General features: G+C 56.5%; 21 protein-coding genes across 21 annotated transcripts in view; 10 read left to right on the top strand and 11 right to left on the bottom strand.

The window, feature by feature from the left end:
- Positions 1-1,283, bottom strand: part of PGK1 (phosphoglycerate kinase) — a gene marked incomplete at both ends in the record, with an annotated part of 1,480 nt that extends 197 nt beyond the window's left edge. Inside the window, 3 exons of the mRNA XM_076680055.1 lie at positions 1-1,017; positions 1,081-1,132; positions 1,219-1,283. The exon at positions 1-1,017 is cut by the window's left edge and continues 87 nt beyond it. Of these exons, the coding sequence (XP_076532800.1) occupies positions 1-1,017; positions 1,081-1,132; positions 1,219-1,283 (1,134 nt within the window). The remainder of the gene's footprint in view (positions 1,018-1,080; positions 1,133-1,218) is intronic.
- Positions 1,284-1,604: 321 nt separating this feature from the next.
- Positions 1,605-2,994, top strand: JCM15063_005248 (uncharacterized protein; the record flags this gene model as incomplete). The annotated part of the gene is made up of 3 exons (XM_076680054.1): positions 1,605-2,681; positions 2,751-2,876; positions 2,947-2,994. The coding sequence occupies 3 exons, from the start codon at positions 1,605-1,607 to the stop codon at positions 2,992-2,994; spliced, it is 1,251 nt and encodes a 416-aa protein (XP_076532799.1).
- Positions 2,995-3,408: 414 nt separating this feature from the next.
- Positions 3,409-11,330, bottom strand: JCM15063_005247 (uncharacterized protein; the record flags this gene model as incomplete). The annotated part of the gene is made up of 8 exons (XM_076680053.1): positions 3,409-7,223; positions 7,282-7,341; positions 7,415-9,702; positions 10,513-10,738; positions 10,811-10,980; positions 11,050-11,086; positions 11,155-11,189; positions 11,248-11,330. 8 exons carry the CDS (start codon positions 11,328-11,330, stop codon positions 3,409-3,411), a joined length of 6,714 nt encoding a protein of 2,237 aa, XP_076532798.1.
- A 3,902-nt stretch (positions 11,331-15,232) lies between these two features.
- On the bottom strand, positions 15,233-19,764 carry JCM15063_005246 (regulator of nonsense transcripts 2; the record flags this gene model as incomplete). The annotated part of the gene is made up of 19 exons (XM_076680052.1): positions 15,233-15,324; positions 15,392-15,533; positions 15,595-15,921; positions 15,983-16,092; positions 16,164-16,317; positions 16,383-16,540; positions 16,609-16,738; positions 16,810-16,971; positions 17,038-17,187; positions 17,250-17,516; positions 17,580-17,645; positions 17,704-17,814; positions 17,880-18,045; positions 18,104-18,457; positions 18,520-18,647; positions 18,713-18,970; positions 19,044-19,298; positions 19,370-19,581; positions 19,662-19,764. The coding sequence occupies 19 exons, from the start codon at positions 19,762-19,764 to the stop codon at positions 15,233-15,235; spliced, it is 3,345 nt and encodes a 1,114-aa protein (XP_076532797.1).
- A 223-nt stretch (positions 19,765-19,987) lies between these two features.
- Positions 19,988-22,741, bottom strand: JCM15063_005245 (uncharacterized protein; the record flags this gene model as incomplete). The annotated part of the gene is made up of 6 exons (XM_076680051.1): positions 19,988-20,094; positions 20,187-20,398; positions 20,468-21,059; positions 21,124-21,902; positions 21,965-22,395; positions 22,460-22,741. The coding sequence occupies 6 exons, from the start codon at positions 22,739-22,741 to the stop codon at positions 19,988-19,990; spliced, it is 2,403 nt and encodes an 800-aa protein (XP_076532796.1).
- A 285-nt stretch (positions 22,742-23,026) lies between these two features.
- Positions 23,027-27,215, top strand: JCM15063_005244 (uncharacterized protein; the record flags this gene model as incomplete). Its single annotated transcript, XM_076680050.1, has 9 exons — positions 23,027-23,168; positions 23,253-23,401; positions 23,473-23,974; positions 24,034-25,270; positions 25,337-25,890; positions 25,956-26,445; positions 26,505-26,749; positions 26,810-27,059; positions 27,128-27,215. 9 exons carry the CDS (start codon positions 23,027-23,029, stop codon positions 27,213-27,215), a joined length of 3,657 nt encoding a protein of 1,218 aa, XP_076532795.1.
- Positions 27,216-27,434: 219 nt separating this feature from the next.
- On the top strand, positions 27,435-28,808 carry JCM15063_005243 (RlpA-like double-psi beta-barrel domain-containing protein; the record flags this gene model as incomplete). The annotated part of the gene is made up of 6 exons (XM_076680049.1): positions 27,435-27,497; positions 27,571-27,825; positions 27,907-28,165; positions 28,233-28,303; positions 28,370-28,457; positions 28,534-28,808. 6 exons carry the CDS (start codon positions 27,435-27,437, stop codon positions 28,806-28,808), a joined length of 1,011 nt encoding a protein of 336 aa, XP_076532794.1.
- A 371-nt stretch (positions 28,809-29,179) lies between these two features.
- Positions 29,180-32,573, top strand: JCM15063_005242 (uncharacterized protein; the record flags this gene model as incomplete). Its single annotated transcript, XM_076680048.1, has 3 exons — positions 29,180-29,951; positions 30,013-32,263; positions 32,336-32,573. 3 exons carry the CDS (start codon positions 29,180-29,182, stop codon positions 32,571-32,573), a joined length of 3,261 nt encoding a protein of 1,086 aa, XP_076532793.1.
- A 2,879-nt stretch (positions 32,574-35,452) lies between these two features.
- JCM15063_005241 (uncharacterized protein) lies at positions 35,453-36,638 on the bottom strand (the record flags this gene model as incomplete). The annotated part of the gene is made up of 6 exons (XM_076680047.1): positions 35,453-35,486; positions 35,547-35,625; positions 35,723-35,732; positions 35,811-36,055; positions 36,132-36,228; positions 36,462-36,638. The coding sequence occupies 6 exons, from the start codon at positions 36,636-36,638 to the stop codon at positions 35,453-35,455; spliced, it is 642 nt and encodes a 213-aa protein (XP_076532792.1).
- Positions 36,639-36,933: 295 nt separating this feature from the next.
- Positions 36,934-38,436, top strand: GPI18 (GPI-anchor transamidase GPI18; the record flags this gene model as incomplete). Its single annotated transcript, XM_076680046.1, has 4 exons — positions 36,934-37,328; positions 37,392-37,683; positions 37,747-37,919; positions 37,986-38,436. 4 exons carry the CDS (start codon positions 36,934-36,936, stop codon positions 38,434-38,436), a joined length of 1,311 nt encoding a protein of 436 aa, XP_076532791.1.
- Positions 38,437-38,807: 371 nt separating this feature from the next.
- On the top strand, positions 38,808-39,847 carry JCM15063_005239 (uncharacterized protein; the record flags this gene model as incomplete). Its single annotated transcript, XM_076680045.1, has 5 exons — positions 38,808-39,056; positions 39,123-39,253; positions 39,334-39,506; positions 39,594-39,669; positions 39,766-39,847. 5 exons carry the CDS (start codon positions 38,808-38,810, stop codon positions 39,845-39,847), a joined length of 711 nt encoding a protein of 236 aa, XP_076532790.1.
- Positions 39,848-40,035: 188 nt separating this feature from the next.
- JCM15063_005238 (hydroxyisourate hydrolase) lies at positions 40,036-41,799 on the bottom strand (the record flags this gene model as incomplete). The annotated part of the gene is made up of 8 exons (XM_076680044.1): positions 40,036-40,087; positions 40,156-40,193; positions 40,265-40,403; positions 40,482-40,572; positions 40,683-40,759; positions 40,899-41,295; positions 41,365-41,404; positions 41,473-41,799. 8 exons carry the CDS (start codon positions 41,797-41,799, stop codon positions 40,036-40,038), a joined length of 1,161 nt encoding a protein of 386 aa, XP_076532789.1.
- A 265-nt stretch (positions 41,800-42,064) lies between these two features.
- RVB2 (RuvB family ATP-dependent DNA helicase reptin) lies at positions 42,065-44,280 on the bottom strand (the record flags this gene model as incomplete). Its single annotated transcript, XM_076680043.1, has 11 exons — positions 42,065-42,194; positions 42,273-42,369; positions 42,439-42,515; positions 42,584-42,804; positions 42,868-42,980; positions 43,041-43,164; positions 43,247-43,447; positions 43,519-43,712; positions 43,779-43,979; positions 44,063-44,120; positions 44,176-44,280. 11 exons carry the CDS (start codon positions 44,278-44,280, stop codon positions 42,065-42,067), a joined length of 1,521 nt encoding a protein of 506 aa, XP_076532788.1.
- Positions 44,281-44,683: 403 nt separating this feature from the next.
- Positions 44,684-46,778, bottom strand: JCM15063_005236 (uncharacterized protein; the record flags this gene model as incomplete). Its single annotated transcript, XM_076680042.1, has 8 exons — positions 44,684-44,770; positions 44,829-45,028; positions 45,097-45,202; positions 45,278-45,630; positions 45,697-45,743; positions 45,817-45,970; positions 46,047-46,134; positions 46,536-46,778. The coding sequence occupies 8 exons, from the start codon at positions 46,776-46,778 to the stop codon at positions 44,684-44,686; spliced, it is 1,278 nt and encodes a 425-aa protein (XP_076532787.1).
- A 1,284-nt stretch (positions 46,779-48,062) lies between these two features.
- JCM15063_005235 (uncharacterized protein) lies at positions 48,063-51,267 on the top strand (the record flags this gene model as incomplete). Its single annotated transcript, XM_076680041.1, has 12 exons — positions 48,063-48,108; positions 48,209-48,335; positions 48,404-48,543; positions 48,630-48,698; positions 49,367-49,402; positions 49,555-49,706; positions 49,773-49,912; positions 49,984-50,108; positions 50,195-50,448; positions 50,531-50,779; positions 50,848-51,046; positions 51,128-51,267. 12 exons carry the CDS (start codon positions 48,063-48,065, stop codon positions 51,265-51,267), a joined length of 1,677 nt encoding a protein of 558 aa, XP_076532786.1.
- Positions 51,268-52,371: 1,104 nt separating this feature from the next.
- Positions 52,372-53,713, top strand: RPN8 (proteasome regulatory particle lid subunit RPN8; the record flags this gene model as incomplete). Its single annotated transcript, XM_076680040.1, has 4 exons — positions 52,372-52,651; positions 52,721-52,917; positions 52,992-53,411; positions 53,510-53,713. The coding sequence occupies 4 exons, from the start codon at positions 52,372-52,374 to the stop codon at positions 53,711-53,713; spliced, it is 1,101 nt and encodes a 366-aa protein (XP_076532785.1).
- A 330-nt stretch (positions 53,714-54,043) lies between these two features.
- JCM15063_005233 (uncharacterized protein) lies at positions 54,044-56,378 on the top strand (the record flags this gene model as incomplete). Its single annotated transcript, XM_076680039.1, has 6 exons — positions 54,044-55,111; positions 55,180-55,516; positions 55,577-55,876; positions 55,938-56,130; positions 56,193-56,268; positions 56,334-56,378. 6 exons carry the CDS (start codon positions 54,044-54,046, stop codon positions 56,376-56,378), a joined length of 2,019 nt encoding a protein of 672 aa, XP_076532784.1.
- Positions 56,379-56,856: 478 nt separating this feature from the next.
- Positions 56,857-59,295, bottom strand: PHO89 (Pho89p; the record flags this gene model as incomplete). The annotated part of the gene is made up of 11 exons (XM_076680038.1): positions 56,857-56,938; positions 57,010-57,069; positions 57,139-57,220; positions 57,281-57,574; positions 57,650-57,991; positions 58,056-58,338; positions 58,414-58,579; positions 58,651-58,901; positions 58,976-59,014; positions 59,071-59,119; positions 59,180-59,295. The coding sequence occupies 11 exons, from the start codon at positions 59,293-59,295 to the stop codon at positions 56,857-56,859; spliced, it is 1,764 nt and encodes a 587-aa protein (XP_076532783.1).
- An 858-nt stretch (positions 59,296-60,153) lies between these two features.
- On the bottom strand, positions 60,154-61,085 carry YPT1 (Rab family GTPase YPT1; the record flags this gene model as incomplete). Its single annotated transcript, XM_076680037.1, has 4 exons — positions 60,154-60,247; positions 60,312-60,643; positions 60,722-60,876; positions 61,058-61,085. The coding sequence occupies 4 exons, from the start codon at positions 61,083-61,085 to the stop codon at positions 60,154-60,156; spliced, it is 609 nt and encodes a 202-aa protein (XP_076532782.1).
- Positions 61,086-62,120: 1,035 nt separating this feature from the next.
- JCM15063_005230 (guanine nucleotide-binding protein subunit alpha) lies at positions 62,121-63,635 on the top strand (the record flags this gene model as incomplete). The annotated part of the gene is made up of 7 exons (XM_076680036.1): positions 62,121-62,293; positions 62,365-62,443; positions 62,501-62,724; positions 62,799-62,845; positions 62,925-63,049; positions 63,133-63,474; positions 63,546-63,635. 7 exons carry the CDS (start codon positions 62,121-62,123, stop codon positions 63,633-63,635), a joined length of 1,080 nt encoding a protein of 359 aa, XP_076532781.1.
- A 742-nt stretch (positions 63,636-64,377) lies between these two features.
- JCM15063_005229 (uncharacterized protein) lies at positions 64,378-64,605 on the bottom strand (the record flags this gene model as incomplete). The annotated part of the gene is made up of 1 exon (XM_076680035.1): positions 64,378-64,605. A coding segment is annotated over one exon (228 nt), but the record flags the coding sequence as incomplete, so codon positions are not given.

The following is a 64,605-nucleotide window of genomic DNA, read 5'->3' as shown; positions in this document are numbered from 1 at the left end:
GGCCGTGTCACCTCCGCCAACGATCACGGTCGCACCGTTGTTCTTGGCTTCGACGCACGCGTCGAGGACGGCCTTGGACCCGTTGGCAAAGTTGTCAAACTCGAACACTCCCGCCGGTCCGTTCCATAGGATCGTCTTGGCTTGCGAGATGGTTTCGGCAAACTGCTTGCGCGATTCGGGTCCAGCATCGAGTCCCATCAATCCCGCGGGAATGCCTTCCTTGTCGGTCGCGGCGCCGACCTTGGCGTCCTTGTCAAACTTGTCGGCCGTGACAAAGTCGACGGGGAACACCATCTTGACACCCTTGGCCTCGGCCTTCTTGACGAGGTCGTGCACCTTTTCGGAACCGGCCTTGTCAAACAGCGAGTCGCCAATTTCCATGTTCTCGAGCACCTTTTTGAAGGTGAAGGCCATGCCGCCTCCGACGATGAGCGAGTCGACCTTGTCGAGGAGGTTCTCGATCAACTGGATCTTGTCCGACACTTTGGCCCCTCCGAGGATCGCGAGGAACGGGCGCTCGGGCTTCTCGAGGACCTTGGCAAAGTACTCGAGCTCCTTGGTCATGAGGAGACCGGCAGCTTTCTGTTCGAGGTCGACTCCGACCATGGACGAGTGGGCGCGGTGGGCGGTACCGAACGCGTCGTTGACGTACACGTTGCCGAGCTTGGAAAGGGACGCGCGGAACTTGGTGACCTCGGCGGGGTCAGCCTTGGTCTTGTTGCCGTCCTTGTCCTTGCTCGAACCTTCCTCCTCGATGTGGAAGCGGAGGTTCTCGAGGAGGAAGATCTGACCTTCGCGCGCACCGGCGACAGCCTGCTCGACCTCGGGACCGACGCAGTCCGACAGGAAGGTGATGTCTTTGCCCGGGAGGAGGCGCTCGAGTTCAGCGGCGACAGGCTTGAGCGAGTACTTGGCGACGACCTGGCCGTTGGGGCGTCCAAGGTGCGACATAAGGACGAGCGAAGAGCACCCGGCATCGAGGGCGTGCTTGATGGTCGGGAGGGCAGCGGTGATACGCTATAGCGAGGGAGAGAGCAGTGAGCAGTTGGTTGATCGATCTCGGGTTGGATGCCGACTGACCTGGTTGTTGGTGATCTTGCCCTCCGAGTCAAAGGGGACGTTGAAGTCGACGCTGATCAACCAGGATCGGCGCACACGGAGGCAAGCGAGGGTCAGGACAGGTGTGCGCAGCGATAGGCGAACAGCGCCGGGACGCACCGCATCACGACCTTCTTGCCCTTGAGGTCGACATCGCGGATCGAGAGCTTGGATGAGAGCGACATGATTGAGATGAGAAAGGGGGATTAAGCGGAGGAGTGGAGAGAAGAGGAGCGACGTGAGGTAGAGACGAGCGGCGGGTTCCGACGTTACGGGCGCAACTCAGGGGGAGTTTGTTCCTCGCGCAGTTTGTGCAGATCATGGCAGGTTGGCCTCGACGGCGCCTTCGCTCTCCATCCGCACTCCTCGCGCTCGTACGGTTCCACCTCGGTTGCGATCTCGCCGTCTCGTGCTTCGGCCGATTCCTTCGCTGCACACGAGGTCCGCTCGGCGCGGTTCTCGCTCACCGCCGTTTTTCCGTTCGTCTCGCCTCGACGTGGGCCGAGATGGCGAAAGCTGGTACCATGGCTTCGAGAGCGAATCACAGAGCGCGCCGAGTCGACACGCGGGCCGAAGCGCCGTTTGTGCCGCTGCCCGAGACGATCGCGTTCCTCTACTCGCTCCCACTCCCGCCAGGCGTCACGACCCAACCCCAGCCCGCATCGCAGCAGGACTGGGCCCTCGTCGAGCAGTACCGTCTCCTGTGTCAGTCGCTTCACGTTCTCGGTGACTTTGAGCGCGCGCGCAGGGCCGATGGACTCGAACCGTACGACTTCCCCATGCCGTCCCTCCCCGTCCCTGCCGCTCCAGAGAACCGCACCTCGTCTGTGCCGACTCGATCCCCACCGACGCAATCAATTCACGAAGAACTCGCATCGCACAGCGCCGTCGCCCAGCTGTCGCAGTCTCTGTCGTCCTTCCCTTCCTCGTCGTTCACGTTCACCTCGTCTGGTTCGATCGCCGACGGCTCCCTCTCGCTCGATCTGTCCCTCCCGCTCGACCTTGATTCGACTTCGGGTCCGGCGAGCCTCCCGAGCTTGATGAGCGCCATCTCGGAACTCGAACACTGTGTCGCGCGGTTGAGCCTCGAAGCGAACGAAGCGAGAACTCTCCAAAAGAGTCTCCGCACCGAGATGGCCACACGTCAACACCTGCACGTGGGCGACAACCCTGCCGTGCTTGATTCGTCGACACCGCAACAACAGCAACCCTCGGCAAAGAAGAATGGCAAACAGATCATGAAAACCGACATGGACGAACACCACGGCGCGTGTCAGGACTGTGGAGAGGATCATGCGAACGAGCTTGATTCGGCATCGTTCGATCACAACCGGTACCAACTCGATCTCGAGTACGAACACCAGCAACTGCAACGTCAGGCGAACGAGGTAGTAGCCGCAGCGACTGGAGCGAGTGGCAGTGGTAGTGGCAGTGGCGCTGGAACCGGTACAGGCACTGGAACAAGCCGTGGTGGATTAGGAGTCAAATCGTGGGAAGACCGCGAGCTCATGAAGGCCCTCGAGAGCGTCAGCCTACTCGACAAACGTGCAGACGAGTACCGCGAGCGTCTCAAAGTACTCAAGGTCCGTTCTATGTCATCTCAATTCTGTCTTGTAACGTCAGACTGAACCTGTTTGTCGGCCGTTCACCAGGAACAAATTCATCATCATGCAGCCTTGGCAGATGCACTCGCAGCTCAAAACTCGACAGGGTCTACCACCCATCGTCCATCCAAATCGAGCAAGAACGGCGCTTCACGGTTTGGCGATGTACCGTCGGTGAGTACCTGACTTTGCAACCTCTCGGTTTTCTTGCAGGAACTGAAAAACCTGGCAATACTCTCCCTAGGATACCGGCATGAGGATGGTCAATGCCGCTCGTACCAAATCTCGTTGAAAGACGCCATCTACTTATTTTTGCAAAGCAATCACTAGTGTCCGCACAAAGCAAACAATTGTATCGCAATCATGACACAGCATTTCTATATTAGCATCTTTTAGTCGTTCTCTCGTGGGGAACGATCTGCGTGTCTGTGAGCGAGTCATAATTGCTGCGTGCATGCACAGGGTGGGTACAGAGATCCGAGGAAAAAAACCCGAAAACGGAATCGACAAATAGAACAAATTGGAACTGACACTTCAAAAAAGCTTTGAAAGCAAAAAAAAACTACTGGGGGTTTTGTATGGCAACATTTTGAGGGGGATTGAGAGAGAGAGGAAAACTGTCACGCCACGCAAGAGACGTCAGTCGAGCCCGATGTTGATGAGAGGTGATAGAACCATGTCTTACTCGATGTATGAAGAGAAAAATCTACAGCCACGCTGTGAACAATCTCGATGCTTCGGCTTGATCGAGGTCGACTCGCTGCGGCGGTTCGGCGTGCCCTTGGCTTGATCCTTCTTTGCCAGTCATTGTCGTCGTCGCGGGGCCCCCTTGAGCCTGGTCAAGGATACGTTTCTTGAGCATCTTGATTTGTTGCAACCGCTTGCGCCAATTCGACGAGTATTCAATCTTTTGGTTCGTGCCTTGACGCGCTTCGAACCCGACCGAGGCGAGAAAGATTTGGGCAAAGATGTTCGAGTGCAACGCGAGTTGCCGCACGAACGATGGCAACGAAGATCCCGTCACCATTTTGAACGTTCCGAGCGGTCCGACCTCGGGCATCCCCGGTCGACATTGCATCGAGACTTTGAAAAAGTCGGCATTGTTCGTCATACCCGGTCCGACCCATGGATTACCGGCAGGCGTGTGAGGTTGGATCACAATGTTGACAAAGTTGAAATCTCCCGGCAACGTGTCGAACGCGAACTCGCCGCCCGAATCGTTCCAGATCACCTTGACAAAGTCGTTCCCGATGTGGCGCTTCTTGAGCGTGCACAGTGGATCAGTATCGAGCGAAGTCGGCATGAGCGTCGCGATGTGAAACACGATCTGCGAGATGTCGTCGTCCCATACATAGGTCCACCTGCCGTCAACATCGTGATCCTGATCGAGACCTCCCGCGTAGATCTCAGATTCGCGACTGCCTTGCAACCTGACGAGTTGGCCGAGCCCAGCGATGAACTCGACATAGGCTTTCGAGCCATGCGTGTTGGCGAGAATGTCCTGCTCGCGCGTCTGACCCGGACCCGCGTACAGCACTCCGATCTTGTGAAAGTCGACGATAGGCATTCGGTCGAGTGCGGTGACACCGCGTTGCGAAGCCGGATCGTTCGGCACAAGGACCGGTCGATCCGACGGGTCCATGTCGGGGAATGACGAAAGTTGCAGAGGGAAGAAGCTCGGATCCACCGTGAGGACGCCAGACTCGAGCGTAAGCTGCGAAATGTCGCGGGCGAGCGAGTTGAGAATGCGGTTGACCGTGTTGTCCACGATTGTGTCAGTCGCCGAGAGTGCGGTGCTAGAAGAGCCCGAGAACGAGGCGGAACGAGTGAGACGGGCGAGCGGACGCGGATTGCGAGGACTCGCCGCTTCAGAAAGGGCGGAGCTGATCATCGATGGTGCCGTGTGGTCCATAAGCCCAGCAGTTTCGCGGTGCCGGAGGTGGAGGCGAACGAGGTCATTCTCAGGAGCGGATCCTGTCATGCTGATGTTTTGCATCTCCCACATCATCTTGAGCACGCCCGAGGCTCGTCGAATCGTCACCTCTACCCATGCGGGTGAGTTGAGTTTGCGGATTGTGATCGTTGCGTGGCCGACGATCCAGGTTTTGGGCGGGATCGACGAAGCTGGACCCGACACGAGCTTGTCGAAAGACGTCGCCCGGGGTCGAGGATCGGCGTTCGAGTAAGCATAACGCGCCAGCATGTCGAACATGACCTCTGTCGCTTCGTCGACTTCTTGGTTCCCCTCATTCGCTTGGATGAGACGGCGGGTGAGGAAAGGAATGAACTTGGGTCGTTCGGACAGGCGGACGGCGAGGTACCAGATGGCGATGTTGTAGTACGCCAGCAAAAGCACATACTGCGAGAACGCGTAGTCGATACCATCGTCACGCGCTGCACTGGCTGGATCATCTGCAAGGCGCTCGTTGTGCGCCTGGATGTACTTGAGCGCGATGCCGAACACGGTCTGAAAATCGACATCTGTGAAATTGGCGTAGACTGCGGGTAGTTGACCCACGCCGGCAATGAACTCAAGGATGTGCACCCCGAGCGTTGCGGACGAGATGATCTTCTGAAGATGACGGACCGTCTCAGCGAGGTGTTTGGTCATCGAGGGCCGCAGCTCAAAGACGGCCATCGCAAGCGCGTGGATGCAGGGCTTTGCCGTGTCGCGGGGGTTCCCAAGCCCGTACATGAACGTGTCGACCATCTCATCCTGATGTTGCTTCGAGAACAAGGAGCGGTAGGCGATCAGTGCCGTCAGGCAGTGAAAGGCGAGCGCATGGATCTCGGCGCGCTTAATGCCAGCTGGAAGAATCCGGGGAAAGATCCCTTCGCCTCGGTCGCCGGCTCGAAGAGCATCGCACAAGAACTTGCGGAGGATGTGAATTTGTTGGGCGCACCGTGGGCCGCAGGCGAAGTGCTTGTTGCTCAATTGTTCGGGTAGGTGGCAGAGGATATACGAGACGAGCTCCCACTCCTGGTCGTGTTCGATGATGTACACGAGGGTGTGAAGGTACTCCGACACGGGCAACACAATGATCCAATCCGACGATGGGGTGTCCTCGTCGGTTATGACTAGTTTCATCGTGCCGGTACCGGGATCCTCCTCTTCGGTCCAGTTTTTCATGCGATTGTGGTCGAATGACGCGAGACCGTGCGCGCCAACCGCACATAGTGCTGACCCAATATCGAAGGGAACGACCTCTGGTAGCGTCCATAGCATAGGCGCCTTGACAACGGGCGCCGTAGAGGGTCTTCGGATAGACCCATTTCGGCTCGGACTGCGCTCGTCTTTCACGCTCGTACGGAGTCGACTCGTGCTGCGCGACCGGTCCGCAACCCCGGATACTTGGCGACTTGATCGACCGCGCGCTTCTGCTTGTCCATCCTCTGACCCTTTCGCATCGCCGATTGGCCCCTCGGATACACTCGTCTCGCTCGCCACGGCGTGACGGCTGATAACTTGAGCAGGTCCGCTGATGTCGACCTCGGGAACCCAATGAATGCGATGAGATGCGTCGGCGCGAAGGCGAACGAGCCACTGCAGAATAAGGAGCCGAGTTCGAAGAGATGCGACAGGCTGATCTGGTTGATTCGCTGCAGCAGGGGACAGAAGCGCAAGAAGATCGCGGAAGATTACGACAGCTTTCGCGGATGCTGAAAGATTCGATGCTTCGAGGCAGAGGTGAAAAACGGAAATGAGCCCGGTGACAGCGAGGGCTGAGACATCGGGGGGATCGAGCGCTGTCGATACCGATGCTGCACTCGGTCCTTGATTTCGACGGAGGCTGGGCGAGCTGCTGACTGATCCCGCGTAGCGAGATATCGGCGAGAAGCCAGCGGTACGTTTGAATAGCGGAGTGTTCGCTTGCGAAGGAGTACCGCGATCGAACGTTCGCGTCGCCTGTCTGGCCATTTTGACGAGGCGCAATCGCAGAGAGTCGAAATCCCGCAATGTCCCGTCTGTACCTTTGGAATCTTCCACAAGGGCGTCACGGCCAAGCTCTTTCACCATGCCAATCATCACTTCTGCAACTGTGGCATCTGTTTCCGATTCGAGGCTCGTCTCGAGCAAAGGCGTGATGACTTCATCCACAAGGGCCCTGCATTGGTTCGGCAGCGGACGGAGATGGGAGTGAAGTGCGGTGATTACTTGCAGCGTTCTGCGGCGAGTCGACGCGGAGACTCCCTGACGAAATGCCTTTCCTCCTGCTGCTCGCGATGGCAGTACGTAGAATGATTTGACGACTTCCTGCGTACGCTCGAGCCACTCGGGATGAGATGGATACAATAGGCATGCGGCCTCACTTTGGTCGAGCACAATGCGAGCATAGCTGTCGGAAAGGTGCGGTGCGAGAGAGACGAGCAGAGCAAACACGGCTTCGCTCGATCCTGTGAATCCCGGCGTCTGCCACGCTCGAATAACTTTGCGGAGCAAGGACGAGAAAGCCGTGAGGACGTCAGGTCGACGCGTAAATTGACCCGGTTCGTCCTCTTCGGGCTCTTCTTCATCCGAATCTGTGCCATCGACCGTATGAGCACTATCTTCAGCGGAGAAAGACTCGATATGACTCACCGCCTTCGAAGCCGCGGGCTGCAGACCCTTCTTCGCCATTTCCAGCCTGGACATCGAGCACTGCGAATACGTCAAGCCCCCAATGTCAGCTGGACATGCATCCCGGCAGTACTTCCTGTGCGGTAGAGCTCACCTTCATCCGCCAGTAACCACTGCCGCAACTTGGCTTGCTCCCATGCCCGTACATGCATCTTAGCCTTGTCCAGAACCTCAATTGCCATCGACCACTCTTCGTACGTGACTCCTCCTCCTTCATATCCCGGTCTCGAGTGGTCCGTGGTTCCCGCAGCATTCTTGGATGCGGCCTCCTGCAGTTTGGTAGCGAGTCGCTCAGATGCATCGAGCCTTTCTTCCACGAGGCGCATGACCTCGGCATTCACCCTACCGCTTTCCCACTGCATGACCCGTTTGATTCCGTTCCAGAGGAACGGCAGACCGAGACTGAGCAGACTCGGCCACCGCGACTCGCCGTTGCCAGACATTCCAGAATCATGATTGTGTTGGTGCGCAGCCTCAACTTCTGCTGTATTCTCGACCATGGCTTTCCTCAAGCTCCTCAAAGAACCGACGAGGAGGAGGATAGGGCATGGAGGACGCGGACCAGTGGCAGGTGGAGCGATGAGCGTGCGGCGGAGCGATTTTGTAGCTTGATTGGCGGGCGATCGGATCAGATCGCGCATGAGATCGAGGGCAAGCGGTGGCAGGATTGAAGTTTTGAGACAAGCCGGGTTGACCGAGGCTTGAGCGAACGATTGTCCATCCCGGAGTTCGACGACCGAAACCAACCCTTCGCAACCGATCAACCTGGCAACGACCGAGACAACTTCCCGCAGGATCTCGTCGCCTTCGTTCGCATCCGAAACTATTTCTCCATCCTGTGGCACAGTAGCGTCTCTTTCTGTAGGTCGAGCTCGTCGACGCGCTGCCTTTCGCCCGGTAACCTCTCCAAATCGCACCACGGCTGTGATGAACGCGAGTACCCCATCCGAACCTCCGATGTCTTGTTCTTCTTGTAGCTTGGCTATTTCGAGTGCGGCACGTATGGCGAGGAGCGTCGAGGCAGTGTAGATGTGCGGAGCAGAGAATTTGTGGAGAGCGGTGATGAGTGCGAGAGAGGATGCATGCGGGGATGGCACATGAGGCACTCGGCGAGTGAAAGGAGTCATAACCTTCGGATCGAAGAGGGGAGAAGGCGGGCGTGGGGACGGGAGACAATCGGTAACGAAGCTGCACAGGAGAGCGACAAGCCCGGGAACGTCCGAGAGGTCACGGCCACCTCGTGAAAGTGCAGCAAGTACCTTGACGAGGGCTTCTCGATCATGATGCGATAGGGCTCGTCTCTTGGAGCCTTGACCATCGTCAACTTCGACCTTGGCGTCTTCCGACCATCGTCGCGCTTCTTCCCAGAACACAGCCTTGTCCAATTCCTTCATGCCCCCAGTCGATTCGAGCGAGGCATTAATACATGCAACCATAAGCTCGAGCATGATGGCCTGTATAGCTGGCGGCGAAGTGGTGGAAAGGCGATGAGCTTGCGACACGTAAATCTGAGCGGGCGTTGGAGGAGGACGTGAGGCTCCGGGGAAATGCACGGTGGAACCAATTTGGGTCGGGTGGAGTGAGAGAGCTTCGGAAAGGCTCGATGCGGACAGAGTCGGAGGAGGGAAAGGGTACAGCGAGACAGCGCGGGCGAGGGATTTGAGGAGGGGCAAATACGATTCCGACCTAGGATTTGTTGCAGCGAGATCGGAGATCCGCGCGAGTATCACAGAGGGCGGGAGGCCAGCATCATTCGGGGCTATCTCCATCGGTGCTGTCGTGGGTAGCACTTCGACGGAGAATCGTCGTTCGCCGAGAGATTGGGGAGGCATCGACTTTGACCGAGACGTATCTTGTGGTACAGAGGGTGCTGAGCTTGACGTGCTGACGTGAGCGAGTTCAGTTGTCGAGATGCCATCGCCCTTGGTCGTGGCAACCGTCGCAGCCGTTTTTGCGTGGGTCTGAACGATGAAACCGCCACGACTAGGACCTGCCAGTGGTGGTCCATTGTACCCGGCAGCTGCTGGCGCGTCGCGCTTGCCATTCGAGGCTTCGGCCGTGAGCGGCAGTTCCCCCGCTGTAACGCTCCTTTTGGGCCGCACTCCCGCTCCACGACTCGACGCTCCGACCATGTTCGACCTCTTGGGTTCTCGATGAGGCGAGGAAGACGTGCGAGCTGGGTGGTGAGTGGGCTCGGACCCAGCGTTGGCAGCGGCTTTCACGCCTCTGCCGATTTTGCCGAAGAAGCTCGCGAATGTATTTGACGACCCGTCATCTTTCTTGTGGACAGATAAATCAGCGGTCGACGACGAAGCTTCAGACGTGGTTCGCGAGGAGTGACTGCCGGATGAGGGCGAGCTGATCTTCGGATGTAGACTTGGCCTGTGGTTGACGAGCGGGTTATGGCTCGGAACGTCTCTGGGTGCACTGGTGAAGCTCACCTTGTCGTGCTGGCACTCTGATCGGCATTCATGTCCCTCGTTCCCTCGCTTGGCAGATACACCAACCCCCTCCCGTATCGACCTGCTGAAACAGAGGAATAGACCATCAGGAGCATTCGCCAGGCTGGGTATCAGGGCTATGTGACGCTTACCTCGATTTCGATCCAGTTCGAACCGGCCCCGGGGGTCGCGCCCAAGATGTAGCGATGACCTAGTGAAATGCCGATAACGCTGTCATGTGGATAGCCTGGCATCAGCAGGGCAGCACGGGAGCACGCCGTGAGAATATTCACTTGCCTGTCAGGCTGTACGTAGTCGGCTGTATAAGCTGCTCGTCGCGACGTTTCCGGTGGTGTTGATCAAGCGAGTGACTTGAGACCGGCTCGCTGAATCGCTGTTCCGGTACGCGCCAAGTTCGATCAATCGTTCAAGCTTGCTGTCACGTAGAGTTTGGTGCCTTTCTAGACAAAGGCTGTCGTATAATTATCGAGATGAGAAAGCGTACGCCTAATATTACCGGTCAGGGGTTCGTACTTTATACCTTCTCCTACCAGGACACTCTTTCAGAATCTGACTCAAACTTCGTCTATAGTAGAAATTGAATTACGGGTGAATAAGCTAGCAAAGGGTAATATGTAAGGGAGATTATCGAGAAAACCTATATACATAGCGTACGTGCGAGCGGGATCGAGCTATGTACGCTGATGTTGGCGTTTGCGAAAAGTCTATCCTCCTCGTGCAGGTGTCTCACTGGCCGTAGACGTAGTGCCGCTTGTGATGCTTTTTGGCGTGAGTGAAAGCATCGGCGAAAAGGGCCACAGCGATAATCAGTCCCACAGCCCACTTGGCCCAGGAGACACCCTCGAGGCCAGTGTAGATCTTGCAATCCGAGACGAAACCCGTCCAGACACCATAGTTTCCACCATTGCCGTTGCACTTGGTGCCGAACGGAAGTTGGTGGTGCAAGAGACCGGCCGCTACGAGATGCAACCGAGAAGGCTTCAGCATGTGGCTCTGTCTCGATAGTGCAAGATAATCGGGTGACTCACAGGTAATGTCGATGACCGAGATTGCGAAGACAATGAAGGCGAGGAAGTACAGCGGCAGATAAGGCGATCCGAGCGCGATCAGCAACGAGGCGATGCCCGAGAACAGCAGCAGTCCGACAAGGTGTTTAGTTTGGGCGTTAGGGTATCGCACGACAGGGTCGCCGTATTTCCTGTCAAACGAAATAATATTCGCTGATTAGCCGACAAGGGGAAGGCGCGAGACAGCAGCAGAGACGTACTGCAATTGTTGCGACGTGAGACCGACCTGGCCGGCAGCTGAGGAAGTCATGTCAACTGATGGTCCTGATAGCGGAGGAGCTGACGCGCGAGCTTCCGAGACCTACCCAGACCGAAGAGAAGGAAGAATCCAATGCCGTACCTGTAGAAAGTCGCGATGAGAGAACGTTTGGCGGAATCTGACGGAAAAGGAGGCTCACGCAATGGTACGGGCGCCAGGTATAAACTTCTTGATGGGACGTTGCATCTCTGCCGCCTTTTCCGCGAAGTCGTCGCCAGACATTGTTGGGAAGCGTGAGGTGTTTGGTAGCTTTAGGGGCGAGGGAACGTGAGAAGGCGGGTTCGACGCTGTCGACTTTGAATGCGAGCGAGATGGAGGAGAACTGTTGGTTCACTGGTAGGCAAGCGGAAGAAGGAGGTGTAAGAACGATCTCGGATCGCTGCGAGGGTGACGGACCTCGGACTATGACAGTGCATGACCGAGCCTGTCATCTTACTTATCCACGTCAAGCGTACCTTCAGCTACTGTTAGCCAGGCAGTCAAGATCTCGACAGATCTCTTGATGACGGAATCAGCCAAAAATGCTCAAATAGTCGGCCCCCGCTTGGGGTACCAAGCTCGGCGTCGACTTTTCAGGCGATGGCCGAGCGCCTGCCGTCTTTAGCTCCAGGCAACGGAGCGTAGCCTCGCTTTCGGCAGAGCGGCTTCGGCATCAGCTAATTGAGCTCACAGCTGACTTGGGAAGGCGCATTCAAGCGCATTATCAAATTTCCGTCATGGCTTGCTGACTTCTCTACTGCGCCGCTTACTGTAAGCAGCAAGGTGATTCGGTACTGCTTGATCCTACCGACGGACACGGTCCGCAATGAGTTCTCAATCTAAGACGTCGATCGCCACGAACTACACATACAGGTCTCTTAAGGGACAATCGGTTCCTTACTCATGAGGTCTCTGACCTTTGGGCTCAAGGGCTCTTCCGGGGTCTGAGCGCGCAGCGAGTTGCTTCCTCTATCTGCCTCGCTTTTCGCTCGTCTCTAGAGTACATCCAGCTGATGATACTTCTCGGATGACGGAATGGCTCGCGCACGCGTTTGTTGATCTCGGAACTGGTGAGCCTCTGTCCAAAGGACTTCGATCCCATTTCGACGACACCAATCGTCGACTCGTAAGTCTGCGAGCTCTCCCGACGGCTATTGCCATCTTGCGGCTTGTGCCTAAAGCGCTCAACAGGTTTCTCCCGATGTATGCGAGCTTGATTCGTCGTTGAAGCCGCCGCCTGGAATGTTAGGGACGTATTCGAGTACTGGTCTTGATCAATGAACAAGTTCGCTTACGGCACGCACCTTCTTCCCGGACGTCATCTCTACTTTCGGTTCACTCAGATGCGGCGAGCTCTGTCACTCGGGCTCGCTGTCAGTAGCATTCATTCGGGGTGGGCCTGGCTGTCGAGATCAGCAAGCAAGGCTTCCGAAGTGGGGTCACTGGACGAAACGCTCAGAAGCGGGCCTGGTGAGCGACTGTCATCATTCGTGAGACTGTAGCATAGCACAATGAGTTCAACGTTGATGCTTCTGGGATTGCAGAAATCCTCAAAGCGGCGTTCGCGTCGGCATCAGATTCTCCACTCGGTACGGAGTCTTTCGCGCTGGATCAGCGATTCTCGCATCCAAGCTCTGACCATCCTCCCTTGTTTCGGACAGACGGAATGTCACATTCGCTGAATGACCCGTCATGTTTCTTCCTCGCGCTCGCCTCGCTTCCCTCAACCGTCCCCTGTGAGGCACTCGCCCAGTCGGACACGCACAGGAGTGAGGTCGCAATCAGGATGTCAATGTGCGAAATCGAGACGGCACAAGGTGCGCGCATACCGAAGGAGTGCGTCGAGTGGGCCCAAGCCCATGGAAAGGTGGCCCCAGGATCTTGCGTCGAGTACGTCGTTCCGTATTTTTTGGTTTGGGCATCGGATACAGTCGCACTCACAAAGCATCAGTCTCTGTCTGACAGGGCTTTGTCTCGCTCCCCTCAGTATTGGAGCACTTATAGTGGCTACCTGCGCGAAATCGGTATAAAGCCGTACAGTTCGCTACCTCGATGGGGAAGGATCTGACAAGCCACGAAATTCTACTCAGTCACACACTGCTCAGCTTTTAGACGGTGGGCTGACCTCGGTAGGTTCTCTCGCTCGCGACCACGAGCTTGAACGACGCTGAACATACGTGGCTCGGAGCGCTCGTACAGAATCTGCCCGAGAGCTCCACAAAACATCGGCCGTAATGCTCGCGGATTTCTTTTCGCGACTCAAGATCTATGAGGAAGCCCGCGCGATGCGTCAAACAGACGAGAGACAAAAGGCCCAAGCTCTCCAAAAGGTGAGGAATCGCGCTCGTCCTGCTTGTCTCGCATTCAGCCCTGATATACAACACACAGGATCTCGATCGCATGCTTTCCGAACTTTCGAGAACGAGCGAGGCCCTTCAACAAGACCACACGCTGCGGGTTTCCAGTTTGATCGACATTCAGTCAAAGCTACACAGCGTGGCTACCCACTGTGCAAGCTTACCCGATACTGTAGAAGGCGCTCTGCAGCTTGTGATAGAACGACAGAGCGACTCGCTGAGCCGAATTGGGGCAGATGCGAGTCAGCGAAGATCATGTGCATGAACAGAACCCTGCACTGATAATCGGCTTGACGACAGCATAGCGCTACTCTCGCCTCGACTATTGACGCTCTGGCTCGCTCACTTGAAGCCCGCCTCGTGAGTCTGGCAAGACCACTTTCATACCTAAGGATCGTGGAGTCAAAGATCTGATTGCGCCATCATCCGTACTGCTATCGCTAACGAGCACATTCCAGATAAAGACAGTCGAGATTGCAGACTCAGCGAAGCAGGGAATGGATGACGCGCATATCGTCAGTGCCCCCTTTGTGCTGATTTAGCCGGAGAGCCTGCTGACATTTGATTTTTCGCTTAGGCGGTCAATGCATTGCATCAAGCACTGAAATCACTCAGTGCCGAGTGGTCAGCGCGTACATCGAGCTCGATGGAGCGACAAGTGTGCTCTGTCTGCGAGTCTCAGCCTAGCTCGGCCGAAGAAATCATTGAGCTGTTGAGCTTCCACAGGTTGCTCTCTCTGAGCTAGTTGAACGCAGTCTGGAACAGGTCGAGCATCTCAGCTCTCTTCTCGTCAACTTAACGGATGCCACGTCCAATCGCCTTGCCGAATTGTCGACGTCGGCCACAGGTTGGGATATGTTCAACGGTCTCGCCTGGTGGCTCCGGATCTTGACAAGTCAGTCCCGTACTCCGGGTACTCGCTCACGTATCTCACCTTGAAACACTCTCGACAGACTTTCTCGGCAGAGGCTTAGGCTCGCAGAACATACTGCTCCTCGGGTTGAGCATAGCTATCGCTCTGATTCAGCCTTCTTTCGCTTATTTCGCTGTAAGAGCGCACGTCTTCTGTCGTGGCAATATTGTCCGATCGCATACAGACATATTTCGGACAGGGTGTCTTTGTGATTGCTCTGATCTGCCGACGCTGTGTTCGCCAACTGCGCTCGACTCGTCTGGCTTTGCGACACCTCCAGCAGCCAAGGTTCCGAACCTCAAGGTGAGCTTGGGCCGTGACCGGAGATGCGATTCCTACTGGCCGCTCAGAATCAGATTTGTGGCGCCACTCTCCGGCAGGCAACTGTCTCTCCCTGCTAAGCGCTCTGCGACAAGCCAATTCGTCCCGCCGCGTACGCTTGACCGGCTTGGCCTACCTGCGCCAGCTTGTACCCTCCTCTCGTAAACCACGCCGGAGAAGCTTGAGATCAGTACGCTCGATCTGTAGATTTGACTCTACTTTGTACCCAACGGAACCATGGAACGCTTTGTGCACCTTGCTAAACACGTTCCCCAAAGTGAGACTTGCATAGTTCTCAAAAGGCAAAGCTTGCTCTCAGAAGTGGCAGCACAGATAGCTTCATTGCCTTTCAGAATGGTCTACAGGCAAACAGCAAGGGTGCCGAGCCGCATTTCCGTGCGAGCACTGTGACCCGACTCCAGCTGGAGGTGAAGCGTCGCAAGAAGGAGCTCAAACGGGCGCAAAGATAGCGCATCTTCTTCGCCCGGTTCACGCTGATCCGATCGAGGATTGTGAAAGCTCGCTGAAAGGGGAGTTCCCCATCAATCCGGTGATCAGGGCACGACCTGCACTTTGACGCCTTTCCGTCTGTTGTCCAGTCCGTAATTGAGCACGATGCCTCGACGAGCCAGAGATTCTTTGAGAGCTGCGATATGCGAGATATGGTATGATCCGAATGCTATAAGTCATGTCCAGAAGAAGAACAGACTTACCAGCTTTGTCGGCCGCTTCTTCGCGCGATTCATAATCGAGTACGAGCCGCTTGAGCTGTTCCTGTTCAGCCTTGTTGTGCTCCCGCTGAAGAGTCGTGCTCTGTGCAATCGCAGAATCGAGAGGGATCTCCATCGAAAGAGCCTACGCGAGGATTGCAGCCGGTCAGTCGTACAGCTCGAAGAGGAATGAACGAGAACCGTACCTGCTGCTTGTTTCCTTTCTTTGTGAGCAGAGTGAATTGCATTCCTTTCTGCAGAGAGGCCCCCTCTTCTCGGTCGGGATCGTCTTCGGTTTCTTGCCGGCTCCTACGTATGAGGGGCAGACCAACGTCGAGAGATGCCGGTTTCCGCTCCGCTGTTTTGCGCGATTCGCTGTTGCTCACCATCATCTTGGCAAGCTCGCGAGCAAATTCGTCCTCTTCGTCTTGTGTCATGGCATTCGGGTCACGACCTCGACTTTCGCCCGCTTCCTCCTCGTCGAAATCGTCGTCGATGGCGTCTGTTTCCTCCGGATCGTCCTCGCTTCCCTCCTAAACGACGAAGCCACATGAGGGGGGTCGATCAGGTGACGTATCGGGAAAATGCACTTACTTCGCTTTCGCCCTCTGAATCTGATTCGGAACCGTCTTCGCCCTCTTCAGCTGCGCCTGCTCGTGGGCCTTCTCGCCCGTCGATCTCATCCGCTTCTTCGTCAGGAGGACCTATTGCAAGCAAGACCGGTCAGAGACACCGTAGCTGCATCTCGTGCCAACTGTGCAAAGCGACAGCTTACCTTCTTTCGAAGAAGCAGCCATGAGCTCGTCGACGGCGGCGGCTGCTTCGGGGAACGTCTTGTAGAGATGCATCTTTGGCCGAATTTGCTCCATCGTGTCGGCATACATGAAGCCCACGTCCATTGGCAGTGTACCCTTCACTAATACGTACATCTGTACTCCGGGAGTGGTATCAGTGTCAATCACGGTTGCGATCGAGAGAAGCTTTGTTGACTGACTTGAAAGAACACGAGAAAGTTGTCGAGCTTGCGTTTCAAAGATCCGCGGTCAAAGCACGAGCCGCACGTGTCAAGCAAGGTACAGACGAGTCGCACACGGAAGCAATCGTCCAGACCATCAATCGGGGATGGGGCATCAGGCCAAGGCCGTCCTTCCTCTGTTTCGTGTTCCAGGGCAATGGCATCAGTCGAATCCGGAATGTCCAGAGTTAAGCGGTGATCGTACGGTGTCCAAACGTGACAAGCGACCAGAGCGTATCAAACACCAAGCGCGAGTCGATCACACGGTAGTTGTACAACTCTCCAAGGTATTTGATCGTGGCGACCCGTTGTTGATTGTACTTGAAGTTGTTGTTCTGTAAGAATAACGATTTCAAGCGTCAGCTGAGTACGAGCAGTGATGGGCATAGAGAACTTCGGAGCTGACCTCCATTCCAACGCGAATATTTTCAAGGACATCATCGATGACGGAAACTGAGAACTCTGGGTGATAGCGACCAAGGTCGTACAACAAGACGGCGAATAGGTGCACGTTGCTGTACTTGATCTTCCAGACCTTGACAAACGCGTTGTGCAGCTTGCGCACAATCTGACAACGGAGTAAAATCGCTCAGCATGCAGGACGACCTTGGAAAGCCGAGCGTGCTTCACTGACCGCAGGGTCTTCCCAATGAAGCTTGCGCACGAGCTTGAGGACTTTGTCGCTCGAGTTGCGCGTCAGGACGTTGTAGAAAAGGTGGCGTATGTAGAGTTGCATCGGGGTGCGTTCTTTCGGTGCAATCGCAGGTCGATCGGGAGGATCACACTGAGATATCGAGCAAGAGGTGAGCATACAGTTTAAAACATTGCGGCTCGCCGATGACTGACCTGGTAGTACGCGTTCTCGAGCATGGTGAGCTGTCTCTGATCGAGGTGCATCGCCGCTTTCTTCCGCTTGTACGTATCAATCACCTGCCGCATCTGCTCTCCAGTGGTCTCGCTTCTGAGCAAGAAGCGACCGCAGCTTTCGAGTAGAGTGCAAAAGTTGTCGATATTCGGACCTGCGAAATCGTCGAGCAGGACCTTGAAGATGTGCAGGATGACATGTACCGGCGTGATGCGGAACTTGGTCAGTTCAGCGATGTAGCGCATGTTCTGTAGAACAGAAATTCAAGGTCAATTTCAGCGTGAGTTGAAAGGATGAACATGACTCCTTGCCTTGGAACGAGTCTCGGCGAGATCGACATTGCGTTTGCGCTGAAGATACCGGAACTCTTCATCGAGCTGCGACCGGGACAAATGTGAGCAGGCTCAACAATCCCAGAGGCAGAGCTGTACACACAATTGCCACGAGGTCTTTGCCAACGTCAGGCATGTACGGATTCAGAGTGCCCACGAGCCTCGCATAGTACGGCAGGATGTCTTGACGATTCCGGCCAACTGATCCAAGAACCTACCCCGCGCTTGAATCGCGTGAGTTGATGCGCCATCCGGGTTCAGTCGAGGGGGACTACGCACCTTGACGAGACGCTTTCGAGCAGCTTTGCTATTCAGAAAGGCGAACTCAAAGGCGATCGCATCGATGTTGGCCTTCGATGACGCCTCGGGCAAACGCGCAAAGAGAGCCGTGAGCTGAACTGCAGGGCCCGCAGCTAGCGAAGTGTCTGCTGTCTCCGTAGACGGCCTGCAGTACCCGTGGTGAGCAATTTCCGGGAAAGGTTCTGTCTGAGCCGGGGGCTTACTCTTCCTGCCCCTTCGCTTCCAACTCATCTTCTTCAGCCGATCCGTGATCGTTCGGTTCTTGAACCGACTCCTCAGGTACTTCCGTACTTGCTACAGCTTCATCGTGGATCGCCTCCGGTTGCGTCTCGTCTTCTGCGACCCCCAAGATGCTTGCAGGTACCTCGCCACGCAACTCTCGAAGATCCTCGTAGAACTTCTTTTCCTCTTCGTCCGCCCACAAGCTCTGTGGACCGAGATCATCGGCAGCACCGGTGGCACCACCCGAAGCCGCACCAGACGTCACGAAGGATGGATTGAGCGTGCTTTGCAGTGAAGGAAGCTCAGGCAGCGGTAACCCGAGCAGTTCCGAAAGCCTGCGTATGTATATCCAAGTTAGTTATCGTCCGGGAGTGACGCTGCCGGAGAGGAGACTTGCTGGGTGACACTCGCCCAACCTCGCTCCCATGCCTTGACTGCCTTCTCGTAGCTCTTCTCGCGATCCTCAAAGACTTCGCCTGAGCGAATGTAGGCTTCATGATTCCGTTTATCTTGCTTTTGCAATTCCTGCTCATCCAAAGGAGCGTCAAACAAGGAGAGAGGAGGAAGTGTGCAAATACGACTGAACGTACGAGCTGGAGTTTCTGCTCTTTCTTGCCCAACACTTCGTAGTATGCGACCATGAGCTTGCGGAACTTGTCTTTCGTCTCTCGCGAGACGATCTCGGTGTCTGCGATGTTTGCTTGTTCCTGCAAAGAAGGGAATTCGTGTTCGGCCGCAGCTTGCTCATTGTGGTTTTCGATGGGCGGAAGGTAGACGGATCCGAGATGCTTGGCAAACGCGATCGCGAGCGGCGCGACCAGGGCGAGGGCTTCTCGGTCGGAAGTGACCTGTTGCACCCGGCCAAAAACAGGTTAGCTCAGCTCAAGCTGGAGTATGCTGCGTAGACACCATGATGATTACCAGTTCTTTCAGGGCGGCCCAAGTTACGTCTCCAGTCGAGCTCTTGCTGCCCTCCTTCCGGAGAACTCCTACCAGCTCCAACTCGCCGACGATGCGGAGCAAACCTCTTTGTCGAATCACTCGCGCGTTGTCCTCCTTTTCTTTCACGTCTTTGTCCGTCGCAGTGGATGCGCCAGGCTTGAGACCTTGCAACAGGAGGCTGGTGAAAGGCGGAGTGAAGAGCTCTGGGAATCGTTGATGGAGTGCCGAGACGACCTATTTGGAGCGGTGATCTGACGGTTAATTTCGAGAGCTAGACATCAACAGTGTGCAAGATCGAGACTCGCTTCGACCGCACCGAGTGCTTCGGGGCCAGTCTTGCACTTGGCCAAGCCTTCGACGACGGCCCCTACGGCCTCTTCGACGTATTTCTCCAGCGAGAGTCCGGCGATCTCTTTCAGTAATGCAGGTATCTGTGCTGTCGTGTTCAGGGCAGAACGCAGCTTGACGAGGAGGGCGGTATGGCGCTTGAGCGAGGTGTCGAGCTTGCCGAGTCCATCTGGTATGGCGCGTCACACCGCAGTCAGCGTCATCTGCGATAGGTAGATCTTTCAAGGTTGATTGAGAAAGAGTGCTGACCTGGACCGGTCCCTCTATCCCACGCGGCGAGGTTGGCAGCGCGTAGTTCGAGTCGGCGTTGTCGCTTGTCGCTTCCTCCGCTCGAAGGTACCGCAGGCTCCATGAAGAAGCAGCGGATCTATCAGTCTCAAGCTATTGTCGGAGGCTGGTGCAGCTCGTCGAGATTGTGCCGTAACGAGCTGATGATAATGGACGACCGCATCTCATCAACTCCCCTGACGGCGACGCTTCCGAGACATGTCTTTTGCACGAGTCTAAACATGGACCTCTAGCGTCGAATACATTAGTGAAGACAGAGTACGAGTCTACATTAAGCGCGTTGCGTCTCATGCATCGCGATCCCGACCCTCGTTCTCGAGCCTCTGTTTCCGTTTCCGCAGCCAAACCCCTTTAATCACTGTCTTGAGTTGCTCCTCACCAGCAAGGAAATTTGCTGCGGCACGAAAATCATGTTTTAGCGAAGACCAGATTGCGCGAGAGACAGGCCTCTCTCTCCGCAGGGAAAAAAAAAAAGATAAAACGTACCTCTCGCGAGTCTCTCGAGTCTCAACGTGTCTTCCTCTTTGTAGTCAAACTTCCAGGTCGAGAAGATCTCGAGCGGGTTCTTGAACTCGTCATCGGGCTGCAAAGGGATGTAGGCGAGCGCGATTCCGTCCCTCTCAACGATATCCTCGACGGTTGGACGATCGTTCCGGCATGAATCGGAAGCTTTTAGATGTGTCGATCCGATCCAAATGCTGCGACAGATGCACTTGCAAGATCAGCATCTATCGCTTTCGCATGCACAAGAGAGTGGGGACACTCACGAGCACCTTGAGAGCGGCGGCTCCCCCTTGCCGTCCGTCTTGATCGGCATCACTTTCTGTTCATCCCATTCCCCTGTTTGCGAATTCGTAGCTTCTGAACTCGGAGCGCTGCCCAGTGGACTGGGATGCGGGTTCTTCTCCCTTACTCCTTTTCTCTCGGCAGAGTCGCTCTCGAGCAATTGTCGTTCCTGCTCCTTGGCCACGTCCACCTTGGTTTCAGCTTGACCTGTCGATTCTTGTGCATCCGCATCTTCATTTCCAGGGAAGAGGTGCTTGGTATCGACTGCTGGCCATCGCGAAGGTTTGTCTGAAGTCTCGAATTGCTTGGCGTATTCGTTCGCGCGAGAGAACCACAGATCTTGAGAGTCGGCAGAAGCGTCAAGAGCGATGACGACGTCGCACTGTCGACGCATGAGTGGGATGTAGGGCACATTGAGGTTGGCACCGGCGTCCATGAAGCCGAGTGTGTCGAGGTCGGTCAGCGATTCGTTCACTCCTTCTCGGAGCTGGCCGCGGAGCCCCTTGAGGAAATTGGGTAGCTCTGCCGGGGGGAAGGGATGAATGGCGTCGAGCTTGTGGGCATTGTCGAGTACTGCAGGCGGGGTTTGGGTTCAATCAGGCGACTTGATCTCGAGTGCGACAAAAATGGTTCGTACCAAACTCGTCTATCTTGCTGAAGAAGGGCAATGTCCGCAAGAGCGGTCGCACTTCTTTAAAGTACGAGAATAGCGTGGAACAGAACGCGCTCGCAAAGATGCCCGAGAGAATCGTGATACTCAGCTCGGGCAACCTCTCGGTCGACTTGCCGTTGTCAAAGACTCGTCCTAGGGCCCACGTCGGAATGAACGCTCCAAGCTGATCGCATCCCACTTCATGCGGAGTCGTTTCGAACCAATGCCAACTTCCCTGTTCGACAATGTCTTCCCCTCGCATACCTTGCGCTTCTTTCTTCTTGATCTCTTCCTCCGGCGGCAGGTCATGTCGGATCGAACAGTAGATCGGCAAGGGATGCTGACCTTGATCGACTAGTCGACGTTGAAAGCTCGTTTTGAGAGATTGCAGAGAGAGGGGTACTGGAGGAGGTGCGTGATTCTCTGAAGGGACGTAGATTCGACTCGATACCATTGTACCATAGACATCAACGAGGGAGATTTCGCCGCCTTTGCTGGCTTCTTTGAGGATCGCGCCGGAGAGAAGGCAGCGCGAAGCGGCATCGCTCGTGTCGAGAAGCTTGGTAAACGTTTCGGGGGCCAAGAAAGGTTGCGTGACTCGTTGCCGCAGGTGCGAGGTTGTCCATGCGAGGTCTCCGCCTCCGATCGAATTGAGAACGTTGATTGCCCAGCAGGATCCGCTCACTCCGGCGACGTAAGAAGTGCAGTCGAGCAGTCCGATCTCTTCTGCTGCGGCGAGCGAAGCCGTCGTATTGAGCATCGCACTGCAGGACAACAACGCCGAGTTCAGCTCGATCGATGTTTTTCCGCACGGTATCGAGCTTACCGGTAACCTCCACCACTCGCTGCGAACGCGACCACTGGCAGATCGCGCACATCGACTTCCGACTCGTCCACGTTCATCAGCTTTGCGAACTTTGTGCGCATCCACTCTCTGCGGTTGCGCAAAAAGGCCCTCTCCTGCAGGCAGAGGTCGGTTCCGAGTCTCACTTGGGCGTCCCATTGCGTTTCTGGGTGGATGCTCGCGTTCGTGCGCTGGTCAATGATGCGCTGGTAGAGCGACTCGGGACCTGCGGCGAGCTCGGTCTGGAAAGTTGAGATCGTTCTCGAGAGCGCGTCGAGGTTGTCTTTCCAGGCCGAGATTGTCGTCGACAGTTCCTCGAACGAGAGGGTCGGGAGAGAAGGTAGTGACGGCATTGCCGGGAGCGAGGACGTGCTCGGAAGCGAGAGCGAGGTGAGGGATTTCAACAAAGACGACTGCGACCTTGGGGGGTCAGAGAGGGCGTTTGGGTCTCGCTTGGGTAGCTTCAGCAACACTCACGCTGTCGTCCTCGCCCATGCTGGCGTGCGCCCGCTTCTCTTCTTCCATCGACAGCGCCTCCTTCGGACTCCACAACCACTTGTATCGCCTCGCTCCCTCCCGAAGCTGCTCGCTCGTGCCGACTTTGACTCCTGCATAGCTTCCAACGGTAGCACCTGCGACCAAGAGCGCGGAAGAGGCGAATCGGGATGCGGGCCGCAGCGAGCGAGACGAGTGCAGAGACCGGGACAGAGTCGAACGAGGAACAGATCGAGTCGTCAAGCGCGGATTTAGATTGAACATTGTATCGCAGGATCAAGGCATCGAGAGTGTCGAGGGATCCGAGTGGAGAAGAAGAAGAAAGCGAGTTGAACTCATCGCACCTCCTGCCGCAATCGTTCAGCATTCACAACAGCGTCCCCGTTCAGCCAGCCGCACTCTACGAGTTTCGCACATAGCGGCAGGCCGCAGCACAGCAGATTCGGCGGAACGGCTGCGAATCCGACGCGCTCCACCTTGAAGCTTGGCTTCCGATACGATACTGTACCATTCGCTCGAGACGCTCGCGCACCGAATTGAACTCACAGCATGTTCTCGAGCAAGACCAAGAAGGCGCATGAAGCGACTGCAGGCCTCGACTTCTCCTCGATCCTGCGCAATCCGTCAACATGGAACCTCGGCCACATTGCGAGCTTGGGACTCGGCGGCGAGCTCAGTGCAATGACGTACGGTAAGCGAGCTTGCATCGTAGTCGCAGAGTCGGCACGAACAAGCTGACGCTGCGGCTTGTTCCCTTGCACGCACACTCGCGCAGACCCAGTCCAGTCGCTCCTCGCCGTCGGCACAGAGCACGGCAAGCTGTTTGTCTTCGGCGCACCTGGTGTGCAGCTGTCATGGGACGTGGGAGTGCCTACAAAAATCCGACACCTCGCATTCAAGCCAGGTAGTGGGTTCCTCTGCATCGTGAGCCTTCCAAACTGCATCCCTCAGGCTGTCAACTTGCGCCTGACCTTCGAGCTGGTCTCGCTCCCAAGGTCGATGCGAAAGACACCCTCTACGTGTTTGATCTCAACCTCATCGAGAAAGATCGCCCAAAGCGCGACTCGATGCTCTCGTTGCGCTCCAAAGTCACTTGCCTCGAAGCGTCCGCATCCCACTCGTTCCTCTTCCTCGGTCTCGCCGACGGTACTGTCGAGGTCTTCGACATTGATCGTGGCGTCGTCGCTCGAGAAGCACGCATTCCGAACCTCTGGCTGGCGCAGGAGGAACTCCTCAGACGCAGTGGCGTGCCCGATGCCCCGTCCCGCCGACACATTCCCATCTGTACCGATCTCAAGATGCAACCGACCGACCTGAGCCTACTGCTGATCGCGTACGAAGGTGGGGTCAGTCTGTGGAACCTTGCGAGCCGGGTCTGCGAGCGCAACTTTGACTTTGTAGTGCCTCCTGGGGCACCCGGCGGTGGAAATGACGTAGATGAAGCGCTCTTCATGGAACGAAGACCGCCAGTAACATGCCTCGCATGGAGGCCGGATGGTGAGCACGTGCGGTCGATCTGCCTGCCTGTTCGAAGCCCTGACGGATCCTCTCGATAGGCATGATATTCGCGGCTGGTCACGAGGACGGCTCGATCTCGTTCGCAGCTATGCAAGACGAGACTCCCCTTACCATGCGAACGCTTGAACGGGCCGATGTGAACAAGACCACGGAGGAAGACCTCTTCGGCTGGTCGCAGGGCGCAGGTCAACGACAACTCTCGGGGCGCGAACCAATATTTCGCCTTGCATGGTCAGGCTTTCCGGAGGACACCTATTTGGACCAAATGACCGCGGCATTTTCGAGCGCAGGCTCTTCTACGATTCCATCCCCTCCGATTGGGCCCTCCTCTCCCTCGCTTGCCCAGGAGAGTTCGAACTTTCACGGCCGTACTATGTTGACGGTTATGGGTGGGATCTTGCCTTCGGATCCCACCGGAATTCACGTTCTCGAACTCCCGGCATTTGTTTCACCTCCAGCAGCGACTACGGCGGCGAAACCCGGCAATATCTCTCTGCCTCTACGTGAAGCTCTTCGGACCTCCTTATTACCAGTGGCTCATCACTTGTATCCTACTTCGACGCCTCCGGAAGATTTCCTCCTCCTCCCGCGCTCTTCGCCGCATTACTCGCTTGCTTTCGATCCTACCGCCATCATCATCACGACCGGACCTGATCGCAGGTTCCCCGTACTCGCTGCGCCACATGCCACAAACAGCATATCTTCGTGGTCATTCCCTCCGAGTTCCTTGCTCGCTCCCAAGGCTTTGACCTTGCCATCGGCCCTCTCGTTCTCGGGAGGAGGCACGTGCTCGTCAGCAAAGTTTGTCACGGTCTCGGGCGAGACGTACCGCAAACTGTTGCATCAGTTTGATGTCGAAGATGAGGCTGCAACTCGCGTCCCGCTCAGAGGGGGCAAGGCGTTTCCGCAACCACGGCCTCGAGTTACTCGAAGCGATCAAGGTTCTCCACGCATGTCAGACAACCATCCGCGCATCCTCGTGACGGTTCACGTAGACTTGTGCGTGCGCTTCTGGGACGCTTCAAGTCATCTTCTTTGGGGCTACAAGGCGACGCCCGAATCGGAACCAAGGATCGGACTTGAGTACCCTCGACCGCTGAAACATCTCGACGTCGACCTGAAAGCCGCTCTGAGCGACCAGAGGGTCATCGAACTCGAGTCGGCGATACTTTCGAGGGACAGGCCGTGGGAGCTTGAAATTGATCAAGTCAGTTTCGCAGAGGAAACCCTCGAGTTGGCGGTAAGCCTCTCGACTGGCGACCTAGTTGTCCTGCGGTGAGCATGAACAATTTCTACCATCAGGCCCTTGGACATTCATTCATAAGTCGTCTTCTTCGATAGCTGGGCCTATGGCGAGATGCCACAGATGCTGGAAGAAGACCGGATCGACTCTCAGACCCAGCTCGACGATACTGTGCAAGGTGCTCTGGCTGAGCTCCGACTAGGCACGACGCCTGGTCCAAACATGTCTCTTCACCAACCTCCCCCGCCTCATGCGCGCCTGAGTAGACGTGGAGGCCCAACAGCTTCCGCACAACTTTCGGGGCCGTCCACGTTGGATCCACAAGACTGCTACATTGACCTGCGCGGTGCGCCCGTCCTCAGACTAGACCAAGACGGTTTCCGACCGATCGCTGCTCTCGACTTTGGCGCGAGCTCAAAGGATGGCGCGCCTTCCGTGAAAACGTGCCTAGCTCTAAGCAATATCGGCTTCGTCGCTGCTTCGAATGAAGCGAACCTCGTGGTGGTCGATCTTAGAGGCCCCGAGGTTCTTCTCCTTGACGGCCCACATTTGGCGAAGCCCGCTCACAAGGATTCCAAGGGCAAGGGAAGCCACAAGGTCGATGCGTCAAACATCTCGTCGCTTGCCTGGACTATCAGCGCCATGGGGCAAGGTCGGTCTGCTCCTTGATTGTGAAGGATGATCCGGAACTAATTACTATGTGACCACCGTGCTTAGACGGCGACCACTCTCCCCGCTTGATCGTGACGCATGACTCGGGTCTGACGCGCATCTTTGAACTTGCGAATCTTGGAGGTTCGTGGCACTTGAACGAGTCTTTCGCTTCGGTACACCACGAAAGCACTCGCAGCGCATTCGCCACTTTCGTCCTCAACCAGTTCGGGCACGATTTGCCGGCCGACGGACCTGCACTACAGCGCGCTCTCGACCACCAAGCGTCCTTCTCTGCACGCAATCACGAAGTAAAAGGTGCGCTGACTGCGCTGTGGGTCACTGCTAGTCCGCGATCGATCGCAGTCTACTTCAACATCGACGGAGCTAAGATCGCTTCCTACGAGGATGACCGAGTCGAGTTTGAGCGAGCTGCGGTGATTCACAAGCAAGACTGTGCAGTGCTGGTCACGCAAGCGAAGAATCGGCAGATTTCCGTCTTCTCCTTGCCCGATCTGACGCGGATTTCTAGGATGAGTCCCGAGGCTTCTGTTCAGTGAGTCGCAGATGACTAGCTCATCTTCCTTTGAATGCCACTGAATGGTTGGAAAACAGCGACTCGGCGGGTACCGTAGCTCTCTGCAGTGATGGAGACCTTGTGCAGCACCTCGAACCTCTCGATATCCGTATTTTGACGGCAATCGATTCCAACCGACCCGCTTTCCCTCCCAGACTTGCTGTCATCGACCCTTCGATTCCCATCCCTGCCCAGGTTTCAGCGTTGACCTGGGTTGGCAGTACGATTGGTTCGTGGTTCGGAGGTGCTAAAGTTTACACGGGCGCAGAAATAGATACGATACGTGAGTCGTACCCTTGAATCGCTCAGAGATAGATCTTGAAGCTCACGAACATGGAGCTAGTCGGAGGTCCAAACAGGCCTGCACCCAAGGCCCGCCCGTTAGCCGGTGCGCCCCCGGCAATCATCACGGCGACAAAACGCGCGAAACCTACTGCGCCGCCACCGTCGCAGACTTCGTACGTTCAAGGAGCGACGGAAAGTGCGAGAGATATACTGTCGCGCACGAACGAAGCCTTGGCGATGCGTGGCGAGTATCTCAACTCGCTCGGAGAAAAGCTCAGCTCGGTTGGAGCAGATGCTGCCAAATTTGCGTAAGTTGGCTTTCGTTCGCTTCTGATTTGTTCTTGCGACTTTCGGCTGATCAGCGTCTCGTGATCAGCCAACAAACCAAGGTTAGCGCGCAGAGAGAAGGAGCGAAAAGAGCCGCTGCAGGCACTTGGTCGGCGCTGTGGAACAAACTGCCGTAGAATGTGTCTGAGATTGGGATCAATCGAGTGCCGCGGAATACCTCCGGAGAGCAAGGTCCCCGCGAGAAGGCCTCCAGCTTCCTCCCAGCTTAGCAGCTTGTTTCCTCTCGCATCTTGTCGAGTCGTCCAATCATGAGCACTGCGAGTGTCCGCCGGCGGTCTCTCGGCAGTAGCAGCGCTAGCGATTCGTCTTTCGATTCTAACGAGCAACTGAGTGATATGGAAGATTCGACGCCAGCGGGCGAGGTCCGCAAGAAAAAGGTGTGGACGATGCGTTCAGGTGTAAGTCTAGCTAGGTCCTGCCATCTCCTATCTCTAAGCCTTTGGACTGAATGCTGGGGCGCCCCGCGGTCAGCCTGCTCGAGGCCAAACGGATTCGCAGCGCTATGATCCTGTTGCGGGCGACGATCGAGACGATGGCTTGGACGCTGCACCTGCTGCAGACTACTCAGCCACCGAGAAAGGATACGACGGAATCAATCATTCGGAAGACGAAACCGATCCGGAGGCCAACGGGACCGAGGGAAAAACAGGCAAGAAGGTATGGATATGGGTCGCGCTCGCGGCGGTACTTCTTTTGCTACTCTTGCTCGGGATCTACTTCTTTTGGGTACGTCTCTCGTCTCGGGACGTGTTCCATGGGCCCTGCGCAGATGGTGAACAAATCTTGACCCATGTCTCGGGGGAGCAGCTCCGCTCGAAGCCTGCTTCGTCCTCTTCCTCTTCTGCTTCCACCGGATCAAGCTCAAGCTTGAACGTTTCGAGCGCGCGTGTACCGTCATCGTCCCCACCTGTGACAACATTACCGTCGCGCAACGTTACGGTCGCCACAGCTCCTGCGCTCTCGCCCGTTCCGAGCTCAGCCTTCAACAAGCCTACCCAGACAAAGACCGCTAGCGCCGTCGACAGTGCCGCAACGTATTTCGCTCAGATCACCTGGTTCAACGACGGTGAGTGGTATGTCGGCAATTTAACTGAATCCCTCGCTGCTGATCCTCCCGTCTTCGCTCTGAGCAGAGCATTTGACGACCCCATGCGGTAGCAACCCAAACGATGGCGATTACGTTGTCCGAGTCAGCAGAGACCTCGTATGCAATAATCTCCTTCCCCTGTAACGGCTTTGTCAACTTATCCATGCTTGGGATCCGTCGCAGTATGGCGATTCCAAAGCGGTGTCTTCGCTCTGTGGTCGATGGATCTCCCTCTATCAGCTCGAGACAGATTCGTATACGAAAGCGACGAGTAAGTGAGCGAGGAATCTGCAGGGCTAAGTCGACATGGCTGACGGTTGCGGGTGGGCACGTGCACTCGGAAACAGTCGAGGGAGTCTGCTCCACCTGCATAGGGCACAATATCGACCTGTCTCGCGCGACGTTTTGGGCATTGACTCAGAACATGAAGCTGGGTACAACCCTCGCGCAATGGTGGTGGACTGCTCCCGAGGATCAGCCAGAAAACACGCTATCACGCGGAGCAGTCCAAGCGATCACTGCTGCGCCCAAGCCTGTCGCTACGTCCGGCTCGAACATCTCTGCCGGATTCGAGCCGCTCGAAGTGGCGGACGAACCGAACAGGCTTTCACGGAGGATGTGAAGGCCCGAGGATTCGTTCGTGGCGTAATTTTTGTCCAAAGGCGTTACGCTGGAACGCCTCTGGTACATTCGCGCTCAGAGAATGCCCTGGAATACCCGTTGATCAAGTCTGAGTTGTGAGCGATTGTAACAAGCGATTTATTTCTCCGAGCCAATTTGGAATGCATGCGGTCGGCGCTCCTTGAGGAGCCACTTCGATTCGCTTCACTCCTCACCGACTCGGCCGAGCTGTCACTGCTCGACGCTACACGGTCTCTGCAACTGCAAGGAGCGCCGACTGGAGCACGCCTGTCTCGCTTGGAGTCCGAGCAGCCGCCTTTGCGCTTCTCTTGAACAGTCGCAGAGAGACTCGCTGGCCCGTTGTGCCGTGGAATGGACACACCTACTGCCAGTTCTACTGCACAGACCACGCCGACCTCGCCGCCCAAGCAGCTCCCGCACCTGCCCATCTTCGAACATCTTTCTCTCGACTCTTCCTCCGCCCCGCCGACCCCGGTCCCGCATCCAGCACCCGCAGCCTCTCATGACGGAAGCCACACCCCTACCGTCGAGTCGCCCCCGGCGATCGCGCACAGCTCGACCTACAGTCGCACAGTGGGCGACTTCCCTCCCGAGATCATCGCCTTGATTGTGCACCACCTATGGTACACCCTCGTGCCGCTCCCTCAAGCGTTTCCCGATCCAGACCCCTACCTCGAGCTGCGCCCTGCGCCCTACCCTGGCGCCGCGCCTCGCTTTGCAGAATCGCCGAATTACCAGGCAAAGGAAACTCTCGCGGCGCTTGCGCTCGTAGGCAAGACTTGGGGTGCTGAAGCGACCCGGGCACTGTGGAGGAAAGTCTCATTTGGCACCCCACGATCATTCGAGAGCATCCTCAGGACAGCCGAAGAATACAGCGGCCGGGTGCAGTACGAGAGACCGCTTTACGCGCGTTTGAATTCAGCTCAGATCGACACGAGCCTCGGGCTCAACTTCAAACAAGAGGGTTCAGGCTTGGGATGGGAGATGCAACCAGCAGTCCCCGCGGTCAAGTCGACAAACGAGGGGGTTCTTGGAGACGTCATGAGCACTTCGCCTCCTGGAGACGAGCGTTGGAACGGCAGCGCTCAAACGGATCCGATCACGTCCAGCATGACCTATCAAGGTGAGCTTTCAAGTATCGTCAGACCTGTTGCCACGACGATCCTGATGCACCCGCTCGCTAGCCAACTTGCCTACACCGAAAGCCCTCCCCGATCTCGCGCCTGCCGACTCGCCACTATTGCACACGAAGACTTTGAACTTTTCCCGCTTTCGCTCGACCGGACTTAATCGAACGATCTACCAATCCTTGAACGAGCGTTTCGTCACGACCGAACGCTTGTTGACCCTCCTCCGCGGGTTCCGTCTGGGCCAGCAAAAACTCGATTTCCCACTCGTCAAGAGCCTCAACAACGAGGACGATGACGATTACTTTACACACACCTCGTTCGACGAATACGACGAATCTGGCGTCAAGAAGAAGCAGCCCTCGCTCGGTAGACTCGAGGCGGTTGGCTTCACCGAATACATGGACTCGTCAATTACGGTTGAGGTACTCGAAGAGCTTCTGTTCCGAGGCGGCTACCTCGCCGAGTATGAAGAACCGGAAGAACCAGCTTTCATGCATGAGAGTGACCTCTCCGATTTCGCCTCGTCTTCCGAATCCGATCGCACCGACATATTTCCTTCGCCTTCGACCTTTACGACTGCCACCCTATCTCCACACGAGCCCTTTCATTACCGACATCTTCAATCTTCTCACTCTCGCTCGCCTCACGATTCTCGGGGTCGATCTGGGTCCCTTTCGAGCAGCATCGCCGAAGAAGACGAGACTACTATGGAAGACAGTGACAACGAAGGTGGTGCAGATGTCGACAGTGTGATGAGCGATGGAGGAGCCCGCACGCCTGTTGGCAGGCGACCCGCACGACCGGTGCAAACTCTGCAGCGCCGCTCTTCGGGATCGGCTTTTGTCCCTGCTCGCGCTACCGACAGTAGCGAGGACGATCATTCGGAAAACGAAGAGGAGGATCGTGGTCGTGAAAGGTTCGGCAGGAATCGAGGTGTCCTCATGACCCCCAGTCAAAGAGCCCGACAGCGATTCGAGCGATCGCTCGGGCCCGCCTCCACTTTCAGCAATCGTTCGGCGTCGGTACCAGCTCCGTTCCACCATCCCCCGCCCGCGCCGAGATCGCGGTCGATCGCGCCGAGTGAACGTTCGTCTTCCGTACCAGCCTCGGTTTCTGGGCGATATGACTATCACCGCGAAGTCCCCAAACGAGTCGTGCAGGTGCTCGAAGGGAGTCTAGGGGTTCGACCTCTTCGCGGGTTCGACCTCTGTGGGTGCATCAGCAGAGTCTTCGTTGCGGCAATGGGCGAATTCGTCAAAAAGTACAAACTCGGCCCTGCACTGCTACACCAGATCTCGCTCAACGAAGAGGAGGAAGAAGATAGTGACGACGATATGGAGACGTTAGGACGTACCCCGAGCATGCGATCCGTGCGTATGGGTTTCTACGAAGATCGCACCTTGAATCGAACGTTCTTCCCGCACCTGCGTCGACTGGGTCTCGCCTCGTCTCTTCTGCCATCGGACCTTCTCACGGCATTCGTCTTGTCGTTCCCGTATTTGACCCACCTTGACCTGGCTTCAACTCTCACATCGCCGATCCTCCTCAAGGGTCTCGCACTCGCCGGACAGAACGGACTCGGGGGTCGAAAGATGCGACTCAAGGCGCTCAGTCTCGCGCGTTGCCGACTCGTTACCGGACCAGCAATCCTCGGACTGTTCTGCGGAGACTGCCCTCCGTTGACGACAATGGCAGGCATCAGTGAAGACGACCATGAGAGCTGGGGTTCCGGCGAGGTTGTGAGCGAGTTGACGGACCTATCGCTGTTCGGCGATGCGACAGTCCCTTCGCCCCTCGAACGACCCGAACTTCGACTTATCCTCACTGTCTCTCCTGCGTTCACCTCGGGCAAGCTTCGCACGGTCGACCTCTCGTCCACTCCTATGAACGATCAACTCTTGACCGAGTTGATGTCTCCTCAGCCGCACCTGATCGAACTCGGTCTCGCGTCCTGCCGACAATTAACGATGGCCGCCGTCGCCTCGTTCCTTTCGACGAAGGCACAGGCGGTCGAAGTTCTCGACCTCTCGAATTCTTGTCCCTCAACCGCTGGCCAGACGATCTCCTCGCGTCGGCGCACAGCAATTGGCCAGCCGACGATCAGCGTCATGGAGCTGCACACAATCCTCCTGTCGACCTGTGCCAGCGTTCTGCCGGCCAGTTCGAACGCAGAGGAAGCGCAATTCTTGCTTGCCCTGAGAGCTACAAACCTGAGAGTGGTCGAATTGGACGAAAAGAGTCTAGAACTCGTTCAAGGGGGTGCCGGAGACTGGAAACCGATTCGTGGCAAAGGTCGACGTGGCTGGTGCGTTCTCTCTTCTCGAAAGGCAATATGGCATTCCCTGGCCTTGCCGCTGACTCGATGTCCTAATCGCAGGTATGTCGATACCGCAACTGTGTCGCGTGCTTCGACCCATTCTTCGTACCCTCGCCCGCGCGAACTCGTACACCTGCCTCTGGATCATCCTCGTCGCCAGGCTCTTGGACGCCTCACTGCACAACGTGGTCTCGTCACCTCCGAGATCGGCTGGCACGCGCGAAAGATGGAGGTCCTGCGCGGCGACGGCCTGATCGGGCGAGAAGACGGTCTCTTCGCATTCCATGCATTCGGTTAAAACTCTCGACACCTGCCGCCTGTCTGCACGCAACTCGTGAACGGGAACGTGTCCCCGCCCCGCTCCCCTTTCCTCCACCACTCGCAAAAGCATTGACTGTCATCTTGATATCCCTGTCCTAATCGTTTTCTGTTTATACTCCTGCTTTTATCCCCAGCTATTCACCGTACTTACCTCGGGTTCCTCGTAAAGTCTTTCTGCAACTAATTCTGCGTATTGCCCTTCGACTGTTCCTGCTGTTGATTCTCGTCGATATCTCTGAACGGGTTCTGACTCGGTTCGGTCACTTTCATCGGTGCGAGAAGAGAGCAGACATGGGGAGGTCCCGAAGGAAGCTTTGCGAGAGTCCTTCACGAGAAGCAATCCTGCCGCAGCCAGTCCAGAAAACGTAGCATTGCGAACTGTCAACATACTGTGACAAAGGGGAAACATGGATATCGCACGAGTGTCTTTAAATTGTGGGAACAGGACGGGAAGCATCGACCGGAGGTGACAGCTGGTCACAAAGTGCGGAACAGTATCAGGTGAAAATTCAAGCAAGTGATACATCGACGATCAAGGAGTGGCCGAGGCTGAATGGCCCCTTGTTCTTAATGGAGATTTTGGCGGCCGAACCGGCAATCCATGCTTGTTCTGCTATACAAACGAGACGATCCCAGTCAGTATCCGCATGCGAGATGCTTCAGTGAGGGGTGGACAAACCGCAACATCCAGCGTTGTCGTATGCTGCACGTTCCTGTCTAGGCAGTTGGCGCCGGATCTTCCTGGTTTCGTGCCGAGCTGGATCGAGTCGGGCCAGCTCTCAGAGTAGGAATGGCGATGCGGGGTAGAATATCGCTGAAGCGCAACAGGAGGGTTCGAGGTTGGAGGCACCCGATAGACCGAGCGCTGCGAACCATGCAGGTCCTGAGGACAATCGAAAGAGACCGCGGGTCGACGCTGTTCGAAAGAGGAAGGTTCTTCTGGGAACGGTATTGATGAGAAGGATAGGACCGAGGTAGGACTGGCGTTTCCAAACTGATCAACCGAGTAGTCGGATGAGCTCGACTCGGTACTTGTAATCGGCGAGAGGGGCGGTGTGAGGGGAGAGACGGGCGAAGGAGGACAACTCTCTTCGCGCTCGGCGGTGTAACAAGACCAGGGCGGATCCTCGAAGCGCGTAGAAGCGTGACGCGGAGAAGCCGCCATTCTGGGTACGTGCACGCTTGTCGTGCGTGAGAGTCGATTGCCTGACTTTGCTTGTGTCGTTGCGCGGCGTAGTAGTCCTGAGCGACGGCGCGTGAGATCCTTCGCGGATGACGGGGAATGAGCAGAGAAGGGGGAAAAAGGCAATAAAGGCGACACAGGCGAAGGGATCAGAGGCGGCGGCGGGGTGAAGGTATCGATCGGTTTGGGCAGGCGTTTGTGTGGCGATGCGGCACAAGCGTCGGAGTAATAGGGCATGGGGCCAGCGTCCCGCTGCATTTGCTCGGGAGAAGAAATGACGAGGGGATGTAGCGATGCTCTCGCGCCTGGGGCTCTGCCAATGGTGTCGTCGAATTGGGCAGACTTCTCCACTGTGAACGTCTCGTCGAATAGATCACCATCTCGATCGCTCTCCTCTCCAACGCCAAAGATTCCTGCACGGTGGCGGGCATATTGCGGAGGAGGAGTAGGGGGTGCCGAGCTTTGACGACGCGCAATCACTGTGTGGCCGCTGGGATCGATGCAGGTACGGATACAGGTCTTGAGAGATGCCAGAGAAGGGACTGAGGGCTTCGAAACCGCACTGAACGCGCAAGGCAGACTTTGACGACGATTGGCGGAACTCGACGCAGGACCAGGTGCCGAGGTATTGCCAGAACTCGGCTCCGAGCAAGTTACGGTAGCACTACGGGTGTGTTTGCGTACTAGACGATTGCGCCGACCTAAAGATGCGCTGTTGACAGCAGGAGAGACGATTTCCGCAAGAATGCGAGCGCTCGACTTGGGGGATCCGTCAAACAAACGCGGTTCAGCTGCCATATTTTCTACTTGTTCCAAAGAGACGTAGCCAATCCTGGTCGGCGAGCTGCGTAGCTGGTGCTGAGGGGGCGAAGCGGGATGCAGCAGCAGTTTGGGAGCATGGTCGGGGGCACTGGCATTGGGTGTCTTGTCTTGAGCTGGTGCGGGGCGTAGTCGCTTCATAGACACATAGAGAGAGCTCATGCTAGACTGTCGAGGAGTGCATGAGCTCGCCAGTCAGGAAGCATCGAGCGCTCGGGTTCATGTGGGGCAGAACTCACCTGGCAGCGTGAGCTGGCCTGGGCGAGCGCTCTGGTATCACTGGATGCTAAAGCGGTACCGCTGCCGTTGCTGAGCGCACAGCAAGACGAGAGAGCAAGAAGCACGCGGAGCGAGATTCAAATCAGACGCCGCAACGGTCGCGACCCGACGTCGGCCGAATTAGATCCGAAAGGTCGCATGGTGTCAATCGCGCTCCTGTCCAGAAATCGATGGCGCTTTCTCGTCATCCTGACGGCATAGCATGCGAAGCGTCCGTGCGGAAGGACGAGATCGGAGCCCTCTCGACGAGATCGGAGCCCTCTCTGTCGCACGGGGCTCATTCCGCGTTTGCGCTTGGTCCCGGTTTCCGATCATCGAGCGTCGCTTTCCGCAGCGATCGGTCGACGCGTACGCAGGTCTAAAATCTAAGCGCGTCTGTTTCTCTGCACGCGAAGAGAAAGTTTACGCAGATTCGAGCAAGCAAGGCACAGAACCCCGTATGCGGGATCGGACCAAAGAGGGTTATCTCAAGTAGTTACAATCATTCAGGCGATGAGAGGGTATCTAGAAGACCAGTGTAGTCGATATTGAAGAATGCGAGGTAGATAGAATCGTATCAAGGCTGCGGCATGCGTCTAGTGAATCTCGAAAGTTCCGGTCGAGGTGTTTCTGACGGAATTTCAAGAGAGGGTCAGTATCGCCCGCGATATATTGTGTAGGGGGGCTTACGTGATGTATTCGGTCGGGAACATGTACTTGCTCGGGTCCCGAGACACGAGGAACATGCGAGGCAGGAGTTGCCCATCAACTGTAACCGAGAGAGTGTAAGCGACGCGAACAAAGGCGGGCACGCGCAGTCGGGTCCACGAGCGAGCCCTTCCTTCTTCGATCGAATAAAGACTTACACTGTGCAAGCTGTAGACCAGATTGAAAGATCCGCTAGCAAGTCAGCGATATGAGGAGAAATCATAGGCTAGCAGGATGACCTCGCACCCGAATCATGTCTTGACCGCGCCAGGTGGACGCGGAAAAGCTGGCGTAGAGCCCCGGTTCTTGGTAGTAGTAAATGTTGGTGGTCACTGCGGCGCATGCATTCTGTACCTGGATCCGCCCGTCGCCCGGGAAGACTGAAGGATCGGTCGTGAGACTACCGTTGTTGTGAATGGTGTAGTTGCCGTGTTGCCAAATGACGACTGCCTCGATGCAATTGTGATGGGTCGCGTTCGAGTTCCAAGTGACTTGTCAAGACGACACAGGCAAGGGTCAGCAAAGTGCCGGCTGAGCGTAACTATTGACCTTTCGATAGCGACTCACACTGAGCCTGCTCGAAATAGCCATCTTCTGTGAATGAGAACGAGTAGCCTGCTACCGGAGGATAGTTGAACGAGTTGTTGAAGGGCCTGCCAAAGGTCTAGACACCGCAAGGACAAGCCAAGTTAGCGGACTGCGCAAGAATTCGAGGGAAGTGCTAGTGGTGAAGGCTTCATCGCCCGCATCTGCTCGGGAACGCGTCATCCGACTGTCTCAAACAGCGAAGGAGCACCCTGATAGGGGCCTGGGGGCGTCGGCACGCTCCGCCGTGATGCAACGAGCTCGATCCGACCATCGAACTATCCGACGTTCGAGTAGAGAGCAAGAACATACAGGACCGGTCAGGACTGCCGCGTTGCCCGTACTCCACGTGCCGATGATGTCCGCTTGAGTGGCCGCGAGTGCTGGAGTCGCCGCTTGGCCAAGGAAGGCCAGGGGCAGGAGCGCGGCCGCGACGAAAGCGGCCAGCGCTTGCAGGGGGGATGTCGTGCAGCGAGCGGATCGAGTCATGGTACGGACTTGCGGACGTGCCAGAATTGGAAGCGAGGTACGGGGGGCGCAAGCACGCTGTGCAGGATATCGATCAACGAAGTGAAAGCGATCTCGTTCGGCGATGAAAACTATTCGTTGTGAGACGTGTTGCTCTCTCACGTCGCTCTCGGGACGCGTTTTCTAGCATGCACCTGCAAGTCAACTCTGCTTGCCACGCTCTGCACTGTTCAGAGTACGTGTTTTCCCGAGAGGAACCCTGCAAGCACCCGTGAGCGCTGCGCGTCATTTACTCTGCATACTCTCTTGTTCGTCCATGTCGCTTCGAGATGCATTTGTTGATCGTCCTCTCGTGGCGGTGACCTTGCTCTCGCTATTGCTCCGCCTGGCGACCACTGCTACAATCGTCGCGGTGCAGTCGGTCTTTCCCGCCTTCGACGCTTCCGCTGCCCGCCTGTCCGTACCTCTCTCGCCGCGGCTCGAAGGCCTCGTCCGGTGGGACACGGTCTACTTTCTCGAGATCGCCAAGACTGGCTACATACACGAACAGAGACTCGCGTTCTTCCTAGGACTGCCAGCACTGCTTCGGGCAGGAGGTCAGGTCCTCGCCTGGTGCAGAGGGGAGCACAATGCCGCGCTCGAGGACATGGTCATAGCTGGAGTGGGAGCAACGACATTCGCAACGACCGCAGCGGCGCTCTGTCTGCACAGGCGAGTCTCGCGCGGTCGTGCATCATTCGCATCGTCGTACTGATTCGCGTATCGTCATGACAGACTGACGACCGCTCTCTCCATGCCCGAGAGGTATGCCACCATCACGACGGCTCTGTTCCTCCTCGCACCAGCGCGGTCCGTCCTACATGCGGTCCCGTACACGGAGCCTTTCTCGGCACTGTTCACCTACGCCGCCATGCTGGCATACGTGCGGCATTTTGACCTGCTAGCTGCCGCATTGTTCGCAGGCGGAACACTCTTCCGCGCGCAAGGTGCAGTCCTCGGGATCGGATTCTTCGGATGGCGGTACCTCCTTGAAGCCCCGTTCCAGGCGAAACGCTTTTCGATACAGGTCCGTTCTGATCTGTCTCCGCTTGCGAGCGAGCTCCAGGGAATGACTTGCTGCTCCCGTTAGCGCCTGGTCATCGGCATGTTGAAAACTGCGATACTAGCTCTCATCGCTGCCAGCCCGTTCCTCGTCTTCCAACACTACGCATACCGCCAGTTCTGCCTTAGCACGAGCGCTCAGCGTCCTTGGTGCTCGTCACTGACCGGTTTCAGCTATGGATGGGTCCAGAGGCAATACTGGTGAGCCTGGCCAGCTGACCGTGTCGATCCGAGCGCTATCCAAGCTGATCCTGCTTTTGCCTTCAGGGACGTCGGACCGTTCCGCTACTGGACACTCCAACAACTACCCAATTTCATTCTGGCCGCGCCGATGCTCGTGCTCTCGTTCGCCGCCTCTTGGTCTTACTACGCGAGTCAGCCTCGCCTCGTGCTGGCTCGGAGTGTCCCGTTCCTGCGTCTACCTCGATCTGCCTGCGCACCTGCACCGAAAGGAAGACCTTTCTTGTCGCCCGCGTTGCTGCCCTTCGTTCACCTGCACACAGCAACCACCGTCATGCTCCTCGTCTCGGCTCACGTTCAGATCATCCTTCGACTGTGCATCACGAACCCGGTTGTCTGGTGGTACGCGGCCGACTTGGTACTCGATGTCGATAAGGGGTCTCGCAGAAGGGCGTGGGGTGCACGCTGGGTCACCTACGCGGTTGTATGGGGTAGCATCTCGGTAGTCTTGTGGGCACTGTTCCTGCCGCCTGCTTGAAAGTATTGTCCTTTGGGACGATTCGACGAAAGCTCAAGCTTCGACATTTCCCTGCATCTCTCATTGCTAGCTGGTTCAAGAAATGAATCATGGGAGACTGAATGCATGAGCGCACGTCGCCCAGCAGTAGAATTGGGCGGCGTGTATTGCGCGGACTCATGATCAGCTGCTGAATCTTCGGGAAGCTTCAAGCTTTGCTGACTCCGTCCATACTTTCGCATCGTCGCCTCGACCTGTACCCGATCAGTCAACGCACATTGCGAGCGCTATTCACATTGATTCCTGTGCAGGCCTTGCTACGTCTCGAACGCATCCAACCCCACTTTCGCGCGCTCTCCACCCGAAGATCAAATCCCATCGTCACCGATCCGATGGCGCCTCCGATGCCAGCCGAGATCCTCAAACTGCGTGAACTCATGTCGAACGATCCATCACAGGGCGCATCCGCCGTAGGCGCGTGGGATCAAGCTTGGCGAGCGCAGATCACGCCGTGGGATTCCAAGTTGAAAGACGTGCAGCCGAGCCTGCGCGAGCTCGTCGAGGAGCACTGGCAGTCGGTCAAAGGAGTCACATGGGAGTCGCTGCAGGATGGCAAAGCGCTCGTCGCGGGGTGCGGCAGGGTTAGTTCCCGTTCAACCATGGCGTAGTCAAGGTTTCGCCTCGATCCTGACGAGCACTTGCTGCAGGGATACGACGCTATCTACTTTGCTTCAAAAGGTATCTCAGCTGTTGGACTCGATTTGTCCCCGACTGCGGTCGAGGCCGCTCGTGAGCATCTCGCGAATCTTCCAGGCGAAGCTCGGACAAACGTTCGATTGCAAGTCGATCGAAACTCACGCTTTCCCTCGAGTCTTGTTGGACCTGACCCTCGTGTGACGATTCTCGCCATGAACACAGCGAAGCTGCCGATTTCTTCCAGTTCTCGTTACCACAGGACGAACGGTTCTCGCTGGCTTACGATTTCACTTTCTTCTGCGCGATCCCTCCCGAGTGGCGAACCAAGTGGGGAGAAAGTTATGCTCGACTCGTGAGACCCGGGGGAGTTTTGATCACCCTCGAGTACCCGCTCGGTAAGTGTCCCACAGATATTCCCGCTCGTGATCGAGAAAATTCACACAGGTCAACGGATTCGCTCATTGTGTTATCTTTTTTCGCAGATGGAGACCGACAGGGAGGTCCTCCCTTCTCAGTCTCTGAAGAAGCTTACGACGAGGTCCTGTCCCCGAATTTCGAGCAAGTCCTGATCCCCCTTCTTCTTTTGTGACTTGTTCCCCGAGTTGCTTTACGAACGATTGACCCAAAACCCCCTTCGTCTCGACTCGTGAGCAGGCAAGTGTATCATGCAGTGCCAACGAAACAGAGCGAAGGACACCAAGGGAGAGAAAGGATCGTCGTATGGAGGCGCAAGTGAGCTCTCATCTTGTGGTGAGAGGGCATGTCCCTTGTCGTAAGGAACAGCTAGGGTTACAGCTTTGTGAACGACACAAGCACAGCGTGTCACGGGGGACAAACACGGATCGAACAGAGGAGTGAAACAGGGTAGGGTAGCAGACAATGTACGAAAGTGCGATTCGGGGTGCAGGCGAAATACCGATGCGTTTAGGAACCGCGGTAGGTCGTGTACGAGTACGGAGAGAGCAAGCAGGGAATACTGCAGAGCAGACGGGGCTGTCAGTGAGAGGCTCGTGTGGGGCGAATCAAGACGCAGAGATCGCTCACTGGTAGTGCTCTTCTGGGGATTTGACCTCGAAAGGAATCTGCCACAGCGACGGAAGCGACAGGGGATCAGAACTGTCATGATATGCGGGTCGAGTCGCACAGTGCTCACTTCGACGAAAGGATAGAAAGACAGGATCCCTCGGTGCGTAAAGTATTCGCTCGTGAAAAAGGTAATCTTGAAGATCCCGACTTCGAGGACCGTGCCGGGCGGCAACAGAGAGTTGCATCTGCCATCCTTGTCTGTCATTCTGAGCGATGCGATTGTTTCCGAGCGTCAGTCGTCGGGATCTATCGAGGCAAACTAGTCCTAGAGATTGGGGGCGCACCCTTGTCCTTGCAGCACGAACCCAGTCGTGTTGAGTCGATCGAGCCGGATCCTCATATCTGGAGCGGGTTTGCCGGAAGTCGAATCGAGGACTGGATGGGTGCAGCAAAAAGGTGGAACGAGGTAATACGTCAGTGTCCAGGTCATCAATGCCCCCGTTCTCCCATTCCTGAGGCGAGAAGGTGCAGGAGACGAAACGCACCATGACAAGTGATCGGAGAACGCGGAGGTGGGGCTTTGGAGCCAGACTGTTGGTTTGAAGACGGTGCCATCCGCTGACTGGAGGTATAGTGCCAATTGGGGCGGGACAGGGTGCGGCGAGGAGCGAAAGGCGCACGTCGGTCAGTTCCGCCCGCTCATGTCCGATACAGAAACGCATACATCGAGGGGAGAGAACGCGGGGGGAAAAGCAACTCACTTTGGATAAGGTGATTGCAGCGGAGGAGGTCCACCATGCTGCTGGACTGCACCTGAACGAATGTGGTCCTTCTTTTGCTTCTTTGCCGCCGATGGTCCCCCCGCACCGCTGGGCGATCCCGTCGAACCGGCCGATGCTGCCTCCTCCGCTGCCGCTTTCTTCTTCTCAATGTTGGCTCGCACTGCAGCGGCGACTTCGGCCGACACAGTCTGCTGTTTGAGCGCAAGCTCCTGCTGAAGCTGCTTGTTGCGAACCTTGTCCTGCTCATATTGGGCATGCTGCTGTTTCTTCTCGAGCGGGATGCGTTCGCACGCTTGCACGTGAGCCCTCATTCGAAACGCTTTCGGATGTTCTGACTTCCAGTCACAGAACCGGCATGACGCGAGTACGCGGTCGCCTGCGTGAGTCGCGCATAGGCAGTCAGTACGGAATAAAGTGGGGCAGGGAGAGCAGCGGCCGAAAGTACCTTCAAAGAGCTCCCACACCTTGTCGCGAGGTCTGCCGCTCTGTTCGCCAAGACGGCCCCGCTCAGTTCGAAGAGGAAGGGGGCAGGACCGAGAGCGGCACGACGTACTCGCTTGCGCTTGCCATCCGAAGTGACCGTCTCGGGGCTCTCCTCGTCGTCCTCGCCAGCGTCATCTTGTTCCGCCTCGCCAATGCCTCGGTGTTCAAGCGACTCGTTCTGTGAATGTTGGAGGCTTTGCAGCGCGGCATCGTTCAGCCCGCCGAGCTCGTAAGCGTCGTACGGGAGGGATGCGGCGGACGGATCTGATGCATAGAGTTGGCTCGATTGTCGGTGCGGATGCGACGTTGGATGCGGGTGCGGTAGGGTGTGGGGATGCGTTGATGGCGAGTCCGAGGTCGCGTAGTAATCCTGACCGAACAAATCGTCGCGCTGCATGATAATCGCCAGCGCAATATTCCCGCCGACACGCGTCCAAAAGCGAAAGAAGGGGGAGAGCGGCGGGCAAAAAGTGGGCAAAATCCGAGTTTTGCTCCCGCCCGAGTCTCACCTTTCCCCGCGGCGATACTCGATCTGATAAGCGGGGATTTTCTGCCAACAGGTTTGCCTTCGAGTGCACTGCCTGAAATGTCTCCTACACTCGTTCGCTGAAATATGTCGCGTTTCATCGACGCTGCTCGGTCTACTCAAGTTGCTTCAGCGGTCAGGCACTCGCCATGACTTGGTCTGCTGCTTCGGTACCGCCAGCGGCAGCTCCCATAGTGCCATCCTCTCCGATCAACATGCTGTTCTGCTCCTTGAGGAACTGCACCGATCGCTTCTCGTCCAAGAACCTGCAATCGAGCACGTACAACCGAGTCAGAAGATGCATCGTCACACGTCAGCGCAGGCCAGCGGTTGTGAAAACTCACAGAGTGTACACCCTGCGCACGTCTGGCACATCGACCGAAGTCGATTTGCGCCGCCTCGCCACCAAGTTGGACAGAGTGATCAACTGGATGACATATCCTGCAGCATCACGATCTCGACGACCGTGGTCAGCGCGCGGATCAGCCTGGAGAGAGGGGAGTGACTCACGCAGAGAAGTCTCTGATCCGATCTTGGTCAGGATTTCGAGCGCCGCCGGAGTTAGGGTGACGTCCTCTTCTTGCGAGCTATGGATCGCGTAGCAGCAGGACTACATGAGTTCGGGTTCATAGAGGCGTAGAGGAAGCAAGCTGACCGGATCGACAGGATCTCCTTGATATCACTCATCTCGTACGGTTTCGTGCTGATGATGAGCGCGCGGTCGAGCAGATCGATCGGAATTCCATGCGGACTCTTGTACTTTGTTCCTCTTATCCGGGTCATGCCGCGGTTCGATGCCATGATGACGATCGGGGCCAGTTCAGTCTCGAGCGCTCGGTTCAGGAACGAGAAGCATTCAATGTCGAGCATGTGCACCTGCAAGCGCGCGTGATATCAGCGACCGCGACAAGGAACAGTCACTCGCGGTATGAGACGCACCTCGTCGATGAAGAGCACTCCTGGAACGATCTCGGCTTTGCCTTCCTCTCGCCAGTCCGACACTTTCTGGTTGATCTGATCCCTCAACTCGCTCTTGATCTCTCCCGTGTCACCTGTTGCGGACCGCAAAAGTCAGCAATAGCTCGCTTGGTCCATCTCGACAGCGGACTCACCAGCGAAGAGAGCCAAGAAACCCTGAGTCCGCGAGTTGATCACGTCGATCTCGTGCAACGAGACAGTGTGAACTACTTCCTTCCTGACTTGAAGCTCGCCTTCCGGACATTGCACGAACTTTGTCTACATGCACAGGTCAGGGGGCATCAGCGGCGCAGCTCTTTCGAGTTGCAGCAGTGGCGGCGAAGAATTGCGGGTCACGTACGTCGGCTCCCATAGCGTCGTAATCCCTTGCTCTCGTGAAGGATCGACCGAGTTTCGAGATCTTGCCCGTCGACTTGTCGATCACGATCACGTCGCCGGCAATCACTTTTTCCTTGGTCAAGGCATCGATCATTTTGTTTCCGAGGTCGTAAACCGTTTCCATGTCGGTGGTCTTCATCGTGATCTTGCCCGTCTTGCTCGCCTGTCGAGTCAATCGAGAGAGGCAAGTCGGTCAGTGACTGGGTTACAAGGTGGTGAGCGGGGGCGACGTACTCCTGTCAGACTCCGGTCAATCTGAATCTCGACGACCTCTCCCTCGATAATCTCGCTCTCTTCTTTGATCCTGACTCCGATGCTCCGTCGGAACGCTTGCGTAAGTGCTTCCGTCTTGGACATCTCGAGCGAGAAGATTTCGGAAGCCGAGATCATCGTGAAGGGAACGTCGGATCCGAGCGACTGAGCCATACCTACTCGAGAGAAACAAGTATCAGTCTTGACACTCGTCTGTGAGGCACAGAGAGAGAGAAGCGTACCCATGGCGATTGCCGTCTTGCCGGTACTCGGAGGTCCAGCCATGAGGACGGCCCTACCGGCGATCCGGCCTTCGTTGACCATCTTCAAGATGACCCCTGCCGCCTTGCGAGCTTTGCCCTGACCGACCATACCCTGCGAGTTGCCTCGAGGTTCGAGAGTGGTCGGGTCGAGGCCGAGACCTCGAATGTGCGAGTGCGCGCCTGTCGAGCACGTGCACAACGGTCACGAGGTCAGCGAAGGGAACGATCTGGGAGTGGGTTCAAGCGGGTGGGCAGGGACGTACCGATGCGCTCCATCTTGGTGATGTCGCGCTCCGAACTGTTGGTACTGATCTGCGCAGCCTGAATTCCACGTCCAGGCAGTCATCAGCTCAAAGATGACGTGAGTGCAGTTTACGGGCAACCCACCATCTTGACCTGAAATATGAGTTGGAGAAGTCGAGACGAGGAATCTCAAGTTGACAACCTTCGCTCCATCTCTCGCTTGACACCACCCAGCCATGAGAGGGCGGGTTCAGCACTGCTCAATTCTCAGTCAAACCTCGCTGGCCCTCGCGCGGGCTCGTACCGGATCCTCGACTGTACCACGAACGAGTCGACACTAGGTCTGCTCGACGCATCGTCGCGGCCCGATGCATGAAGTCAAGGAACACAGAGCACGCGCTGCAACGGCCTGGGGTCTCGCGGTGGAGCGTACGATAGTAGAACAGAGCTGGGCTATATCATTAGGGTGGTGCGAAAGTGGTAATAGGAACGATGAGGGGGGGGGGGGATATTATCAACGAACGAACGAACGGAGACGGCAGCACTGCGAGTGGAGAGAGAGAGAGAGACCGAGAGCGAGAGGAAATGCAGACAGCGACACTCGAGAAAGGAGAGGAGCAGGACACGCTTGGACCGGTCGACTAGGCCGTCGCAGCAGGCTGCTCCTGTGCCTTCGTTTCCGCGGCGACTTCTTCCGCGGGGGCGTCAACCGGAGCAACCACCGGCTGCTAGAATGGACGTAAGCCTCGCTCGCTTGCAAACAGAATCAAAGGGCGAGTCGCTCACCTCGGCGCTTTCCTCTGGGGCAGCCTGTGCAGCTTCGACAGGCGGTTCGGTAGTCGCAGCGACCTCAGGCTCTTCCGTGACTTGCGTCTCTGCTGCGACAGCATCGCCAGCAGGGGCAGGGGCAACAGTCTCCTCCGCCTTGGGGGCATTGTCGACGACGGCAGCCTCCTCGGCGCCGGCAGCAGGCACAACTTCAGCTTCTGCAGAGATACGAGCTCGTCAGCTTTGCGATCTGATACAGCTTGGTATAGCTCAGCATGTCACGTGCCAGTCTTTTCCTTCCTCGGCGAAGAAAACACGGCGCCGATTCGAGCCGAAAGGCGACGACCGAGCTTGGCGAGGTCCTTCTTCGGGGGCTTGTTGTCGCTCTTGGCCTGAGTACAGCAGACGTCTGGCTCTTAGTGCAAGGAACGGCAACGTCGTACAGGGGCGTGGGGTAGCAATCTTACGTGCTCGTCAAACTTGTCCTCTTCCTTGGCAGATTCGGCGACCACAGGTGCAGCAGTCTCTACGGGCTTGACCGACTCGACCGCAGCTTGAGATTCCTCAGTCGTAGGCTCAGCGACCGAGGCGCCCGTGTCAACGATCTGAGGGACAGGGGCCGAGGCATTCTCTTTGACTTCGGCGAGAGTCACGGCCTCGGGAGAAGTGACATCGACAGTCGGTACGGCGTCGGCGACCGGAGCTGCCACGGCTTCAGCAGGCGCAGGCGTAGCGGTGGTCTCGACAGCTGGAGCTTCGGTAGAGGCCGCGGTGGTATTTCCGGCAAGAGGGTCGGTTTCCTCTTCAGTCGGAGTCTTGGCTGTTGATGCAACCACGAGCGATATTCAGGATCGCGCCGGAAGGAGTTAAGCAATATGAAGCGTACACTTCTTCTCTTTCTTCTCCTTGGGTTCTCCAAAGAACGACTTGACCCTGTCGAGCGCCCGGTATGTCAGCCAAGAGTCCGTATCAAACCTCGACACAGCCTGCGGGAGACGAGACTCACTTCTCGAAAAGGGGTGTCTTGACCTTTTCCTTCTTTTCGGGCTTGTCAGAAGTCACCACGGTAGGCTTCTCCTCGGCGACAGGGGCGGCTTCGGTCGCGGCGGGAGTCTCGTTCGTATCCACCGCGATGACCGGGGCAGCGACTTCCTTGGCGGCTAGCAGAAGGTTCGCGAGGACAGAGTGTGAGCTGAAACCTGGTTGGCCAGAGCCGACACTGAAAGAAGCACTCACGTTCCGGCTCCGAGACCTCAGTCTCAGCTGGTCCTGACGCGGCAACGGGCTCGAGCTTCTCGGACGTGGGAGAAGTGGGTTGCGAGGTCTGGCGAATGCGAATGCGAGAAGAGAAGGTCAGCTCTCGGCTGTATGCATCCTTCGATCACATTTTAAGGTTGAATCAACGTGTGTCGATCTCCATGAAACCCTCCTTCAGCCAATGTTCTTCTCTGGACGCACACGGCCAGGCAAGCAGGGTAAAGCGGGGTAGCCTCGAGCTCGATGGCTCCGTAGCGCTGGAATGCGAATTGCGGAGACAGGGGTCGCAGGAACGGAATGGAACAAACGCGCGCATGCCTTGCAGCTGCTCGCGGTGGACCCGCTTTGTCGAGCAGCCTGCGAGCTAGGCGCCCTCGTGATGACACACACGGTCTCCTATCGCTCCTCGTCGCGGCTGAGAGGCCGGCGACCCGGAAGAGCCGAAGAGAACAGTGCAGGCAGACCAACCTTGTTGAAGAGCTTGTTCTTGAGGTCGCCGAAGGGAGATCTGGAGCGTTTCCTAGGCTCCTCCTTGGAAGGCGAGACAGGCTCTTCCGCCTTGGAAGGAGCAGAGACTTCGGGTTGTTCAACTTGAGCAGGCGCAGCGTCGACGGCAGCCTCAGCGGATGCGACGGTCTCGGGCGCCAGGGCTGAGGGTGCTCCAGCAGCGGCAGTCGGGGCGACAGTAGGCGCGGCAACTTCGGTGGACATCTGAGGTGAACAGAAGCAAAGGGGAGTGAGAGGCGCGTGAGGAGAAGGCGATCCTTGTCTGGCTGATCAGCCCATTTGCCTAGCAGACGAGGGACTCGGTACATACGATCAAGACGTGTGCTTGAGGTTCTGGGGAGCGAAGGGGAGGAAGTGAGGGGATGAAGAGAGAGAAAGGGAGCTCGAAGCAAGGGGATTCTTCGCGTACTCCCTGCGTCCTGCAGGCTCCTCGTTATCGCAACGCGACTTCGCAAACGCCTTTTCGTCCCATTCACCTCGTCGCCTCCATTGGGGCTGAGCTGACTACGTTGGCTTCGGAAGCAGATCCCGCTGCTCCCCGAGCAAAGGCCCTGTGGCTTGTCATGCAGCAGCTTACTTGAACGTCGATCGCGTTCCGTGCGCAAGTAAACCGGTTCGCGCACTTTCAAGCTCAACTTGCACAGTTCATTATCGGTACCGCGACCCTGCGTTCGAGCGAGAACTCTGTGCCTCCGCGAGTCACTGCTTGGAGTTCGACACTGTGTGGACTGACGGAATGCACACGCATCGTTGCGTGCCCATCTAGCATGCATGAACATGGCTGCTTAACCGGCATATCGCACGTGATCTGCAATTTGAGATAACCCATTTTATGACGACAGCGAGATGCGAACTGCTGCAGAATATTCCCGCTATCAAGAAAGTAGCGAAGCATTCCTTGATGTTCTCGAGGATTTGATAAGCTCAGACGCGAGGCCACCGGATGACATGTGAGACCGAGAGAGAGAGACACCGCCTACATGAGAGCCGCGCAACGGAGGCGCCGCTGTCGCACGACGCATATCGCTCCTTCCCCTTCTACCTCTCTTCCTCACAACGCGCCGCTTTCGTACAGATCATCCTTACAGCACATCGTCCGACCTCTCGACACACTTTGCCCTTTTGTTCTCGCTTCTCGTCGACCTAGTCAGTTCACCGCCTCACACGCTTACGAAACCCTCATTCTCGCTGCACATCGTACGTCTCTCCCTCTCAATGGCCGTCAGCCAGGGTCACTTTAGCTCGCCTGTTCGAGGATGCGATACTTGACTCGCCTGCTGGAGTCGCTCGGGAATGTGGCGAGATTGCATTCTCAACCGGCAAGACGCAGCCATCGGGCTCGCTCTTGCGCGATGCCGAACTGAGTTTGGGAGACAGATGTACTGTATCGGTGAGGCAGGGACGATAGCTGACCCGTTCGATCTTGACATCCATTCGACCTTCCGTCATGCTCCCTCACACGGTCCAATTACCAGACTCGATTCGGTCATGCATTTCTACGTTCGAGATCTTTCTGGTCGCTCGCTAGCTTTCGGTACGCAGTCTACAAGTCTATCGACTGGTGTTGCGTTCTCCGCTGATGAATCGCGCCGGCCCCGCAGAGGCTTCGAATGTTTCCGACCTTCAATTCGCAGTCGCCGATCGCACGGCAATCCCGGTCGAGGAACAACGACTGATTTACGGCGCTCGGCAGCTAGCAGCTGGCGATAGTCTGACAGACTATGGAATTCGGGATGGAGCGACTATCGGCTTGGCCCTCAGGTGAGTACCTTGAACCCAAGCTGCGTGACGACCGCGGTTGCACTGACTCTTGCTTCTTACATGCATAGACTGCGTGGCGGAGCGCCCAAGAAACGCTGCGGCTTCTACTTGAATGCGACCGATCGCTGCTCGCAAGCTGCAGTGAGGATCGTGGGTGATTGCAATCTGTGCAAGGCGTCCTTCTGCTCCACGCACCGACTCAGCGAAGGTATGCAGGCTTCTTCAGCTGGTTTTGTTCTCGTCGCGTGGGACTGACTCTGTTTTGCCGTTGCGGTGCTCTCGCGAAATCATCAGACCACAAATGCCCCAACCTTGCCTCGTGCAAGCAAGCGGCGTTCCAACAGAACAAGTCGAAGCTCGAAAGTGAGCGTACTGTCGGAGACAAGCTTGCTTCCTTCTAGAACTCCGCGATAGACTAGACCGACCCAGTTCACCGTCTCTCCCGTTTCTGCTCGCAACCGTCTATACCCTCATCGTTTCGCGCACCCTCCTCTTGTGTGCCGACTGACTCCCTCAAACCCGCATCCACCGCCCTGCGTGTTCCGTGTCATTCTCACCGCCCTAGCTTAATTGTACTCTCCGAACCTTGTTGCTCCAATTCCTGTCTTGTTCTCTACTCTCTCTCTGCAGCGTCCTGTCCATTTCTGCCATTGCCAATCACGTAACTCGTCTGCAGTCTCGTATGCATGTTTCCCTTTCACCCAGCGCAATGGCTCGATGATCGGGGCTCGAGCTCGTGAAATCAAGTAAAGTTGCCGCTCTCCGAATAGCCGGTCGTGTCGATCCTCTCACTCCCGGAGACGAGCTTCTGCCTCTCTGAACCAGCTCTCAGCATCCTTGTGGATCTGCAAACTGTCCGCTCGGATCGCCCAGTCAAGAAAAGTTTCCCCACGTTCAAGTTTGACTCGGCAGCGTCAACCGGTCTGCGCGTGCTCACGGGACCCACAAAGAAATGACCTCGTCAACCCGGCCCCCCACTGCCTCTTCCGCATCCTCCTCAACCGCTCGTCGTCGTCTCGACCAACTTTCAGGCCAAATGTCGTCCTCTGCACCTTCGACCGTCGATGGTGAGTCCCGCCTGCGCTGTCTGATCTCTCATCTCTCTCCCTCTTCCACTCTGTCCGGCTGCTCTGGCGCCCGCACTCCGCTCGTTCGCACTCGAACTGTGCTCCATGCAACTCACGGCCGCAAGCTGACGCTCGATCTGCTCGACCTCCAGTTTTCCACTCGACGCCTCTCGCGCCTGCGGATCCGATCTTCGCCCTCACAGCTGGCTACCAAGCCGATCAGTCGCCGCAGAAAGTAAACTTGGGCGTCGGAGCATACCGCGACGACAAAGGCAAGCCGTTCGTGCTGCCGACTGTCCGCAAGGTACGTTCCGACGGTTGCTCTGGTCTGCCTGCCGCGAACGCTCACAACTCTTGTGCATGGCTCCAGGTCAAGAAGATCTTGGCAGAGGACGACTCGCTCGATCACGAGTATCTGCCGATCGCAGGACTGCCCGGATTCGTGCAGGCAACGTCTAAATTGATCTTTGGTCAGGACAGCCCTGCGATCAAGGAGGGACGAGTTAGCACGTGCGTCTGGTGCTTTTGATCTTGCAAGCTGTACATCCTCGTACTGACCACGGATGCGTCCACCCATACAGGATCCAAACGATCTCGGGAACCGGTGCGAACCACTATGGCGGTGCCTTTTTGGAGCGATTCTACGAGCCGTGGCAGGGCAAGTCGAGCGAGGACAAGATCATCTACATCTCGAACCCGACATGGGGTGAGCTTCGCCGTCATCTTTCGAGACGAGTTCTGCTCGCGACAGGCTTCCTCGCAGGCTGATACAGTTCCTCTCTGGCGAGCTAGCGAACCACAAGTCGATCTTTGCCAACGTCGGACTCAAGACTGTTGACTACCCTTACTACGACCCGGCCACGATCGGACTCGCGTTGCCCAAGTTCCTCGATTTCCTCCGTCAAGCCCCGGAGCAATCCGTCTTCCTCCTGCACGCATGCGCTCACAACCCGACGGGTGTCGACCCGACTCGGGACGAATGGAACGAGATTGCCGAAATTTTCAAAGCGAAGAAGCACTTTGCATTCTTCGATTGCGCATACCAGGTGAGACTAGCATCTTGGGGGTTCTTCGACAGGAAGGCTCCCCGCGCTGACGGCAGCCTATTACTGTTTCGATCGTGTACAGGGATTCGCATCGGGATCGCTCGACAACGATGCGTGGGCCGTTCGCCACTTTGTCTCGGCTGGGATCCCGTTGCTTGTCTGCCAATCGTACGCCAAGAACGCTGGACTGTATGGAGAACGTATCGGTGCTCTCAACATTGTTGCCAGTCACGCCGGCAAGGAAGCAGGTGGAAGCGAGAGGATCAAGAGTCAATTGCTCATCCTCCAACGTCAGGAGATCTCGAACCCGCCTACGTTTGGTGCCAGGATCGTGAGTTTCTCCTTCAAGTCTGTCTCGAAGTGTTTCGTGATCTGACACTGATTGCGGCGGGTCCCTAGATGTCGATGATCCTGAACGATGAACAGCTGTTCCGGGAATGGTGCAACGACATTGAGACGATGGCGAACCGAATCATCTCTATGCGATCGAAACTGTTTGAACTGCTCACGAATCAGTACAAGACGCCTTCGCCGGGACCGAACGGGTGGGAACACGTCACGAACCAGATTGGCATGTTTACCTTTACTGGACTGAATCGTGAGTTTCCTCGTCTCTGCCGGATCGACCGGCCGCCCTGACTTGGCTCGAGACTGACGAACGATCATCTGTTGGAAACAGCCGAACAATGCAAGGCGCTCGTCGAACGAGGTCACATCTACCTCACTTCGAACGGTCGAGTTTCAATGGCGGGACTCAACAATTCGAACGTCGAGTACGTTGCTGAATCGATCGACAAGGCTGTACGAGGTACTCTGTGATGTGCCGTCGAAACCTAGACTCTTCCAAAGCAGTGTCGTTCTTTTCTTGAAACATGCAACCCAAGCAGTATCGAAACAACGTTGAGCCCGAACTGCTTCCTTCACGCGAGTTGTGGCGGAAAGAGAGTGAATGCGAAAGTATGTTACAACCAAAATACAGTCTAAAAGGAAGAAAGCACTAGCGGGTGCGGTACGAGGTAACAAGGAGGAGGCGAAGCTTAGAGAGCCTTGGCAGTCTTTTGAGTGGGAAGGATACCAACTGAAGGACGAGGTCCAAACCAATACGATGCGAATGAGCGGACATGAGCGAGATGAGAGAGAGGAAGAACACGACTCACATCGCTTCTTGATGGTCACTCGGTGCCGCGAGTACTTGTCGTCAGGAGAGAAGCGAGCTGATGGAGATTGAAACACCCCGTCAGTGGGCATCTCCAAGACTGTGGCAAGGGGTGCGACCTACCGGGGTGGGCAGACTTGGTGGGAGCACCGGACGAAGTCATCTTCTTGAGCGAGTAGACGCGGGTGCCCTCGGCGTTGAGCCTGGTAGGAACCAAAAAGACTGATCAGCGTTCACGAAGAGACGGCAGACGAGCGACAGATGCGAGACTCACGAGTACATCAAATGCATCTTGAAAACGAGGGGTTCGAGAAGGTGCAAGGGTTCTGTTGGCAGTAAACTCGCTTCAGTGACTGTGAGCTAGTATGCCTGCATCGCTCACCACATGTCGACGGGGAGGAGACGGGTGCGATCACGGCCTTGATCTTTTTTTCGGCAACGCGCGACTAGCGGCGAGGCAGCAGGCGCCGTATTTTGGTAGGGAGACTCACAGGACTTAAAAGGAGATCCTAGGCGGCTCTGGATTGGTAGCGAGCGGGTCGTAGCGAGAGAGCAGCAGGCGGAACAGTGATCAGTGTCGTCGAATGCGTCGCGAGTACCTCTCTTGCTCCACTTGTTCCGCCGCGACTCTCTTGCCGAACCTCGCTCTCGCTAGTCGCATCTAGACTGATTTACCTCGCATCGGAACGCGCCTGCCTGAGCCCCTATCAAAGAGTCTGCTTGATCCCCCGCGTACGCGCACCGCCAGCAACAAGCGCTTCGTCATTATGTCGACCACCGATCTCCTCCTGTCGACCGTCGCGACCAAGTCGGTCACGGTGCATCCGCTCGTGCTGCTCTCGATCCAGGACCACTTCCACCGTGTCGCGAAAGGCACCAAGAAGCGAGTGGTGGGCATCCTCCTCGGACAGGACCTCGGCGCGAAAGGCTACGAGATTACAAACTCGTTCGCCGTGCCGTTCGAGGAGGACGAGAAGGACCCCCGTACCTGGTTCCTCGACCACAACTACATCGAGTCGATGAACGACATGTTCAAGAAGGTCAACGGTCAGTCCTCGCTCTGCTCCACCCTGCACCGTGATTCAAGGCTGACCCGTGCTCTCTTGCGACTGACAGCACGCGAAAAGCTGATTGGGTGGTACCACACGGGTCCGAAACTACGCTCGTCCGATCTCGAGATCAACGAGGTCATCAAACGGTACACTGCGAAACCCGTCATGGTCATCGTCGACATTCGTCCCGACGCCGAGAGGGGCAGTGGCAAAGGTGCGATCCCGACCGACGCCTACTTTGCTGTCGAGGAGATCAAGGATGTTTGTCTCTCTTCGTCACAACTCTGCTCTCTCTGGCGAACACCCGCTGAAGTATCGCCTACTCACGATCACAGGACGGAACAACAACACAGAAAACGTTCCTGCACGTGCCGTCGTCAATCTCGGCATCCGAAGCCGAGGAAATCGGTGTCGAACACCTCTTGCGCGACGTCAAGAACTTGTCGGTCGGCACGCTCTCGTCGCGGGTCGCAGACCAACTGCAATCTCTCGAAGGACTCCATGCACGCTTGATCGAGATCAAAGACTACCTGCAGCAAGTCGTGCAAGGGACCTTGCCCGTGAATCACCAAATCATCTACAACCTGCAGGACGTGTTCAACCTGCTTCCGAATCTCGAAGGCGCGTTGCGAGGGGGTGCGAACGAGGACGAGAAGGAATCGGGCAAGAGGCCGTTCACCGTCGCGACGAACGATCAGCTGCTCGTCATGTACCTCAGTTCGCTGATTCGGGCAGTGATTGCATTACACGACCTCGTGAGTTTGCATTTGCACCCTCGCATCTCTCTCTCTCTCTCTCTCCCCCTTGCCCGAGTTGGCGAACGCGACAGGACTGACTCGGGTACGTCACACAGGTGCTCAACAAACAAACCGCGGCCGAATCTACGAACGAGCTGGAAGACGAAGAGAAGGACGACGCAGACGCTGCCACAGCCGCCAAGAAGGACGCAGACGCCAAGGACGACGGCAAGAGCAAGCAGGACAAGACGCGCGAGTACTTTACTGGAGAGCAGAAGAAGAAGGGCGACGAGGCCAAAGACGATGAGCGTGGACACTAAGCAGCGTCACGATGTAATCACAACCTCAGGTCGTAGACCAAGTAGATAGCCAATTTACAGAATGTGCTCGATTCTGCTAGGAAAGCAAGCTTCGCTCTCTTCCTTCCGCGTGCCGCTCCTACAAGGCAGCCCTGGGAGCGGTGCTATCATGCTGTGAATCACGCAATGCGAAAAGTGCTCGAGCAGGTAGAGATTACGGGGTGATGCGATAAGAATGATGCGCGGATTGCGATTGCAGGGCCGCCAGCTGGGCGCGCGGCGCGCGCGTGCGACAGCACCGCTCCCTGATCGCCTCGCCCTCTGACATCGTCTCCGACGCTCGTTTGCGCGATGAACTTTTCGACATTCGCGACATCGCTGCTGCAATCAACGTCGATACGAGCCGGCCACTCCGCAGCGGATCAACCCCTGTTCTACTCGACCCTCACGAGACCGCCAGATCGACCCGCAGCTGGTCGACTCGTCGAGGACGACATCCTCGGTGACAGCTACGAGGACGAACGCCCGAACGGACTCGACGAGATCGAGGGCGACGATGTCGAATCTCGATCGGACTCTCGCAGCGCAGCTCGCTCGACACTCGACCACCACGAGCCACGCGAACCCTTGACAAGCGCGTTGGGACTGTCCAGTGTCGTACCGGCGTTCGTCACGCGGCTTGGAACTGCGACCGGAGTTCGCTCGAGCCGAAGTGGAGCGCCTCGAGGTTGGAAGGCGTACGAATCGGTAGCTGCGACCTACCACCTGGATAGAAACACCGAGCTGGAAGACTCGGACCTGTCCGATTCAGACCAAGATGACCGCGACGAGGGTCCGTTGCCCGGCACCTTCGTGTCCAAGGTAGCAGCTTCTCCCGACCAGCTACATACGCCCCTGATGGGAAGACAAACCCTCTTCGTGTATCCGAGCACAATGTCAAATTCGATCGCGGGAGTCAACGCCCCTGCACGCGAATTGTACCGCGACTCGGCGTGGATCGTCCTATATGGACTCTCGCTCGGAATCACCCTCGGGATCTCTGTCAAAGCCTACCTGACAACACCTCCGACGAACCCTTCCTCTCCATACCCTTCCTTGATTTCAACAACCCCCGTGTTCGTGATGCTGTCGCTCCTTTCGCTCTTCACCTCCTTCCTCGCTCTCGTCCTCCTACTCGTTCTCCGCCGCGCCCTGCGTCCCCTACTTACCCTCGCAATCTTTGTCGGACCATTCCTGTTCTGCCTCGTCGGCGTCATTGCTTTCTTTGGGAGTTTCGGCGAGCGGGGAGTCGCACGCGATGCTGGCTGGCGTACGGGCATGAGACTATTCGCGCTGGGATGCATTGTCATGAGCTGGGTCCTCGGAAGAGTTGGCATCAGGCGTCGGGCGGAGCTCAATCGAGCGGTCCTCGTCGGAGAGGTAGGTGGCCCGTGCGATCCCAGACAGCCAGCGTGATGGAAACAGCTGACGTCCTCGCCATCTGACAGCTCGCTTGTCAGACGATCATGCACCATCCGCCACTCGTTCTTCTATCGCTCGTCCTGTCCTTCGTCTCGACTCTTTTGTCGCTACCTTTTGTCGCTCTCGTCACTTCGCTCCTCTCTCTCTCGCACAACCAGCCTAAACTCGCCTCGTACGGATCGACCTTTGCTATTTTCTCGTATGTCTGGACGTTGGCGGTCCTGAGAGGGATTGGCAAGGCCACCACGAGCGGAGTTGTCGGGAGTTGGTACTTTGAAGGCCAGAGCGAGCAGCATGAACAGGGAGACAATGGAGACTTCCGACTTAGTCCGGGTCCTGTACAGGTCACTCAGGCTGCATTCGGTGAGCTCGCTCTCGGGATATCGTGCTCCAGTTGCAGCGCTGACTCTATCTTTTCGACAGCTCGAGCGACTGGCCCGTCTCTCGGCACACTCATCTTCACTTCGCTCCTAACAACGCTCTTGCAGACCCTGTCGGCTGCTTTGCGGACACTGTCCCGAGTCCTCCGTTCAGCGAACCTGCCGCAGATCTTGTCTCCCTTGACATACCTGATCCCGATATGCGACTTTCTCTCTGGCTGGACGAATTGGTTCAACGGGTATACAGCGGTATATGTTGGCTTGACGGGCAAAGCAGCAAAGGAGAGCGCAAGAGACGTTGCCGCTGCGCTCTTCGCGAACCGAGCCGCCAACATTCGAGATGGTAAGTCCCTACTCCATCTGCAATTCGATCGAGAGCTCACGTTGCGCTCCTTTTGGCGCAGCTACGCTCCTGAGGCTCCTCCTCAACCTCGCCCTCTACCCTCTCACGCTGCTACCATCCCTCGTCACGTTTCTTGTAATCTCGACTTCGTACCTGTCGCCAAATTCCGGAGGCTACGGCGCTACACTAGCGGTACTCGCAGTCGTCGTGCCCGCCTGGACTGGTAGAGTCGTTTTGGGATTGGTCACTGACGCGTGAGTCCCCACCTTGTCGCGTCTGCCTCTCAGAGCTACGATCTGACAGACCCGTGTATTAGCGTCGACACGTTGTTCCTCGCCACTCACTTGGATGCAGAGAACGAGGTCAGGAGTTGCAAGAAGGCTGTTCAAGCCGTATGTACTCCCTTGCCTTTTCACGATCTCAACCTAGTCCGCACTGACGCCCACGTCGTCTGTAGTTCGAGGAACCTGAGCGAGATCCACTTGCGGCGAGTCTCGCATAGCCCACCCATATCGAACTAGTGTATTCTTCCAACCTTACAAGCTACTTCCCTCTCTGGTGGTCGCCATGTCGTTCCAGTTCGGTGTTTTGCACTTTGTATTAGTAGTTATGTTGCTTGTTGTCATCTTTCCAACGCTGCCAGTGAATCGGCCGCATTGCTAGTATCCGATATATTCACGCTCGGGCCTGTCGCAAGAAGACGCACACGAACGTATCCGTTTGTACTTGACTGGGCTCGTCTGTGCAATGGTTCGTTAGGAATCGCAGGCAAAAACAACCAATCAGCGATGAGATGGCTCGCTCGGCATGATCAGACAAAAGACTTTCAAACAGATATCCAGCCCAAACAAACATGCAGCTCGCTCTCGCCGTCATTGATGTACAGCAACATTGCAACGAGTGTAAGACTATATAAGATACCCCTTTTTCCGAAATGACAGTAGGAAGTTACGACCGACGGTCGCTCTAGGTTGCGCTCTTTACGCTAGACGGGGAGCATTGATGATGATACCCAGTAGGCACCCGGCGAAAGTGGCGACAACAGGCACCGTGATGACCCAACTGCTCGCAAAGTCAAGAAGGAGTCAGCACAAGCATGCCATAAGTGAAGGCTAGACCTGCGGCAGACTGACCCAAGCACGATCCATCCGATCGCTCGGAGGTTGACACTCCTGATGTCGCCGTTGCAGAGTCTAGGTAAAGCGTGGAGCCAAGGCGTCAGCATGGACTTGCTGTAGAAGCACAGGCTGGAAGGTACTCACGCGACTCCGATCGTCGAACCAGTGATACACATGGTTGTCGAGACTGGAAGACCATACTGAGAAGCGAGGATAACGGTGATGGCTGATAGAAGACACGGAAAGGTCAGTCCGGGTCCGAGCTTCCGGAAAGCGCGAGACTTACCCGCTCCAAGCTCCATCGAGAAACCACGGGAGGGAGAGTGCAGCGTGATACGGTTACCGAGCACGGCCATGATGTTGTAGCCGTAGGTGGCAAGACCAATCACGATGAAAGAAGCAAAGAGCGCCAGTTGCCAAACGGGTACTTCGGCAGACTTGCCGGCGATGGTGCCCGTGTGCCAGGTGTGGTAGATGACTGCGAACGGCCCGACTGCATTCGATACGTCGTTGGCTCCGTGAGCGAAAGAGTTGACGCAAGCGGTCATGACCTGGACAAACGAGAACGTCGCTTCCGTCTCTGTTGAATTGCAGGTGACTCGTCAGTGCTGGGTCAACAGCGCAGCTTCGAGTAGAAGGCAGAACAACAACCCACCGTTCGGGAACTGTTTCGATCTGGCATAAATCGCCTGCATGCGCTGGTGATCCTTGGTTCCGACCTTGCCGGCCTGGGCCTCGTGAATGTCATGGAAGACTCCATTCATGAAGATGAACTTGATGAAAGGAATAGTCTTGTAACGCAGGATGATCCAGAGGTTTTTCGGTTCAGCCCAAGCGCCTTCGATCGGGTGAGGGTCTACCTTTTCGACTTGCTGGGCGAGGACGCTCGGATGGGCGGGCTGGTTCAGCGATGCTGGGTCTTCGTAGATCTTCTCATCGCGAGAAGCGTCGCGAGAAGCATCGCCCGATTCAGCATCGTGACCGTTCACTGTGGCGTCTGCCGGCAACGGTTGGTCAGACTAGGCGTCAAATCGGAAAGGTCGGAGACAGGAAGCACGCACCTTGACCAGCTGTCGCCGCATCATCATCCTTTCGGATCCGGTAGTCGCCGACTGCTGATGGGGCGCCGAGGCTACCTGCATCTGCCGGTGCTTCGCGGAACCAAAGAGCAGGGCCAAGGACGATGTGCCAGGGACGAAGCGTGTAGTCCTTCTTGACAACCTTGGCGTGAACGAAAGGCATCCAGAAAAGTACAGCCAAACCTGCGACGACCGAGGCGGAGCCCACGATCGCGCCTGCCATGGGTCCCGGTTCAAGCTTGTCGAGGCCGAGCGATGGCGAGCCCTGTGTGAGAAGTCACAAGAGGTGCTTCATGTTCAGTGCGAGCATGAAACGAAGACGGGAGATGCGCAAGCTCACCTTGTAGATGATCGACATCGTCATGACCGCAGTGGCCAGGAAGAAAAAGAACGGACCCGAGGCAAGGGCCCACGGGACAGGATTTTTCCGTACAAGAACACCGTATTTCGCAATGAGGTAGAGTGCGGCTCCGAAGCCTGCCGAAATTGCCGGTGCGATGCCAAAGCTGCAATGGACCCCAAGAGTCAGCCCGTGACATGGGTTCGATTCAGGTCGAGCTGAGAGAGGGCATCTCACCCAGCAAAGATGGTCGCCAGGCCTTTACCCCCGTTCCATCCCCACTGGACACCACCCACTCCCTCGAGAGCGACACCCACGCCCGCCAAGGCCGATACGAGGGAGTATGTTGTCGAAACCGGCCACCCTTTCTTGGTGCAGATCATGAGCCAAGTTGCGGAGGCGACGATGGCACAGGTGAATGCCAGCAGCTGTACGCCGGCGTCGTTCTGGAATGCCTTGGCCGAGATGATACCGTTCTTGATCGTAGACTGGGTACATTGACCCGATGTCAGCTCCAAGGCTGCGCATCGACGGGTCTGAAAGTGCTTGACGGGCTACTCACAGCAGTTCGAGCTCCTACCGCCACAGCACCGGAGAATTCCTGTATCACGCTGAGGTTGAGCTATGAAGACCAGGAGAGAAAAGAGCGTCACTGACCATGACACTCGCGGCAAGTACAGCCTGGCCCATAGTGAGCGACTTCGAGCTATTGTAGCACCTGATCAGCATCGCTTGGCCCTGTGCAGTGTGGTATCGGCCAGCTCACGCTACGGAGGTTGCGAAAGAATTTGCGACATCATTGGCTCCGATGTTGAACGCATCCAAAAGGGAGAACCCCAGCCCAAAGACGAAAATGTAGTCGAAATTGTGTAGTGTCGGCATTCTCGAATGGGTCTAGGGTGAGGATGTGGTGAAAGAAACGCAGCAAGGAGAAGGAGAGCGATCTGCTCCATCGTATTTGGCTTCGTCCTGTACTTGCAAAAGTGCCCGGAAATCTTGTTCCATGCAACGTTTGTAAAGCGAGAGCGGAACGTTCGTGTCAGCTCTGCGAGACCAGCCAATGTCTACACTTTGCCAAAGCACCTGAAGAAATCTTGCCAAGCTCTTGGATCCCGAACCCGGCTCCCGCGGGGAAAAATCCGAGGGGCGAAGGGACCGCTCCAAGCCTGACCCCGCAGCGTCTGTAGTCCTTGAGCTTGGCGCTGCAAAGAAGTCAAAGAACGTTGCATGGTCGTTGGACCTTGGTAGAGGACCCTTGCGCTTGTCCAGCACGCGGCGCATGAGGTCGCACGAGATCGACTCTGCTGCAAGCAACGAGCGAGCCTGCGCACTGGATACAGACCGCCTGTCCATTTGGCGCGACTCGTGCCTGATGAGTTGAACAGTGTGCAGGTGAAGCTCGGCTGCGCAAGCCTGCAGAGCGAGTGTTCAGGTATTCCGGAACTAGATTTCGTGTCGCGGCCCTCGATTTCAGTGAACGCACCATAATCGCCGATCCGGCGAGCCCGATGCCAGATAAACGCAATCGAGAGCAGACATTGCATATGAGAAACAGATCTGAAAGGGTAAACGGAGGAGGAATAGCTAAAACACATTGAAACGAAAAATTAAATGTTCACAACAAGGCGACACAGCAGTGCAAGCAAGAGCTGGCGCAGTGGCGGACAGCGCAAAAGCCAGGGTGCCGACACTGAGGTCGGGAGGAAAGAGTCTCGTCTCCTGTCGAGGCACGGTGGGTGTCTAACAGCATCCTCCTCCCGCCTGTTGGCCGACTGCCGAACCTTTGCCCAACTCAACCGCAGGCTTACTTCCGGTAGGTTGCGTCGCTGCAGTACTGTTTGGCAGCGAATACGATTCAGGCCAGACACTAGGAGGATAAGCGAACCAAGCAGACTCACCGATCCTTGATCTGCTTTGCCATGGTCAAGAAAGCTTGCTCAACATTGGTCGCGTTCTTTGCCGAGGTTTCCAAGATAGACACGCCGATTTGATCTGCGAATTCTTTCGCGACGTTGTATTCGACCACCTTTTTGGACGTCAAGTCGGACTTGTTTCCGACAAGCAACTTGTTGACGCCCTCGCACGCGTATCGGTCGATCTCCTGCAGCCACTGCTTCACGTTCGAGAATGTGTCGGCGTCGGTCACGTCGTACACGACGATGATACCGTGTGCGCCCCGGTAGTAGGAAGAGGTGATCGTGCGGAAGCGCTCTTGTCCAGCCGTGTCCCACTATAGATACGCAGGCAAATGATCAAGGTGAGCAAGCTTCAGGCGGACCAAGCGAGTGTGCCCAACCGTAAGACGTACGATCTGCAATTTGACTGTCTTGCCCTCAAGCTCGATAGTTCTGATCTTGAAGTCGACTCCGATAGTCGAGATGTACGACTCGGTATACGTGTCATCGGCAAATCGCAGCAATAGACAGGATTTGCCGACACCGGAGTCACCGATCAGGAGGAGTTCTGTTCAGCGCGAGCAGACACGCGCATCGACACGATCCAGTCAGTCACGAGATCACACACAGCGACAGTCGGTACAAGCACAAGGGAGGGCACAGCCGCTGGTGAGGCGCGCATAACATCGACGGGGAGGGGCTGGCGCGGAGGAGCCCGCTGAGGCAAGACGGACAAGGGTGGAACTCACTGAAGAGGAGGTCGTATTCTTGCTGCATCGGAGCTGTACGCGTAAGGTTGCAGGTTGTGAGGGGTTGTGCAACGATGTAAGCGGGAGGGGGAGCGTGACGTGAGGGGAAAGGGCAGCGACCACGGGGAGCGCGCGAGACAGATTAGAACACCACAGCGGTCAGCTCGATCTACCTCGCAGTATAGTGTGCGCGAAGCGAGTGCCTACAAGAGTCTTGGCGGCGAGATGATGAGGAAGAGTCGTCCGCATCGACGCTGACGGTTGACGATCCGGCACTCGTCTACAACCTTGATTCACGACAACACGATCTTTGTCGCGCTTTCTACTCAGTCAGTCGTCTTGCCAGACCCAGAAAGTACGGCGAGCTTGCTCCGGACAGCCAGCACATCAGCCACAGCCAGAAGCGACTAAACGTTTAGTCCGCATGGGCTACTGCGTGACGCATCAGCACACAGACACCTTCAAGCTACTAGGCCCGATTTTGTCACCTTTGCTCGGTAGCGAATCCCGATCAGGAACTGTGCGAGTCATGGCCTCTGCCCGTACGATGTGAACTTCCGTTTTTCCGGACACAGCATGAGTACAACCGTGATACGTGCGTGTCGAGGCTCGAGCTTCGGTCTCGCGATCGACAGAAGACTGAGTTGTGACCTCCGAGCTAAGCCGCCCCGATCGCCCCGACCCGTCGATCGACGCGACAAAACTGCGGCGCGTCTCCGAGAGGTTCGTGCAGTGTCGCGTATTTCTCTCATAGCTGATACTCCCCCACTCGGTATCACCTTGGCTGCCAGCCTCGTGGCCACATACCAACGCCTGTGAACGACTGCGCTCCGATTACTGTACCTTGATGTCGCGCGCTGGCTCTCGCTATCTCTAAAGCAAACGCCTCTCTGAGCAAGCACCTCCTCGGACCCTTTTTCCCCTCACATCCTGTCTCGGTTCCTAGTTCGGTTATACCACGGCAGGCACCTGCGTCCGTACAGGCGGTCCGTGTACAGCAACAGCTGTTCTTTCCCAGTCTCTTCCTCCTCGCTCCTGCCAAGACTGTTGCATACCGTGCGCTATGGGATGCGCACAGTCTATCGACAACGAGCGGCGGCAGCAGCAGTTGATTCACAGGAAGATCGAGGACGAATTGAAGAAGGCACGGAACGAGCAGAGCCGCACGTCCAAGTTGCTGCTTCTCGGGGCAGAAGAATCCGGCAAGTCAACCTTGATGAAGCAGATGAGGCTACTGTGAGTCCAGTGATTGCTCAGACGATGGGTTCTCGACGGCTAATCAGCGCCGCGTATTTGCTCAACACCAGCTATGCCAATCCGTACTCCCAGGTCGAGCGGGAAGCTTATCGCGAGGTCGTGTTTGCAAATGCGCTACAATCGATGCAGGTGTGTGATGCAACTCGAACAGATCCGCTCTACATGCAGCTCACGCTTAGTCTTCAGGCAGTCCTTACTGGCTTTGTTGCGACGTCTGTTTCGCTCCCTGCTCACCTCGATGGTGTCGCCTCTTCGATCATGCAATATCTGCCAGAGGATATAGCACATGAAAGAACCGGCGATCTGAATCAAGAGGTGAAAGCGGCAATCTCGCAGATGTGGGAGAATCAGAGCACGAAAGATGTCGTTGCGCTCGGTTCGAAGTTTCAACTCAATGATTCGGCGCAATAGTTCGACCACGTCTCTCTCCTCATCTGAATGAAGCAGTGTAAATAGCTGATGGCGGGTCGGGTCCTGTTTCTAGCTTCTTCGAGGCGATTGACCGCATTGGCGCCCAAAACTACATGCCTAGTAAGCTCGCTTTACTTGTTGTGCCGTTTGGTGGTCGGGTGATTCACCACAACACTGACAAATTGATCACCTCGCGAAGCTGATCAGGATATCCTACGAACCCGAGTGCGGTCGACCGGAATCGTCGAGGAAGTTTTCGACGTCAAGGGTCAGAAATTGCGAGTTTTCGACGTCGGGGGTCAACGTAGCGAGCGCAAGAAGTGGGTGAGCTGCAGCTTTCGCTTGTCGAGTGTCAGAAAGCTCGCGACGTGTCCTCGCTGACTGCGTCCTCGTCTGTTACATGCAAGATTCACTGCTTCGACTCTGTAGACATCCTCATCTTCGTCGTTGCCATCTCAGAATTTGATCAGACCCTGTACGAAGACGAGTCGGTCAATCGTCTAGCGGAGGCAACGATGCTCTTCGAAAGTCTGGCCGGCAGTCGCTGGTTTGAACGGTCATCCTTCGTCCTGTTGCTGAACAAAATCGACATATTCGAGGAGAAGATCAGGCATTCTGATTTGCACCAGTATTTCCCCGACTACCTCGGCGCCGGAACCGACGTAACAGCAGCATCTGCCTTTCTCAAGTCGAAATTCGTTGCGCTAAATCCGAAAAAAGATCGCCCTTTTTATGTCCACCTTACCTGTGTATGTTGGTCTCGCACACTGGTGACGTCGACTACGCTGATGCACAGCTCCCCGGACGACAATTGACACAGGCAACAGATACTCGGCAGGTCCGCGTAGTGATTGCCGCCTTGATGGACACCGTACTCAATCGATTGTTATCCGAGGTTGGACTGATGTAGGCGGCTCGACAGCAACGGATGAGCCAATGACTATCTTCGTAATTGCAACCGCCGTACTGGCGGATCATCCTACACTTTCCTTCTGTACCCGATTCGTTCTCGCTCGGAGAGGAGTTAGCGTCTACGTACTATGGAGATTGCGCCAGTCTCAGAAATGAGACGACGACGTGAAAGGGCAAAGCGAGCGAAGAAGGAACTCGATCAGCGGACGACTCGAGTAGCCGGAGAGGATCTTGCATTCTCTCCAATCGCTCACGCTCACACTGTCAGCCGCGTACGCTAAGCAGGCTTATTCTACTGTGCTCGATATTTGCTCTTGCTCTGCAACGAGTGGCTCACTCCATCGACGTAGTCTGTTGCTGACTCATCCGTCGCTCTATCGATCTTTGCTCGTCGACCCGTTTTCGCTCAAGGATGCTGGAACTCCCCGATCTCCGCAGACCCTACCCTTCCTTCTGATTGCCAAGCAGCTCAAAGTTAGAGCCGATGTTGCAAACAATAGGCAAGGCTGTCCAGAGAGGTCCGAGCATATATAGAAATGGCACCGATTGACTTCGCTGATAGCTTCTCGAGGTAGGCAGCGAGCGTATAGCGCCTGAAGCGGGCAAGTAAGTAGCACTAGATGTGGTAGATTTCAACAGCATTCTTTGCAACCTTTCAACCGTAGAGTTACAAGCAGAGACACACGAGACACACACAATATGATCACGAGATCCAATAGAGAATGAGGGTGATGAACAAATCAGAGAGATTCCCTCTCCTTGGTGTCTTCGATCTGCTCGACAGACGCGGTAGGCTTGAGGTAGTTCGGGTTTTTCGAGGATTCGAGGTTGTGCTCCCGCTTGAGCTCGGCCATGACGACCTTGTTGGCGGTCCAGACGTTCTTCTGGGCAAAGAGGCGGTCCATCTCCTCGAGCGGGATGTTGCGGGTTTCGGGCAGGAGCAGGACGATGTACGGGATCGACAAGAG

This window comes from Sporobolomyces koalae (assembly GCF_050403365.1).
Source record: "Sporobolomyces koalae JCM15063 DNA, S_koalae_JCM15063T_v1_ctg31, whole genome shotgun sequence".
NCBI lineage: Eukaryota > Fungi > Basidiomycota > Microbotryomycetes > Sporidiobolales > Sporidiobolaceae > Sporobolomyces > Sporobolomyces koalae.
Note: the sequence above shows the minus strand (reverse complement) of the source record. Positions and strands in the feature narration are given on the sequence as shown.